The sequence below is a fragment of the Schistocerca cancellata genome, chromosome 4 (assembly GCF_023864275.1).
Source record: "Schistocerca cancellata isolate TAMUIC-IGC-003103 chromosome 4, iqSchCanc2.1, whole genome shotgun sequence".
Classification (NCBI taxonomy): Eukaryota; Metazoa; Arthropoda; class Insecta; order Orthoptera; family Acrididae; genus Schistocerca; species Schistocerca cancellata.
In genome coordinates, this window is record NC_064629.1 from 580,708,885 (window position 1) to 580,780,973 (window position 72,089).

At 42.5% G+C, this 72,089-nt stretch overlaps 1 protein-coding gene across 1 annotated transcript; it reads right to left on the reverse strand.

The window, feature by feature from the left end:
- Positions 1-10,481: 10,481 nt before the first annotated feature.
- Positions 10,482-46,565, reverse strand: LOC126184781 (cytosolic iron-sulfur assembly component 2A). Its single transcript, XM_049927345.1, has 4 exons — positions 46,293-46,565; positions 36,643-36,722; positions 18,943-19,126; positions 10,482-10,674 (listed from the first exon to the last, which is right to left on the reverse strand). The coding sequence occupies exons 1-4, from the start codon at positions 46,465-46,467 to the stop codon at positions 10,574-10,576; spliced, it is 540 nt and encodes a 179-aa protein (XP_049783302.1). The 5' UTR covers positions 46,468-46,565; the 3' UTR covers positions 10,482-10,573.
- Between the last annotated feature and the right edge of the window lie 25,524 nt (positions 46,566-72,089).

The following is a 72,089-nucleotide window of genomic DNA, read 5'->3' on the forward strand; positions in this document are numbered from 1 at the left end:
ATCATGGTGTTGGACCGGCCAGAGTCAATGAGGTCTGAAGCCCCAGTATTTTTTTTTTTTTTTAACCGCTCTTGATTTCACAGCATTTCTGTTCAAGCTAGATAGAGTTCTTGATTCACTTCATAAAAAGTACCAAGAATTAGTTTGTGTGGTGACGTATAAAATTAATATGATCGTGTTTGTCTCCTGAATTCATTCCATTTGATGCAGACTTTGTTCTTTCTAACTAGAATGCAGGGGGACAGTAGCAAAACAATAGACAATATTTTTGTTCATTCTTCATTACTAGGGGGGCATCCTGTTAGTAAAAGGGTATATGGCCTTGGACTTTCAGGCCATGATGCACAAATTTTAACAATAAATTATAAATATTAATCCAGTGGCAATAGAGATTCTTTAAACTTTATTAAAGAACAAGAACACACGAAGTTTAGAGTGAAAATAACATGGACAATGAGTATAATGCTCCCAACACATTTCCCATGTTTTTTAAAAAGTCACTATCACATTTAAAACAGGAACTAGCAGGCAACCTGAATGGCTGACTAATGGGATAAGGATATCATGTAGAACAAAGTGGGAATTATATCAAAATGTTATGGATAGTAACAATCGAGCTGCAATAGTTCATTACAAACAGTACTGTTAAGTGCTTAAAAATGCCATTGGGAAGGCAAAAGCTCATTGTATGCAGAGTAGCTAGTTCTCAAGATAAAATTAAAACCATAGGGTCATCCCTAAAGGAAGCATGTGGCCAACAGCAAAAGATCAAGGCTATAGAGTCAATAAATACACTGATGGAAAAAAATGAAATTTCAGGTACACATTTATCTAGGTAACATATTTGAGTGATTAACACAATAAGATCACAGATTAATGTAAGTGCAAGATACGCCATTGTAAGTGTGAAATGCTGGTGTAAGCTATCACCAGCACACCAGGCAGCAAAGAGGTTGCGAGAAGATCGATAGAGGCAGAAGACAGACTAGCAAGAAACACACTGCCAATGCCCTCTTGGCTGCCGGTATTTAGATCGCCGCCGCAGAACAGATGGCCCAGTCAGTCATCCAGTGCGTCACTGAGTTGAGTCTTCAGTCACAATACAGTCTCTTGCTGTCACAGACAGAGCCTTCGTCTCAGGCAGGTCATAGCGACCAGAGTAGTGTGCATAGTGGGACTTGTACTTGTGATGCTATTATGGAGGAACTTGAACCACAACACTTGGACTACCTCAAGTAACTTCTTGTTCTTATGAATAATGAACCCTGTTAATATATGCATGCAGTCTGTGTTATAGAAAGAGGATACCAGCCACCAAACAATGTCCTCTCATTGCTTCCCATGGTACAAGCCTACAGTGATAACGAGACAACACAAAAGCTGGTACATTAATAAATGATGTAACCACCAGAATGTTGAATGCAAGCAAGCAAACATACATGCATTGTGTTGTACAAGTGATGGATGTCAGTTTACAGGATGGAGACCATGCCTATCACACTTGGTTTGTCAATACAGGGACAGTTACTGCTGTTTGCAGATGACACTGGAGTTGTCATCAGAAGATGTTTTGTGTATACTTGATTGGAGACAGATCTGGCAGTCGAGCAAGCCAAGGCAACAAGTCAACACTCTGCAGAGGATGCTGGGTTACAGCAGTAGTATGTGGGCAAGTGTTATCCTGTTGGAAAACATTTATCACGAATCTCTCACCTAGGGCAAAGTCCTAAGCGACTGGAAAAAAAGTGCAGGTGACTCCTATATATAAGAAGGATAAAAGAATGTACCTGCGAAATTACAGACCAATACTCTTAATATTGGTTTGTTACAGGATTCTAGAACATATTCTGAGTTCGAATATAAGAAATTTTGTAGAGACAAAAAAGCTTACGTTGATGAATCAGCAAGATTTTACAAAGTATCGCTCAGGAGAAAATCAGCTTACCCTTTTCTCACGATATACTGCGAACTATGGATGAAGGGCAACAGGCAGATTCCATATTTTTAGATTCCTGAAAAGCATTTGACACCATGCCCCACTGCAGATTGTTAATAAAGGTACGAGCATATGGAATAAGTTCCCAAATATGAGAGTGGCTCAAAGACTTCCTAGTTAATATAACCCAGTACATTGACATCAATCACAAGTGTACATCAGAAACAAAGGTATAGTCAGGAGAGCCCGAGGGAAGTGTGATAAGACCGCCATTATTTTCTGTACAGGGTGAACGTTAATAAAACTGACAAACTGCAGGGGCAGATTCCTGATTGGAAAATTAGGAAAAAAGATTCTATGAACATGTGCCAGGAAATGCATTGTTGCCAGTGTATTGCAGGCTGTGTGATTGATGGGGCGTACTGTAAGCAGCAGAATGGTCAGATATTCATGATGGGAACATGCCGAGATGGTGTTTGTGAACGGCCAAGCAGACAGAAACAGCCGAGAGGGACCACTGTTATTACCAAAACAAGTATCCTCACAGACACCAGCTACACCACACAACATTTCCAGCCCTTTTTGGGCATTTGTGTGATCATGGGTCCTTTCAGACAGACGAACATGCAAGGAGGCAGTGGACTGACTGTACACTAGATTTGGAGGACCGGATTCTGCCTCTTGACCTTTTGCATCTCCATGGCCATATGGTAACACCATCTTGGCCTGTTACTGACATGAATACTGGACTATTCTGCTGCTTACAGTATGCTATGTCAATCACAGTCTCCAACACACAAGGAACACACGGCAAGTGGTCACAGGAACTTTCATTCATCAGCACCACCTACCATGACAATGATTCATTTCCAGATACATGTTCACAGGACCTATTTCCCCACTTCCAGTCAGGAATTTGACCCTGCAGTTTGTCGGTTTTATTAATGTTCACCCTGTATACATAAATGATCTAGCAGACAGGGTGGACAGCAATCTGGGGTTGTTTGCCGATGATGCTGTGGTGTACAGGAAGGTGTCGAAGATGAGCGACTGTAGGATGATAAAAATGACTTAGATCAAATGGCAGCTGGTTCTAAATGTAGAAAAATGTTAAGTTAATCCAGATGAGAAGGAAAAACGAACCCAAAATGTTTGGATATAGCATTAGTATTGTCCTGCTTGACATAGTCACACTGTTTAAATATATGGGTGTAATGTTGCAAAATGAAATGAAATGGAACAAATATTTGAGGATTGTGGTAGGGAAGGCAAATGGTTGACTCAGTTTATTGGGAGAATTTTAGGAAAATGTGGTTAATCTGTAAAGGAGACCACAAACAGTATGCTAATGCGACCAATCCTGGGTACGTTAAAGGAAGACATTGAAGCAACTCAAAGGTAGGCTGCTAGATTTGTTACCAGTAGGTTCGAACAATACACGAGTGTTACAGAGATCATTTGGAAACTGAAATTGGTATCCCTGTAGGGAGGGCAATGTTCATTTTGAGGAGCAATATTGGGAAAATTTAGGGAACGGGCATCTGAAGCTGACTGCAGAAAGATCCTACTGTTGCCAACATACATTTCACATAAGGACCACAAAGATAAGATACGAGAAATTGGGGCTCATACAGACAGTCATTCAGTCATTTTCCCTGGCTCTGTTTGCGAGTGGAACAGGAAAGGAACTGACTAGTTGTGGCACAGGGTGCCCTCCACTATGCACTGTATGGTGGCTTTCAGAGTATGTATGTAGATGTGGGTGAAAATAAATGTTTTCACTGTGGATGCCCTGGACATGTTGTTTGCCAGTGCAGAGAAAGAAACACATGATCAACAACTACTATGCTGCAACGGTCCTATTAACAACAGTCAACTGCAGACAATTATAATCAACTTGTGGGACAAAGCCCATCACCCTATCCTTGACAAGGTTGGTCCCAACACACAATAGCCATTCCCTGCTGCTGTACCAAGATGTCAGCTGCTCACCTACCAACCGAATCAAGAAAAATTAAGTGAGGTGACCATCTACAAAGGTCAGGCTGCCACAGATGCAGTTCCTCTATGGACATCAGACACCACAATGTCAGGAAACTTCACTGACAGCCAACACGTGTCAACTATGGGGCTCCTTTTTCTGTAATGCTGAATGCTTATTGCTGCAGTCTCATGGTATGTTCTGTGATACAAAAGTGATTGTGCTGAAGATCATAAATAGAAGATATACCCAGCTGACAGGAACAGGTATTGCAAGAATAACGATCCTTTGAATTTGCCATTTTATCAGAACATAGTCATAATGTTATTCTTGGATTGGACTTCTTACCAACATCAGAAGCAGTCGTAGACTGGATGATCATAGCTCCAAATTACAAAAGCTATTTCAACAAGTTCACGCAACAAAGAGTGCTGTTGGCAGTTGTTTGGCATTGAAGACATTGTAATACTGCCTTGCCATCATTAATTAGATGAGTTCCAGTCATCAATATAGATGCTCAGTTAAAATGTGAAGCTTTTGTCGACTGCAAAAATTTACTCAGGTTCACAAGAAAAGTGATCATAAGCATTGCAGGTGGTCAAGAACTTTGGATCACTATTTGCCATGAGCAGCCACATCTCATCCATAAAGGTATATGTGTAGGAGCAGCCAATCCAGTTCAGGATGAATAGCTCAATGCCATCGACAAAGAAACTTGCTTTGATATTAGCTTCCTCCCCTGTGTTGTCTGTAGTGATAACAAACTGCCAATTGGATCTGGGCACACTAAGGATCATCATCTGCTAGCCATTCTGCACCAGTTTTCTGATGCTTTCAATTCCGGTGTGGAGAAAAAAACCAGACCACACAATCTTTGGTAAAACACCTAATTTGGGAGGAAGTGGAGATGATGATGTAATATGACATCAATGAACCTTCAGAAAGTCTTTGGTCCTCTCCTGTGGTCCTTGTGAAGGGGAAGGATGGCAAATGGCCTTCCAGCATTGACTACCAATGAATGAACAAAATCACAAAAAAAGTCTGTACATTGCCACTCATTTATGACACCTTGGACTGCTTGAAAGGAGCACAATATATCTCAACTATGGACATGTAGACATGTTGCTGGCACTGTTTGGACTATGTAATGCCTTCTAAAGCAAATACACAAAGGTGCTGCAAAGGTGATAGCTTATGCAACACAGAACTCTACACATCTGAGATGAACCACTCTACAGCCGAGAAAGAGTCCCTTGCAGTTGTTTGTGCCATCAAGTTCTGGCCGTATTTATTTGGCAAACCATTCACCACTGTAATGGATCACTATTCTCTATGCTATCTGACTAGCTTGTAGGCTCCATCGCATTGACCAACGAGGGCACTGAGGCTTCAACAGTATGACATCACAGTGGTATACATAAGTGGACACCAAAACAAGCATGCTGACAGTCTTTCAGTGAATTCTTTGGCAGAACACAGCAGCAGGGGTGAAATCTCAGTCATCACTGCATTAAATGACACTGCTACTGAACAGAGAGAAGATCCAGTATTGCTGACAAGCAGACAAGCCTTGAAGAAGGGGGAACCAGCAAAAGAAACATTCCGATAGACAAAAGAGGAACTGTGATCCAATACAGTGGAAATGGGTGCTTATCATCCCAGCTCATCTACGGCTAACTATCCTGATATATTTCCACCATGCTCCAACGTCTGGTCATCTGGCATCATGAAGACTCTAGACAGAATCAGATACATGTTAACTCTGGCTAGGTCTCTACTGATACCCTAGATACCATACGAGCCACTGTAAGGAATGCCATTGACAGAAGCAGGTGCAAAATTACCTGCTGGTAACACAAAGCAGCAGCCAGTAAGATAAGCTCAGGAAGCTTGGTATGGATTTTTAAGCCTGTGCAGAAACTGGGACTATTCACTTGTCAGATGTCACATTCAAAACAGAGTATTATGACCCTTCCTCAAAGACACAAAAGCACAAAGACATGCGTATCCTAGATATGAAGTCCTTCTACAGCTCTGACATGCAGATCGACTGGGGACAACCCTGCTATTGAATTTGTTGTGGTTACAATGTGACAAATGTTTCCTCAGGTCGCACATTTTTACAGCTTGAAAATGCTTCAGTTATGTTTGATAACTGTGGATGAATTCAGAAAGTCTGTTTATAAGAAAGTTAATCATTCATGTTTAAAAGACAAAACATTAAGCAATAACAGTATTTCAAGAAAGAAGCTCCATGATGATTATTTACAGTATTGTTGTGCGATATTCGATATAAAATATTGGTATTTTGTATGTATTGGATTGCTGATGAGTAAAGAAAAGTGATTATTATTTGAACAAAGTTGTTAAGTCTGTAACAGGAGATGGATATTTAAATTTGTTCTACAAGGTGTCTCTCATTATTTATTTACTCTGAAGTTTTGGCTAAAAACTTGTTTAATTTTTATTGAAAAAAGAACATGAGAAGATTTTTACTACTATTCAATTAAATAAAACATATAGGTTCACCGAACAGTCAAGGCATTAAGTTGTCACAGGGTTGAGAACGTTGCTAGCTTTCAGACAAATTCCTTTTCAGTACTACAAAATATACACATGCACACTTTCCCGACTGACTACACTGTTGTCTTCCACCATTTACTTTCTATGAGGAGTTTCGAGTACCGTAGAAAATGTACAGAGCTGGTTAATTAAAATTAAACTTTATTCCATGCTGATATCTGAGTGAAAATATTTTGAAGAACTTTACAAAAAGAAGGGATAAACTGACAGGACACATCAAGGAATAGTTAATATGCAAAATGTATATATATATGAGGGGAGGGGGGCGACAGCGGTAGACTGCAGAGGGAGTCCATGGCTTGAACACAGTAAACAAGTTCAAATGTATGTAGGGCATAGTAGTTACGCAGAGATAAAATGTCATAAGGAAGAAAGTGATTTGTCTTCCAGTGATACAGAACCTGAAGAACTGCAAGCAGTACTTCGGAGTGAGTCTAGTTTTGAAAGTAAAGCTCAAGTGGCAATAATGACAATTATACTTCAGCCTGTTCGAAATGTGTTCGTACAATGACACAGGCTTAGCAAAGTGAATGGGATGGAAAATGATTTGTAACAACCCAGTTGTCTTCCACTTTAATGTGTACAGCGGGGTTTGTGAAGATTTGTGAAATAAATACAAACCACAACCAGCATGTACATATTTTTTTAGAAAACATGGGGCCACTGTTCAGACTGATCTGTGTAGGGACCGATGCTTATGCAAGAAAACAACAGACAATAAAGACAGATAAAACTAAAAGATAAGTGGTTTGAAACTACACAAGATGTGACTAGGGCATATTATGTACTGATTCTTCTGATGTCACAAGTATGAAAATCTAGAATCCAATTAGACTGGAGCAAAAACAGGTGTTTGCAAACACCTATTTTTCATGAAACAATCTGTATGGAGAGAGAGAAAGAGAGAGAGAGAGAGAGAGAGAGAGAGAGAGAGAGAGATTCACTCTTGAAGCTTCCTGGCACATTAAAACTGTGTGCCAGACACACTTGAAATCAGGACCTCCACCTTTCATGGGCAAGTGGTCTACTGTCTGAGCTACCCACGCACGACTCACAGATTTCCTTCTGCTAGTACCTCAGCTCCTACCTTCCAAACTTTACAGAAGCTCTCCTGTGAAACTTCCAAGACTAGCACTCCTGGAAGAGAAGTGATGAAGGTGTGAGGACAGGTCATGAGTTGTGCTTGGGTAGCTCAGTTGTAGAGCACTTGCGTATGAGAGGCAAAGGTTCTGAGTTTGAGTCTTGGCCTGGCATATAGTTTTAATCTGCTAGGAAGTTTCACATCAGTGCTCACTCCACTGCAGAGTGAAAATCTCGTTCTGGAAATGTCCCCCAGGCTGTGGCTAAGCCATGTCTCCACAGTATTCTTTCTTCAGGAGTGCCAGTGTTGCAAGTTCCACAGGAGAGCTTCTGTGAAGTTTGGAAGGTAGGAGATAAGGTACTGGTAGAAGTAATTCTGTGAGAATGGTTCATGAGTCGTGGTTGGGTAGCTCAGTCAGTAGAGAGCACTTGCCCACAAAAGGAAAAAGCCCCGAGTTCGAGCCTTGGTCCGGCACACAGTTCAAATGCCCAGGAAGTTTCATATCAGTGCACGCTCAACTGCAGCATGAAAATCTCATTCCAGATCCACTCTTATATCACGCATTTTGCATTTCATCAACAATTTTTTCAATTATACTCTCCTTACTAAAACCCCGATCTAGGCAAAACTCTAATGAAATTTAGAGACTGTCTTTCAGACGTTCAATGCAACAGATCTAAGGATGTCAGTTTTCATGTAAAATTCTGCAAAATTTGTGAATCTAGTTACGGTTAATTTCACCTTCTCGCTTTCAAAGTTTATATTGGTGATAATGACTCAAATGCTGCCATTCTGGCTGGTAAAAATGTAGTGCTATTGGTGTTCTTCCCTCTATTTATTTAGGAGACTGACAGACAGGCACACAAAACGTTGTAGGAACTGTATGATACAACAGAAAAAGTATGCCTCAGGACATCTCCAAAGCAAAACTGAAACATGGAGAGCAAAAAAGTTGGTCCTCTTAAATATATTGTGTGTGAAGTATCAAACATCAAGAGAGGAGATGATAAAACTTACATGTGCCCTTGAACAGGAGAAGGGAATGAGTGGCACAGACCTTCAAGAACAGATGACAGTTCTATTTCCAACCATATGACGTACGATGAAGGGGCAAAGAAAGATTTTTTTAATTTTCTTTGTGTGTGGATTTTCAACATTTAAATGTGTATCATAAGACTGGTGAAAAGAATAAACCTGCTACGACGACTTCATGACCAACATTGCACAGAAACTGCTAATGTGCATGGCTACCCAAGTACTCTGCAGGCAAACATCAGCAAAGTGCTCCTGTGAGACTTTAGGCAAAAACATGAACTCCTTTCCCAATGCACATGCCCTACTGGAGAAGAAAGAAGTCACAAAAAGGTGTGTTGTGTTCTCCTCAAGAGAAAAAAGCAGTAAATGGCAGTGTAAGTGTGGTGGTGCTCTACATTTAGAGGACTGTTTAAATGTCTACCATACCCACCAATCATACTAGCTAATATGTATAAACCTGATTTCGTAGCAAACAGTATGTCATTTAAAGAACATCTTAGTGGGTTAATGGATGTCTTGTGAAGTTCATGCCGTGGCATGTCGCCTTTGTTAGGATGTATGTGCTACAAAATCATGAGACTGTTGTTACTTTTTATTGGCAAACCTGTTTCTGACAACAATTTTCCTAGTAACTTTCTTTATCAGGGTTGCCACAAGTTTCCCCAAGTGAAATTCCCTGATATTTCCCTGATTTCCAGACAAGTTTGAACATTTTTGCCTGACAAATTTTTAGATCTGAAGGGTAAGTTAAGACATAAGTTGACAATCTGTCTTTGCAGCTATGATACAAGAAACAATAATGCAAATGAGGAAATATCTATAAAAAATAAAAAAACACCACTTGCAAGCAAATGGCATTTCCTGGCGTGAGCAAAAACCTTAAGTACTAACATCAGCAACTTTTGTAATGATCTGTTTTTAGATGGAGAAAGCAAGCCAAATGGGATGTGTGCTTCACTAAGACCACCGATGTTATTTTATTTCAATAAAACAAAACACATTTGGTGACAAAAATACGCATTTCCTTGGAGTCGCAAGATCGATTTAAAATACCTTCACTGATTTCAGAAATAACCTCGGAAAAATGTACGCCTCTTGAAACAAGCATGAAAGGCTGGGAAGAATTGTGTAAACCAACACTGTAGGTAATAAAAATTTTGGTTCTAGTATGTTCATTATTGTCAGTTATTACCCACTGTGTTATATCTAGTATTTTACAGGTGTTGGGTGCTTTTCTTTCGAGAAATATATGAGTACATAGTGTACAAACCAGCAGCAACTGACAAAATTTTCTTCTTCCAAACAAACCACTCCTCACGCTTCCCTGCCTCTTGTCAGCAGCTGCCAGGCTAGCTGCAAGAAGCAGTGGCAGCACTGAGTGCAAGCTGAGGGGAGTGGTAGGAAGGGGAGAAGCACCAGGAATGAGGGAGTAGGGAAGCAGTGCATGTACTCAGCTGCACCCAACTAGCAACAATGCGTGACACCTCAGTAAACAAACCATTTCATCCACTGAGACAAAAATGAGATTTTTCCAATGTTTTCTCCCAAATTTCCGTGACATGTTTGAAATGCCCTGAATATTCACTGATTTCCAGGACCTGTGGCAACCCTGTTCATGCATAATCACTATGGCATGTGCTATGTGAAAGATTGAATAAAGAGCAAATTGATACTCTTAATTTCCCTTTTCAGATATTGTAACGCAGAAAAGTGACAGATTTCTAAATACTTTCTCTGCTAGTTACTCCTCTATGTTTTGAGCAACTAACTCTTTGTTACGTGCATTATCTTTACAGGTTTTAGCATATTTAGATAACACAATCTGCAGCGCTGAGGTTTTAGGAGAAAGAAAATAAAAAGATTGATTAGGTTAACTCACACTTTTAATCAAGAAAATAACTTACATTTGCATTATTTTTTAAAAAAACAAAATCATCAGTCCATTTACAATATAACTTCAGTCTTTTTCATCATCAATGCAAGATTCAACAATTTCTCTTAGGTTTGGATTCTCCATTGCTGCAGCTATCCTTTCTTTGTCGTTGATTTGTTTATTTACTGTAAAAGTACAAATTTCATTACCAAGGTGCTCACTGCATTAAAGGGTGCTGCATCTTTACAAAAAATTACATGTAAATATTACTTTTCAGGAGTACAAGTGTTAAGACACTGCTTTATTGGAAAAGTTGCTGAAAAGCATGTGAAACATAGATCAAATGTGCTGATTTATCACCAAATATCACTTTAGGTCTTAATTCACACTATCTTAAGAAGAATTAAAATCTAAGTTCATATAATGTGTTCAGAATATACTACTTTCACTCCATTTTCCTACACCTGCTTCCTTTTTCTGGTGAAAGTTTCAGCCATTGATGAAATAAGGGCAAACACATTGGATGGACTCACTGCTGGAGAATGACGAGTGTCATGAGGCACTCATACACTTAACTCTTAAGAGAGGACAGTAATCAACAGCTATGTTCCATGAGCCTCCTTACAGTGTGTGGCAAAGTGTGCCACACTCATTTGTCCTTTCCTGTTCCACTCATGAATGGTGTATGGGGAGAGACAATGAGTAAAACTCCACACAAGTTACAGTTTCTTTCGTTTTACCAACACAAACATTTCACAAGGTGCATCTGGGAAGAATTAATTACTGTATTCTTTGAACTTAAACCAAATCTCTGTGATGCACAGTGCCTCTCTTATTATGTCTTGCACTGGAGTAAACGAGTAGTTCCAAAACATTTTTGTGCTTACAAAAAACGTCCGATATTTTCTACTTCCTATTTTTAACTTTCCTGATAAGGGCTCCAAACTGACTAATAATACTCAAAAAAACTGGTCGAACAAGGATTTTGTAAGCTACCTCTATCATGTTCCATCATCTTTCGGGCGTGCACTCGGGACAGCGACAATTCTTCTTGCGATATTTCGGCTAGAAACCTCCCAGCCATCTTCAAGGCGAGTTGGAGACTGAGTTCATAGCGTTTGCGCGTGCCTATTTATATGGAGAGTCATGTGATACAAAGCTGCTGAGGATTGAAAGCGCATGCGTCAAAGATATCAAAGTCACCACTACTGCGCTAGTCATAGATAAGATGTATATAGCAAAGATAAACATATAAGCGCAGAGTGCAAACAAAATAGTGCTGCTGCAAATCCACCGTGCCTGTAAATAAATAATTAATCTTTAAAAGTGGTAACATCTGTTGGAAGTGGAGATGCAGAAATTCTTTCCGAACGAAGGTGTGAAATAAGCAGTTTCCAAGCATTGTCAAGATGCAATCCTTCGTCACGGTTTAGCAGGTTATCGGCTAGTTGTATTTCTACAGCTTCCTTAACAACTGAGTCCCAGAAAGATGAAGCAGTAGTTAAAATCTTAACATCTTTATAATCCATGGCATGGCCAGGAGAAAGGCAATGTTCGGCAACTGCTGATTTGTTGGACTGAAGAAGACGTGTGTACCGCTGGTGTTCGACGTATCGTTCCTGTACAGTGCGCGTGGTTTGCCCTAAGTAATGTTTGCCACACTCACAAGGGATTTCATAAGCTCCCGCCTTTCGCAAGAGCAGATCATCCTTAACGGATCCCAACAAGGCTGCAGTCTTAGCTGGTGGGCGGAATATCACATCCACTTTATGTTTCTTCAAGATTCTAGCGATTATAGAAGAAACATTACCCAGGTATGGGAGAAAGCCTGTAGATTTCACTTCCCTTTCCACTTCCTCATCCTTTTCATGTGATTTTTCTGCAGTTTTTATTTGCAGGGCTTTCCGCCGAAGAAATAAGACGTGAAGTGTGCCGAACTCTTACAAGATCTCGTCCACAAAAAAGCAACTTATCCTCAGCTGAGAGAGCTGCACTCCGTAATCTCCGGAATGATTCCCAGTCTTTGGTCCTTCCTGCAGACAAGGGTAATGCCACAGTTTTGCTTCCGAGAGACGTCTATATTGAAAAGATGCACAACTTACTGGATGAATCTGCATACCGTAAGATTGACAAGGACCCCACATCTCGGGTTGAGAGGAAAACTGCATCGCTTCTGAACTCCAGTTCTCTGCCTAAAGAAGTCGCCAACAAACTGAAGGGACACAGATCTGTGCCCCCCAGATTATATGGCCTTCCCAAGGTACACAAAGTTCTACGAACGTCCAGTTCAGAAGAAACTGAAAATCTTAATCCATGTTTGGGGCAGATTTTAAAAGTGCTGACTTTTCGACCAATAGTTAGCAATATAGGTGCACCAATGTACTCATTGGCAAAATATTTAGCCTCTCTGTTGAGACCATTTGTGAGGAAATGTGAACATCATATCCGCAACTCGTCGGATTTTATCAGTAGGTTGAAAGGTCTGAAGCCCAATAGCACAGATTTATTAGTTAGGTTTGACGTTGTCTCGTTGTTCACCTAAGTACCTCTGGCTGACTCCCTGTATCTCATTAGCAGCAAGTTTGAGGATGATATAACAGCTTTGTTTAAGCATGCATTAACCTACACTTATTTTTTTATTTGATGATCAATATTACGAACAAATTGACGGTGTCGCTATGGGGAGCCCTCTCTCCCCTGGTGGCTGATTTGTTCAAGGAGGATTTTGAAGAGAAAGCCCTCAACTCAGCAGTATTAAAACCGATGGTCTTCTGGAGATACGTGGATGACACTTTTATAGTGTGGCCCCACGGAGAGCATAAACTGATAGAGTTTTTGGAACATCTCAATTCCATTCGCGGAAACATCAAGTTCACTATGGAGCGAGAGAAGAATGGCTGTTTATCGTTTCTGGATGTGCTGGTTCGCCGGAAAGAAGATGGATCCCTAGATCATTGCGTATACCGTAAGCCCACACACACAGACCTGTATTTGCAGGCGTCTAGCTGCCACCATCCGTCGCAAATTATGAGTGTTCTGAAAACTTTGGGCCCGCATCTCGTGGTCGTGCGGTAGCGTTCTCGCTTCCCACACCCGGGTTCCCGGGTTTGATTCCCGGCAGGGTCAGGGATTTTCTCTGCCTCGTGATGGCTGGGTGTTGTGTGCTGTCCTTAGGTTAGTTAGGTTTAAGTAGTTCTAAGTTCTAGGGGACTGATGACCATAGATGTTAAGTCCCATAGTGCTCAGAGCCATTTGAACCATTTTGAAAACTTTGTCCACAGGGCTCATGTAGTGTCTGATGTTGACAGCCTGCAGGATGAGCTTGTACACCTGGAGGCAGTTTTTAGGAGAAATGGCTATTCGCAACAGCAGATTAAGAAAGCCCTGCAAATAAAAACTGCAGAAAAATCACACGAAAAGGATGAGGAAGTGGAAAGGGAAGTGAAATCTATAGGCTTTCTCCCATACCTGGGTAATGTTTCTTCTATAATCGCTAGAATCTTGAAGAAACATAAAGTGGATGTGATATTCCGCCCACCAGCTAAGACTGCAGCCTTGTTGGGATCCGTTAAGGATGATCCGCTCTTGCGAAAGGCGGGAGTTTATGAAATCCCTTGTGAGTGTGGCAAACATTACATAGGGCAAACCACGCACACTGTACAGGAACAATACGTGGAACACCAGCGGTACACACACGTCTTCTTCAGTCCAACAAATCAGCAGTTGCCGAACATTGCATTTCTACTGGCCATGCCATGGATTATAAAGATGTTAAGATTTTAACTACTGCTTCATCTTTCTGGGACTCAGTTGTTAAGGAAGCTGTAGAACTACAACTAGCCGACAACCTGCTAAACCGTGACGAAGGATTTCATCTTGACAATGCTTGGAAACCGCTTATTTCACACCTTCGTTCGGAAAGAATTTCTGCATCTCCACTTCCGACAGATGTTACCACTTTTAAAGATTAATTATTTATTTACAGGCACGGTGGATTTGCAGCAGCACTATTTTGTTTGCACTCTGTGCTTATATGTTTATCTTTGCTATATACATCTTATCTATGACTAGCGCAGTAGTGGTGACTTTGATCTCTTTGACGCATGCGCTTTCAATCCTCAGCAGCTTTGTATTACGTGACTCTCCGTATAAATAGGCACGCGCAAACACTATGAACTCAGTCTCCGACTCGCCTTGAAGATTGCTGGGAGGTTTCTAGCCGAAATATCGCAAGAAGAATTGTCGCTGTCCCAAGTGCATGCCTGAAAGATGATGGAACATTATGTCCGCCGGGAAAAATTCAAGAATTACCTCTATCATGTGTGAAATACATTTACTTAGTGCTTTTGGAAGTGAAACATTCACAATATTGTGCATAAACTAACCGTCTTTAACACGAAAATATGAAAGCTGTTTTACATGTTTGCCTCTGTAGCTGAGCTGTGATGTTCTGATTAAGTTGTGGAGGACCCAGTTTCAATTCCTGGAACTGCCAGGGATTTCCTTGGTTGGGGGACTGGGACAGGATGCATTCAGTCTTGTGAAATCAACTGATGAGCTACTCAAATGAGAATCAATGGCTCCAAAGTCTGGAAAGCTGACAGCATCCAAGAGAAAGATTTGCTGAACCCATGCCTCTCCACATAGGATAAAGCCGTCATCAAACTAGAAGTGGTTTGAACAGTACAGTGCTTCACTAGGAATAGTCCTATTGGACCTTGGAGCTGATCTCCCCAGCCAGTTCTATGGGGTCCTACATCTTACTGTGGACTAGAAACCATAGCGAAATTGGGGCAAAGGTAAAAGAAGTGATAAGTGACACATAAAAATCCCACGACTGACCAGGGACTGAACACAAGATCTTTGAATCCACAGTCTGGCACTTTACCACTCAGCAATGAATCCCTCCATACCACATCCAAATGAAGCAATACAGCAGAGTATGACGTGGTGACCGGTTGACATCGTATGATCCTCTAGGCCTGATCGAGGAGTTAACTTGTTATTTACTTTACGTATGTTCGCAACAATCCATGGAGTCAATTTGTGAACTCTGTGTGGGCCGTTGTTCAAATTTTCTTCTCAGCTTTCTGTGAATTATGCACTTACTCATTCCCTAACAAAGTAGCTTTGGCTTACATCGATCCCATGGAACTTCATGAATTAAACTACAATACTGGCCATTAAAATTGCTACACCATGAAGATGACATGCTACGGATGCGAAATTTAACCGACAGGAAGAAGATGCTGTGATATGCAAATGATTTGCTTTTCAGAGCATTCACACAAGGTTGGCACCGGTGGCGATACCTACAACATGCTGACATGAGGAAAGTTTCCAACCGATATCTCATACACAAACAGCAGTTGACCAGCGTTGCCTGGTGAAATGTTGTTGTGATGCCTCATTTAAGGAGGAGAAATGCATACCATCATGTTTCCGACTTTGATAGAGGTCGGATTGTAGCCTGTCGCGAGTGCGGTTTATCGTATCGCGATATTGCTGCTCGCGTTGGTCGAGATCCAATGACTATTAGCAGAATATGGAATCAGTGGATTCAGGAGGGTAATATAGAACCACGTGCTGGATCCCAACGGTCTCTTATCACAAGCAGTCAAGATGGCAGGCATCTTATCCGCATGGCTGTAACGGATCGTGCAGCCACGTCTCGATCCCTGAGTCAACAGATGGGGACGTTTGCAAGACAACAACCATCTGCACGAACAGTTCGACGATGTTTGCAGCAGCATGGACTATCAGCTCGGAGACCATGGCTGCAGTTACCCTTGACGCTGCATCACAGACAGGAGCGCCTGCGATAGTGTACTCAACGACGAACCTGCATGCACGAATGGCTAAACGTCATTTTTTGGATCGGATTAATCAAGGTTCTGTTTACAGCATCATGATGATCGCATCCATGTTTGGCGACATCTTTGTGAACGCACATTGGAAGCATGTATTCGTCATCGCCATACTGGCGTATCACCCAGCATGATGGTATGAGGTGTCATTGGTTACACATCTTGGTCACCTCTTGTTCGCATTGACAGCACTTTGAACAGTGGACATTACATTTCAGATGTGTTACCACCCGTGGTTCTACCCTTCATTCGATCCCTGTGAAACCCTACATTTCAGCAGGATAATGCACGACCGCATGTTGCAGGTCCTGTACGGGCCTTTCTGGATACAGAAAATGTTCAACTGCTGCCCTGGCCAGCACGTTCTCCAGATCTCGCACCTATTGAAAAGTCCGGTCAGTGGCGGCTGAGCAACTGGCTCGTCACAATATGCCAGTCACTACGCTTGATTAACTGTGGCATCATGTTGAAGCTGCATGGGCATCTGTACCTGTACACGCCATCCAAGCTCTGTTTGACTCAATGCCCAGGTGTATGAAGGCCGTTATTATGGCCAGAGGTGTTTGTTCTGGGTACTGATTTCTCAGGATCTATGCACCCAAATTGCGTGAAAATGTAATCACATGTCAGTCCTAATATAATATAGTCATCCAATGAATACCCATTTATCATCTGCATTTCCTCTTGGTGTAGCAATTTTAATGGCCAGTAGTGTAGATTAAAATTTTTACAGCAAATTTCAGTCTGAAATTGACTTTTCCTAGGTTTATGTAGGTAACTTGGACTTATACTCCTTGATATTTATAGGTTATGTCTATTTACATTTATTACTTATCAATTGTTTCAGTAAACACTAACAATTTTCCCAGCTATTTATGCACAATGCAACACTATTCTGGTGTTCAGATTTCCCTATGTACAAAGCATCATCTGCAAACAAGTTTGCAGAGTTTCAGATGCCATCCATCAGATCATAAATATACAGTAGCACCTTCATGGGCTGGAAAGCTGACCCCGTGCTCCTACATGTTGCATCCAAGTGATGCTGTATATGGCAGATGATGAGACAGCAGTTGATTTCCTACAAAGGAGATTTTCATTCCACAAAATGATCACTTCATTTAAATCACTCTGCTTCCATAAGAACTTTCTAACATGGCTATTACAGTGACTCTTTCCAGTCCTTCACAACTTTGCTCCCCAGATACATGGCTATAGCATATTCAGCAATACTCTTGCATTTTATCAACTGACATCGCAATTTCTTCCCCAGTGATGACTTGGATTCTTGCTGCATTTTCTAGGCAGAGATATTTACTTACCTTTCTTAACATATCTCTCAACACCTGTAGTCATTTATGCTATAACATTCCTATGGTCACTGAGTCTCCCCCAACATGAACTAAATAAAAAGATCAGGTCCATTAGTTGCCAGGGTATCTGAGACATTACCCTCCCCCTCATCCCTGCCCCCCCCCCCCCCCAAAAAAAAAAAAATCCAAAAAGAAGTCAGTTCTCCTACCGACTGCTCAAGTTAATTTTTAGACAAGAGGTTCAGAAGCAACTTGTATGAATCTCTTTCCCCAGTAAGACACAACAGTCTTTCACTGGCAAGCTGATATCTCCACCTACAACCATGGCATGATCGTTAAATTTATCAATGATATTCTACAAGTTTTCTGTGAAGCATTCTGTCACTATATCTCCTGAGGCATGTGGCCTATAAAAAAGTATGTGTGTGACCTCCCTTTAATACTTAACTACACACAGATTATTTATCATTTGGAATCTGTTTGGAATCTGTAAGAAGAACAATGGTTGTGAGATATCATTTATAGTGGTACACAGAATGCCACGAATGGTCTTTTCAATACAGGGAGAAAGTATTGTTGAATGGGTGTACATGATGTCACTCTCATGTGGGTGGGTGTGGATCTAGCAGAAATGTAGTAAATAGTGTTTATCTGAGTGTATTGTGTTCACAATGAAATTTAGGGGAGATAGTGTGATAGTCTGGAGTTGTTTCCCCTGATTTATGCTGAGACTTATTAGTTTCAATTGATGACATAAAAAAGTAGTACTATGCAGCCACAGCCATTGAAAGTGGAATAATCACACTCAACTACTTGTATAAAAAGCTGATGCCACATAGTCATTGGAAAATCATAAGGAAATGTAACTGTCTCATGAAACATGTATCTTAAAAAATCCTCATTCAACCTATTCCTCAGCACAGCTTGTCACTGTCTGTGAGCCTTACAAATTAGGACACTCAAACACCCTGACACAAGCCCCATCAGACATCTTTTGTGTACACTAGTGTGTTGATTGCATCTCTCATCTATCTGTTCACCATGTTTTAGCCAGATTGGAAATAGTGTACAAATTCAGATCATGAGATCATACTGAAAAACCTCCAGTGTGGGTTGGACACTAATAACACAAAAATTAGGTTCTCCACACTATTAGTTACATGGCTACTTCTGAAACAAACAACAATGAATGTGCAGCGATTTGGCTCCTTCGTGTATATTAATATGGAGAAAATAGAGCATAATTGCAACTTCCTTAGAAGATTGTACTTACTTTCACCTTCTGTAGAATGTGTCCCTTCTTTTATGCTGATATCCAGTTTGAATTTTTCTGTAAGGTTCCTTTCCAGTTTTATTCGAATACAAAGGCCTATAAGAGTAGCTAACGAGCAGTGAGGCACAGTAGGAATAAATTCAATATGAACTGAGTACACATCACTATCTGGACTAGATTCAACCTAAAACAAACAAACAAAAATTGTATCTTTAACACCCTTTTCATTCAAATACCATAAATAGTCCCATTGCAGGATGAAGAAAAACCCTAGGTAAAATGGGAATGAATGAATAAATAAATAAAAACGCAAAACAAGAGAACAAGATGTCTTTGAAAGTGTCGAATGTTTAGCAAATAAGTACAATGTTATTAACTTTTATCCTCAATAGTTTTCCTCCTTCCATTTCTCAGCATCCACTTATTTTCTTTTCAGCATTATTATTATTATTATTATTATTATTATTATTATTTGCATTAGGTGTTATTCAACTGTCTCAGATCAAGGCAGCTATATCCAAAACACCTGATTACATTCTCTTAAACACTATAATATGAACCACCTGAATCAGTCTAACTAAACAAATTACATCTGAAGCATTTACTAATTAAATATACTATATATGAAGTATTTACTCTCCTCCAGCACTTCTCTCTTGCCATGTATCTAAAATACTTATCCTTCTAAACACAGTCTATAATCCAATAAAAAAATCTCTACCTGCATTAATAACAAATAGCCTTCAGAAGAAGACTAAATTAATCATAAACTAAATCTATATTCTTATATGAATAAAGCATGCACATTATGCACGAGTAAATTTAGCTCCTGTCCTCCGCATCAGTACCAGGCTGATAAAGCCAATAAAAATTTGTAAGGTTTGTGCTGTCAACAACTGAGTGAGATTATTGTAAAGAAATGGCCCTCAAATGTGATGAATGATGATGTTTATCCCCCTCACACCTCTTTATTCATTACTGCAGGAGCTGATGCAAAGCTAAAAATTTTTTGCTACAGACATATGGGTACACTTCAAAATCCACACTTCTTGTGTTTACTGCCAGATCACGTTGTGTAAATGCCACAATATTTCATGATGGCAATTTACTCATATAATTCTCGTATTCAGATGGACTTATCCTTTTTCCAGGCCTTATTTCTGCACATCATTTGAGAGCTTATATCCATTCACTGTTGATTTGCTCTTAGTAACTACAGCTGTAGTAACACCTTTAAGCCCCCCCCCCCCCTACACCAAAGCAAACAAGCAAATTTGCAGCAGCAAAACTGCTGGTTGTCAGTTCTTCATCGAGCCATCATAAGAAATTCACAGCCCCTCTGCTTTGGCACTTGCAATACAGAAAGCTTAGGTCTACTATGTTGTCTACTCTTGCTGCTGTTTAAACAATTTGCATGAGTTATGGGTAGTCTGAAAAGAATGTAGTGTTGCCGATGAAAGAATACACACATGCTTCAACGATCAAAGAGATTCACAGTGTAAATGCCTAAAGAAAAGAAATATGACTGGTAGGAAATTGCTGAAGCACTCCAAGATCCTACAGGGAATGTGAGAAAGATGATAAATTCATTATGTGCTTGCATCAGGTGAGAACGGAGCAAATAAGAAGCAGCTTTGTAATTCTTTTTAACATTAAAAGCACAATAAATTTCCTTGAAAGTAAACAAAAGCAAATACGTCTCTATTGTGTCAATTAAAATTAAAAATATACAGAAGACATCATTCTCATTGCTTATGTTCATGGTACCTGCAATCATGTGGTTGATTTATCACTGTTATGTTAGAGATTTCTGACAATAAATAAAAATGGTTTACTCAGGATTACACTACCTGCCCTCTAAAAGTGTTACGTGCACTACCTCCACGCAGTTCACATTTACGAACAGACTAAGACACCTAAATTCTTCCTTTCTTATGGCAAGTTCTATGTCCCTGTTCTCCATCGTGATTGTGATGCACTGTACGGAATAATTTCTGCAACTTTACTGCTTATGCTTCGACATTCACTCCCATGCATTCTCACCTGTTCGCTCCAGTGTAAATGCTTATTCACAGTTACAGGTCACTGTTGGTGTGCACAAGTGAATCCTTTGTGTATTGTTTGTGAATGTGTATTCACCTGTGTTCACTCTGATGTAAAGTAATTTTCACATGTGCAGGTGGATGTGCATACACATGGTATGCTTGTGCTCAGGCATCTGCCTTTGCAACTGATTTTTTGTAGAACAGTGGAAAATGAAATGGCTGGAAACACTATAAGTTGCTTAGCTTTGAAGATCTTTTTTGACTAAATTTATGCGTCATCATATGCAGTTTCTGTGTCTTCTGTTCCTCCAAGAAAGCTAGGTATTCCTATCATCACACCAGACATTTGCCTGAACACTTGACGTAATACTGTGAATCTGAGTATAATGAGTCTCAATCACGAGCATCCAGGCTCCATTTCCACAGGTTCGCTTCCCCTTATACCCAAGAACTGTGTACCTGAAGCTCTAAAAATTGGAAAAGGTGCATTGGATTTGGGACATACAGATGAACTATCAGATGCACAAACTGATGGTGAGTATCTAGGCAAATGTTTTTCCATTTCAGCATTCATACTTCATTACATTTTTCGTCTTTGTTTTACCTTTCTTCTAGAAGTTCTCTGAAGTCTACTTTCATACGGCCATGGACTTGATATGACATCTTTCCTGTAACTGCATGAATTGTGCATTTCAAAAAAAGAAAATAATCACCAACTGAGTTTGAACATTATGAGGATACACCCTGCCTCACAGAACTACAAACAATGGAGTATTTTGTGACTTCTGAAATTTTCCCGGCGTATTTCTTCTTCTAATAATTTCCGGGTATGCAGCCGGATCCCGTCGACATTCTGCCACGATATTTCGGCCCAGAGACGTCCGGCCATCATCAGGTGAGTACACAACTACTGAAGAGCCCAGGTGCAGTCGCGGTATTTATGCCGAATCTCGCGCATGTGAAATGTACTGGCATCCTACAGCGCATGCGTCAGGTGTTGACATGCGCAGCATAGCCGAGTTGTACGTGCTGCCCTCGGTGGTGGAAATAAAGGTTCATCTAGTCATTGAGTATCGAATGACACTGTCGATTCCGCTGTGATTGTATAATTTTAATAACAGGATTCCAATTTTTATCCAGCTGAAAGCCGTTGTCACGATTTATAAGATTATTGGCAAGACGTATTTCCACTGATTCCTTGATTACGGAATCCCAAAAACCGGAAACCGGGGATAAAATTTTTGTTACATTGTATTCCATTGAATGTCCCAAGGAAATACAGTGCTCTGCTACTGCCGATTTTGACGGTTGCCGCAGACGGGTGTATCTTTCATGTTCTATACATCGTTCATGGACAGTTCTTGTCGTCTGGCCAATATATGCAGCGCCACATTCACAGGGAATTTTGTAGACGCCTGCCTTCTTCAGTTGTAAATCGTCTTTAACGGATCCAACCAGGGCCCGGTTCTTTGCTGGTGGACGAAAGATAACCTTGATTTTATTTTTCTTCAGTAATCGGCCTATTTTCGACGACACATTCCCGGCGTATGGAAGGAACGCAGTTGATTTAAAGTCATCATCTGCGTTCTCAGTGCGTTGCTTCTTGTTATGATAGTTGCGCATGGCCTTCCTTATTTGGTGAGAAGTGTAGCCATTCTCTTTGAAAACCTTCTCCAAGTGTTCTAATTCTGCGTGGAGGTTTTCATCATCCGATATTATATGCGCTCGATGTATTAAGGTACTGAGAACACCGGCTGTTTGTGCTGGGTGATGGCAGCTTGACGCCTGGAGATACAGATCTGTGTGAGTCGCTTTCCTGTACACAGAATGTCCTAATGACCCATCATTTTTACGGCGTACTAGCACGTCTAGAAATGGTAAAGTGCCCTCTTTTTCAATCTCCATTGTAAATTTGATGTTCTCATGTAATGAGTTTAAGTGATGAAGGAATTTCTCCAGTTCCTGTCTGCCATGAGGCCATACAGCAAAAGTATCATCTACGTACCGCCAGAAGACCGTAGGCTTTAAAACAGGAGCGAAGTTTAAACCTTTCGCAAGCACTGACATCGTCGCATCGTCAAAAGATTTCTCCGTGAGGTTCACCACGGATCGTCACACGGATCGTAACACGAAAACCGCAAGAAGCTATCTCTGGACGATCCGTGGTGAACCTCACGGAGAAATCTTTTGACGATGCGACGATGTCAGTGCTTGCGAAAGGTTTAAACTTCCCTCCTACACCTGCCTCACTGCCTTTAACGGATTTCATCAGTTCCATTGAGGAAGCCATTAGACGTCTCCCTGTGGATTCTGCAGACGAAATTCGACGTGAATCTTGCCGAACGTTGTTGAAATGTGCGCCACAACGGAGTAACATCTCGCCAGCTGAAAGAGCTGCTCTCCGCAGCCTGAGAGAAGATACTAGCACAGTCGTACTGCCTGCGGATAAGGGTAACGCCACAGTTCTTCTGACAAGAGAAGCCTACAACGAGAAGATATATTGTCAGCTAAATGATTCTACGTACCGTAGAATTGAAAAGGACCCAACAAGCCGAATATCAAGGAAAACTACTACCCTTTTGAACGACTGTTCTCTACCTGAAGAAGTTATCAAGAGATTCAGACCACACAATGCAGTACCACCAAGACTCTACGGTCTTCCGAAGATACACAAGGATGGTGCCCCACTACGATTAATAGTGAGTAATATTGGTGCTGCGACCTATTCTACAGCAAAATATCTGGCCTCGTTACTAAAGCCGTATGTGGGTAAGTGTTGCCACCATATACGTAATTCCGAGGATTTTGTCAGTCGCTTGAAGGAAGTTAAGCTTAGCAGCTCGGATTTATTAGTCAGCTTTGATGTGGTCTCACTTTTTACCAAAGTGCCTTTAATGGAATCATTACATCTTATTGGTAACTTATTCAGTGCAGAAATGACGGCCTTGTTTGAACATATACTCTCCTCAACGTACTTTTTATTCAATGACGAATTCTTTGAACAAACAGACGGCGTCGCCATGGGGAGCCCTTTGTCGCCTGTGGTAGCTAATCTCTTTATGGAGGACTTTGAGGAGAAAGCACTTGAGTCTGCTGTTTTAAAGCCTACGGTCTTCTGGCGGTACGTAGATGATACTTTTGCTGTATGGCCTCATGGCAGACAGGAACTGGAGAAATTCCTTCATCACTTAAACTCATTACATGAGAACATCAAATTTACAATGGAGATTGAAAAAGAGGGCACTTTACCATTTCTAGACGTGCTAGTACGCCGTAAAAATGATGGGTCATTAGGACATTCTGTGTACAGGAAAGCGACTCACACAGATCTGTATCTCCAGGCGTCAAGCTGCCATCACCCAGCACAAACAGCCGGTGTTCTCAGTACCTTAATACATCGAGCGCATATAATATAGGATGATGAAAACCTCCACGCAGAATTAGAACACTTGGAGAAGGTTTTCAAAGAGAATGGCTACACTTCTCGCCAAATAAGGAAGGCCATGCGCAACTATCATAACAAGAAGCAACGCACTGAGAACGCAGATGATGACTTTAAATCAACTGCGTTCCTTCCATACGCCGGGAATGTGTCGTCGAAAATAGGCCGATTACTGAAGAAAAATAAAATCAAGGTTATCTTTCGTCCACCAGCAAAGAACCGGGCCCTGGTTGGATCCGTTAAAGACGATTTACAACTGAAGAAGGCAGGCGTCTACAAAATTCCCTGTGAATGTGGCGCTGCATATATTGGCCAGACGACAAGAACTGTCCATGAACGATGTATAGAACATGAAAGATACACCCGTCTGCGGCAACCGTCAAAATCGGCAGTAGCAGAGCACTGTATTTCCTTGGGACATTCAATGGAATACAATGTAACAAAAATTTTATCCCCGGTTTCCGGTTTTTGGGATTCCGTAATCAAGGAATCAGTGGAAATACGTCTTGCCAATAATCTTATAAATCGTGACAACGGCTTTCAGCTGGATAAAAATTGGAATCCTGTTATTAAAATTATACAATCACAGCGGAATCGACAGTGTCATTCGATACTCAATGACTAGATGAACCTTTATTTCCACCACCGAGGGCAGCACGTACAACTCGGCTATGCTGCGCATGTCAACACCTGACGCATGCGCTGTAGGATGCCAGTACATTTCACATGCGCGAGATTCGGCATAAATACCGCGACTGCACCTGGGCTCTTCAGTAGTTGTGTACTCACCTGATGATGGCCGGACGTCTCTGGGCCGAAATATCGTGGCAGAATGTCGACGGGATCCGGCTGCATACCCGGAAATTATTAGAAAAAAAAAAAAAAAAATGGAGTATTTTGTTCACGTTTGGTTCTGCACTTGCCACATACTGAGCAAATGATAAAACCATGGTTATATCAGCATTCCACTTTGCCCAAATTTATTGTTGCCTTACGACAACAAGTAACTTCAATGAATGCAACAAATATATTGGTAAGGTTTAAGCCGCAGCCTCACTACTGGTGCATCACACCTCACTGCTCGCCAGGAGCCTTATGCCACAGCCTCGCTACTTGCTGGCAGTGATTACCCTGCAGGTTTTCACATAGCTAGCAGAGTCAAACATGGCACTGCTGGAATGTTCTTGAAGTAGCCAATCATGGCTCAAGTGTCAGGATATGCAGTTATGGACACAGTGGGAAACACAAACCAGCTTGATATAACTGGCTGACGAGGTTTGTTGCGAGTAATTGTGCTGCACATTAAATGACTCATTGATCTTGTTGCATCATTGCTGGTCCATACCAGTGAGCAGCAAGGTGACAGCATAAATGCACCATTAGAGAACATACCAATGAAAGTGACGGCAATCCACCTTTAGCTTGCACCTCATAAATTATGAACACACCCTCAATTATAGAAGAAAAACTTTAAAAATACACTCCTGGAAATGGAAAAAAGAACACATTGACACCGGTGTGTCAGACCCACCATACTTGCTCCGGACACTGCGAGAGGGCTGTACAAGCAATGATCACACGCACGGCACAGCGGACACACCAGGAACCGCGGTGTTGGCCGTCGAATGGCGCTAGCTGTGCAGCATTTGTGCACCGCCGCCGTCAGTGTCAGCCAGTTTGCCGTGGCATACGGAGCTCCATCGCAGTCTTTAACACTGGTAGCATGCCGCGACAGCGTGGACGTGAACCGTATGTGCAGTTGACGGACTTTGAGCGAGGGCGTATAGTAGGCATGCGGAGGCCGGGTGGACGTACCGCCGAATTGCTCAACACGTGGGGCGTGAGGTCTCCACAGTACATCGATGTTGTTGCCAGTGGTCGGCGGAAGGTGCACGTGCCCGTCGACCTGGGACCGGACCGCAGCGATGCACGGATGCACACCAAGACCGTAGGATCCTACGCAGTGCCGTAGGGGACCGCACCGTCACTTCCCAGCAAATTAGGGATACTGTTGCTCCTGGGGTATCGGCGAGGACCATTTGCAACCGTCTCCATGAAGCTGGGCTACGGTCCCGAACACCGTTAGGCCGTCTTCCACTCACGCCCCAACATCGTGCAGCCCGCCTCCAGTGGTGTCGCGACAGGCGTGAATGGAGGGACGAATGGAGACGTGTCGTCTTCAGCGATGAGAGTCGCTTCTGCCTTGGTGCCAATGATGGTCGTATGCGTGTTTGGCGTCGTGCAGGTGAGCGCCACAATCAGGACTGCATACAACCGAGGCACACAGGGCCAACACCCGGCATCATGGTGTGGGGAGCGATCTCCTACACTGGCCGTACACCACTGGTGATTGTCGAGGGGACACTGAATAGTGCACGGTACATCCAAACCGTCATCGAACCCATCGTTCTACCATTCCTAGACCGGCAAGGGAACTTGCTGTTCCAACAGGACAATGCACGTCCGCATGTATCCCGTGCCACCCAACGTGCTCTAGAAGGTGTAAGTCAACTACCCTGGCCAGCAAGATCTCCGGATCTGTCCCCCATTGAGCATGTTTGGGACTGGATGAAGCGTCGTCTCACGCGGTCTGCACGTCCAGCACAAACGCTGGTCCAACTGAGGCGCCAGGTGGAAATGGCATGGCAAGCCGTTCCACGGGACTACATCCAGCATCTCTACGATCGTCTCCATGGGAGAATAGCAGCCTGCATTGCTGCGAAAGGTGGATATACACTGTACTAGTGCCGACATTGTGCATGCTCTGTTGCCTGTGTCTATGTGCCTGTGGTTCTGTCAGTGTGATCATGTGATGTATCTGACCCCAGGAATGTGTCAATAAAGTTTCCCCTTCCTGGGACAATGAATTCACGGTGTTCTTATTTCAATTTCCAGGAGTGTATACACAGAGTAGATAAAGAAAAGCTTATTAATATTTTTGGGGAAATTTAAATTTATACACATCTGAAGAAACAGCTATATCACGCCAAAATGAATTTTTACTCTGAAGCAGAGTGTGCGCTGATTTGAAACTTTCTGTCACATTAAATTTGTATGCCAGACTGGGTGTCAAACATGGGACCTTAGACTTTCACAGGCTAGCGGTCTAGCAGCTGTGCTATCCAAATATGACGTACAACCCACCCTGCTTGACTTCCACCAGTACCTTCCTACCTTTCAAATTTCACAGAAGTTCTCTTGTGTACCTTGCAGGACTAGCACTGCTGGAAGAAAGGATATTACGGAAACATGGCTTAACTGACTTACATGAAATGTTGCAGACTGACATCAGCTACCCATGTGGCACTATTTACTAGCCCATTATATATGGTTTCTGTGCACGTATCATGATTGTAATCACAAGACCAACCATAGTGCCAACATACAGAGCTCTCAAAGGTGGGGAAAAAAAGAAGGAAAAAAAAAAACAGCTGCCTGATGGAATGCTGCTCAGCACAGGCCTTGGCGTAATGTGTCGTCTTCACTGGGAGCAAATTGTGGAAACTGGTAACTGCTGTTTCAGTAAATACAGTTTTTTGCCATGTGTACCTTCATGGACACTCCAATAATGGAATCCTAAAAAAGAATTTGTGGTATCCAACTTTTTTTTATCAAATACCATAGTATGCCCAGTGGATATACAACACTCAGCAATGACAGACTTGATGGGTTGCAAAAGATGAGTACCGCATTGCTGTTACACACAACATTCTTCCATGGGATGTGTGGTCTGACCTATACAGGATGACAGGATGCCCCACGAGGAATGGGCAGTATTCAGGGATATGAAAGGAATGATCATTCAAAGCGAAAAAGTCCGGTAAACATGGGCTAAAAATTGCATACCTTAACAGTTATCAACACTTTGTCTCTGATACTGTGAAACAGATATCATCTATTGCAACCTCTTTGCTTTCTGTATTTTGAGAGGTGGTAATACATACCAAAACGGGGATAAAATGTCCAATAAACACGGGCTCCAAAGTGCATACCTTAAGAGATATGAGCACTTGTTTATCTCTGAACAGTGAAACACAGCTCTTCTACTGAAGAAGTGCTCATATCTCTTCAGGTATGCATTTTATAACCCATGTTTACTAGACCTTTTGCTTTGAATACTCATCTTATCACATCCCTGAATATTGACATTCCCCCTGGGACACCCTGTCTAAGCAATACCACACTGGCAATGTATTTTATATACTCCAGACTTTCACAATAATATATCGTTGCCCACTGATTGAAGAAAGTATGTAGTCTCAGATGGTGGACAAAAAATGACTTATAATTTGCAATTTCTGGAGAATGCTGCCTATCTTGCGCAAGGTGCTGCTTACAAATAAAAGAAAAACTATGGATTTTATTGATTTACTACTCTCCTCATCCTGTTGCTGATTTTCTGCGTTAACTGATAGTACCCAATCGATCTGCCAAGCAGAGTATCCATTTTACCTGATGAATGCTCTTGGAAGAGCTAAGGCGAACTCTCAGCATCGGAAACCATATGTGCTGTATGTACAGGTGTCTTTAAGTATATTCATGAATATGGTTGGTGTAAAAACTCGACCTGTCCACACCATGGGGCTATACTATGAAATTGCCATCAACATATCTCGTATCTTCATAAAAACAGTTGGTTTCAGGGTCACTGATTCCGGAGCTCTCCCCTCAAAATCCTCCGTAAAATAGTTGACCACCAAGGGAGAAAGGGAGTTACCTTCTGGTGACCCCATAAGTCTGTTCAAAAATTCCTCATTAAACATAAAAAAAGGTTGAGGTAAGAGCATGCTATTCTGGACCTGTGATGCCCATGTGAAATTCACTGCCAGTCAGTGGCAGAGACTCTGCAAGTGGTAACCTTGTAAAAAGTGAGTCTACATCTCAACTGATTAAGTGATCTGAGTTGCTTAGATGAAGTACTTCAAGTCTGTTGAGGAAATCTGCTGAGCTACATATGTGGTATGAACATTTTCCAACAAATGTAATCAATAAGAGAGTAGAATGTTTAGGTAAATCATATGTAGGAGCACCAATTATTGCTTACTATTGGCCATAAAATTAGACCTCTTTATGAATTTTAAGAATATCATGCATTCTGGATAGAACACAACTATATTGTCTTAATCTTTTGATGATAGCTCAAGGTAACTAAGAATAATTCATGAGTGCTGATGTTTTTCATTTTGCTCATCCTTTAGGGTTACATTTGATTTCTGATAGGCATGGTCACTTAAAAAACCATAAAGCTTATAGACACAGAGGCTGCAAGATAACAGTACTGTAACATTACTCTTATGGGCCTTGAGTATCACTACATCTGGGTCTTCTCAGAGAATGTGTAATGCACCCTAACTACAGAGGTTATGTTGCTTTGTATTGGAGAAAAGTTCACAAGCACACAGAAAGTCACTTGCCTAGTGTCTTTTGCAGCATCCAATGAAAGGTGTCACACAGCTTCTGCAACAACACTGACCAAACTTATCAAAGGTGGTGCTTCAATTGTTCGAGATACTGACCACAGATTTTTTGCGATGTTTACTACTGTAGCACTGTCTGCTGTGGCACAAGGTGATCAAATTTTGGTATCTGCATCCTTATAGCCTTGTTCGAACTTAGTACAGGTTTCACGGTCAATCCATTTCCAGGACAGCTGAAAAAGATATCCTGTCATCTGTAGACGTACATGGTATAGTTCTTCTGAAATGACATATAAAAATATGTCTCCTGTAGACACTAGCAAACCTGTGATAACAGTTTCAATTTCTCCACGTGTTCACAACCTACTCATGTTCCACTATAATACAGGAGTCATTTATCAGTAGTGTTTCTGCTACACCTTTTCTCTTCCATTAAGAGGACTTGTGGTTACACTCAAGTGGAACACAATGTGTAGGAATTGTAGTGTATTTTATAGTCTTTACATTTTCTTGACATTAAGTTTCCATTTAGTTTTCACCTCCTGGTTCAATGAAGTCGATTTAGACAGACACACATTGTTTTCAGTAATCTCCATTATAATGCTATTTCTACCTTAGATGCTGGAGCTTTGCTGATAACTGGAGCTGGTCTGGAGGTGGCACCACACTCTTCCATTACTTTGTTTATGGAGTTGCATTTGTGTGGAAGAACTTCTCTCCCTATATTTACCTTAGCACTACCACAATGTTGCAAAGGTAGGGTTCAAAAGATTTTTACTTCTTTCTCATGTCAATGTATGCTACATGCTTTATCACTTTGAATTCCCAGATTTTCTTTTCTTTTAGCAAGACAGTACACCCCCTTGTCCACACCGAGTGTTTACCAAAGTAATTAAAACAGAAGTTAGGGTAGGTGCATGGCTGAATTTCAAAGAAGGTAGCCAGACTCTAACGGGTAACAATGGTGGTGTTGAATTTCTGGCACTTGAAATACCTGATGCAGTTTGAAATGTATAATCTTACTTTCAGTTTTATAAATCCAGCTTTAATATAACCTGACAATCCTGCCAAAATGACCATCAATGTAAATACAGCTGTTTGTTTGTTAACTTTCCATTTACTCATTGCACAACTTGTTCGTTGGCCAACTCCTCCTAAAGTACTGCATTGTCGATGTGGATTGTGTCACTGCATGCTATCATCAGTCTTCTGTGATTAAGGGCAAGGTTCATTTCCATTACAATACGCCACTCCCCCAACTGTTTTGATCTCCAGTAGCTTGGTGGCTTGCTGCAATTTGACATTTCTACAAGTAATGATTCATTACACAGCCAGATAAACAGATTTTTGGGACCAACCTAAAGTTTTGAAGCCCTTTTGAATACAGTGGTTTCTTCTCAGACATGCATTCTTCTCTTTCAATCACAATAAATACATTCTGTCATACTGGGTGCATTCTTCTCTTCTAATCACAATACATACATTTTGACACACTGGGGGTGCCCTGTTATAGTAGATTGTATTCACCTCTGGAGGAAGTCTACTCAGGAGGACAATTTTTGCAAGTTCACTTTGTTGAAGTGTGCTTTTATTGTCCATCAAACCATCTCACTGCTGGTGGTTTTGTGGGTGCCATCATATTCCCACAAGCAGCTACAGATTAAAAATTCCACCCAGTCCTACTTGCCTGGGTAAGCCTTACACAAATGGGATGCAGCAGGTACCCAAGAGGTTGGCCTCTAGCAACTTTTTCACCTCAAAGTCATCTACACCATCAATACACAGCACATGACTGAGATTGAGTGGGTTTTCTTAGATGTTTGCACCATCCTTGCTGCTGTAGCTGGCAACAAAACATACACCAACAAGGAATAGACGAACTGCTCACTTACACTAAGGGCAGTGCATCAAACAGTGAGCCTCCACACATACTTGGCCACCATGTCATATCACATGGAATGACCCCCTAGATGTCTCTAGGATATAAAGGAATAAGGTGTCATCAACAGTGACAACTATAGTATTCTGTGTGGGTGGGTGCGGGGGGGGGGGGGGGGGGGGGGGGGCAGGGGCACACGAGTACACTCTTTATCTAACTCTCAGCTAAAAGCTACCACTACAACAATAGACTATGTAATGGATTTGTTTCACCTGTGGGATGCACTGTGGTTGGTTTTTGTCTAACTCTAGATACTTGGCTTTTCGACTGGACATTGTTGTGATTTTGGACTTTTAACTCAGATCTTGTATTTGAGGGTATTGTACAAATACACCATGTCGTATCCACAACACAACAGTGACAAAGAGGATTTAGCAAGCTAATGTGATTCAAGACAGATGCAGCATTGGTGGGAAAACAACAATGCTGATGGAAATACATCAACAAGGTACTACAGCTTCAGCAGATGACCACAGCAACAATTAGCAATGTCATTAGCCATGGCACTGCCTACACTGACTAATACAGCATTTGCATCTTTTCTGAAATGGAGCACAACTGAGAACTATAGCAATGTCAGCTGCATCACTGCTTCACACACCCATCCAGATATCCAGAAATTTCTATTTTTAGCATTGCCATCACAGGACATACTGTGTCTATGGAGGAAATTGTGCCCCCAAGAGGATCTGGATACTGTCTTTTAAGAGAACAAGTGAAGTGTTGTCGAATTATGACAGGAAAAGTCAGCCCTTCCTCTTATGCCTCTCAGTTTATAGGTGCATGACACAATAAAATGAATCTTACTGTGAATGGACCACTGAGCCAAATGATAAAGAGGAACACCCGGTTCAGCAAACCAGGAAATTTGCCAGGTCAGGTGATGACAGGCACAAACAACAGCCCATGAGATAACCAAAGGCATGGCATCTCCATCACATACAACAATGCAAACAGCGGTCTTACAAATCAGACTCAGTATCTTCTCAAAACTGTAAACAGTTCTGCTGTTCATTCCTCACAGAATCCTTTTCCTTCTCTTCCATACTGTTTTGAGCAACATGAAAAATAGCACTGTTCTCATAAAAATGCTGTTTGTTTCTTCCATATGAAAAATGGTAATGTCCATGTTATGTGCAGTTCATGCTGGAAAGGTAATAATTGCATACAGAGCAGAAATAGCTTAATGCATACAATACAAATGTTGTGCAATCCTTTGATAAACCACAGACACTGACTGATTTTGAAGACAACACACTTTATAAAGTAGCTATGGGAACATCAGTGTCTTACATTAAGTGCAAAAAATACTTGGCACTAGATCTGAGAGTATTATAACCACATAATAATCACATCACATCTTATAGTAGCCAAATGCTATTCACAAGCAAAAAAATTGACATTGATGTTATATTTAAACTGGATGCAAAGAAACTGTCCTTTTTTTCCATGATTCCCTGGAAGCACAAAACATATTCATGTTAGATTCCTTCCCAACATAGTTTCAAAACTTATGAAAAAGTGAATCTTTTTTCAATTCTTGTGCCATTCAACGTGGTGGATCAATTTCACTCATATAGCTTCCAGTGATAGGCATTCCTGCTGGTGGTGGTGCATTAACCAAATGGTTTTCTATGATTAACTGAAGACTTCAAAGCAGCAAAAGCACAAGTCATTGGCACCTACCCTACCCAGAACATCTGTTTTCTATGCTAAAATGTGGAGAATATTGCTGTAAGACTGACTTTTTGGACAATCATCTACAAATTCCACTGCATCACACCTCCTAATAGTTATAGTTCAAAACCACTATTTGGCCTAGAGAAATACCACTGGTTACCTTTTGGCATTTCAGATTCCCTTGCCACCTTATAATGCTACTTTCAACAGTTGTTCCAGAAAATGCCAGCATTTTCTTCAATTACAACAATTATTTCTGGTAGTCCTTAGTTGGAACCACACTCCACCAGAAAGCCATCAATACTAGCTACTGAGATGTTGCAGTACAGAAGTGGGTAGTTCTTTTATAAAAGCAGGAAAATGGGACTGAACATTCCACAACCTCTATCTTGATAACACTAAATTCTGCCCAGTACAACTTCTCTCAATTTGTGAAAGAGGCCCTATATCAAGTCCACATACTGAAGAAAATCTACACGTACCTCTACGGGGTACAATTTTACCTGGTAATGGACTACATACCATTTCTAGCTTCGTCCAGCACTCAATCAGCACTGCCACGTAGGAGGCCTCAATTTTTGCAAAGGGAGACATTAATCGATAGTTGCAGCTGAATCCCAAAAGGATGCCAACCTCTGCAAAGTTTTTAAATGGACAAAAATGGGTTGGCGATGAAGTAAATTTTATGTGGTTATTTGTAATAAAAGAAAATCCTTTAACTTATAAATCCAACAACAGAAAAAGTAACATTATTAAAGCTTTCTAAGATGATCTCAGGACTTCAGGATGGATAAGCCAGTGGCATGGTGGATCAAATGCATAATGTCCACTCATTCCTGGATGCTGCTTCAGTGTTCAAACACAGCCAGCTGGCTGGACAGCATCCAGGAAAATTCGCTGACCATCCATCTTGGAAGCTTCCTTTCAAGGACTGTTCTATCTGGTAGGTGAATCCAAAATGGGAAGTGGTCACTGGAGTGATAACGATCAGCCAGTTCCTATGGAGCAGAATCTGTAAGGACTGCGGAGCAGAAAGGTACATCTATGGATGAGGATAATCAACTAGCAGTGATCAAATGTGTGGGGTTGCTGATGTTCAGGATGTTCATCTCCTCAGACATCATGAGGCTCTCTAAAACTTGACCCCTGAGGCAAGTAGATAATGGTGATTGGTTTGTAGGGCACTCAACTGAACGGTCATCATTGCCCGTACAAAGACCCAATTTTTTCACAGTCCAATTTTTTTCACAATCCAATTGAGCCACTGTCATGAAAGATGATGAAATGATGAGGACAACACAGACACCCAGTCCCTGGGCAGAGAAAAGCCTGAATCTAGCTGGGAATCGAACCTGGGACCCCGTGATCCAGAGGCAGCAACACTACCCACTAGACCACGGGTTACAGACGGGACAAGTAGAGTTTGAATCCCATAATACATTATGGGCACTGAAATCTGCCAGTACAAGAAATGGTCAAAATCTACCACTACTTATGGGGGTAAATACAGAGAGCATATAGTGATCTTACAAGCAACACGAACTGCTTGCACATCAGTAACCACAGGTAGAGTAAAGGAGTGATGTTTGCTATAGACAAACACAGTTATCCTTCCCTTGATTCTTTCCCCAATTAGGTCAGCCTTGCAACTGACACCTTTCCTGATGTTCTGTGAAGAGCTATATATTTCATAACAGCAGCGGTCTTACAACTTTACTGACAAATGCAGGTAGTAGTGCAGACACTGGCAACTTCCAATTCTGTACAGGAATCGGTTTTCTGAATACACTTTTAAGTGTTGAAGCAAATGTAGTAGTGACTGGGTCGTTATATGGTCTCCTAGATCTATTTGACAACACCATACGGGATAGGATTCAGTGTTTTTAGCTCCGATACCTTCCTTTCTTCAAGGTACACACTCTCTACTCCAGACAAGGTGATCCCCAGAACAATTAACACACTTTGTAGCAGATGAACAAACAACTCCATCGTGGACAGCTTTAACACATTTGCTACAAGTGGCTTGTCCCGTACACAATAGTGCAGTATGCCAAAAGTGCTCTGGGTTGGGGACATTTGGCCTCACATTTAAATGAATGAAAGTTGCCTTTATATGCTCTGGACATGTTGAGCTGCCAAATATAAGAACATCCCTGGATGACACAACACCTTGCGTGTACTTCAAGGTGGCGTGTAGCTCTGTTTCGATGGCATATTCCCCAAGGTATTCAGATCCTGTCATTTTTACATGCAGGAGACTAGAGTACGTTCAGAATGAACAGCCTGGTTCTCCACTGTGCTCACTGGAAAGCAATAGGCAAGGGCACTGAACACTCTGTGCCCATCAATATCAGCACACCCTATAAGTTTTGTCATCTTGGCTACCTGGCCCAAGGGAACATGTGCATGTTGAGTTTTCTGGTCTGGTTCTACTCAAAAATTTCCATAAGTTTTTTGCCAACACAATACAACATCAGAAACAACTGTGAGGCCTTGATACCGGTTTTTGACTCTAAGTTCCTCCAACACAAAGCAATCTTTAACAACAGCACCACCACCTACACTTTCTCCCAGTTCCCCCTTGTGACACTACAAGTGAATCTGCACATGCGTATCAGGATTAGACTTTCCTGTTTGTGTTGAGACACTGGTTGTCAATTTTGAGTTACGACCGTGAATGCAAAATATGTACTAAAACTTGGTGGTTGCACTGTCATGAAATTCTTATTGGTTTTAGTGTAAGTGCCCAGTTTTTCAATCTCTTTAATTTTTTTCTTTGAAGTGACAATTGGCTACTCTACGTCTCCAAACTGGAAACTTGCATGAGCAGCTGACAAATTATGGTGGGAACAAAACTTGTCCGGTTCACTGCACAAATTGTTCCAATCAAAATAATATTGTACACCCTCCAGTGACAAATTCACACCATCATATCAAGATTTAGTCTCATTCCTGTATCATCAAGAATGATCTTTATCAGAAATTCAGAAAGCAACATGGCTATCGCACAGGCACCTCAGTGTGGATGATTGACAGCATAGCCTGTTAGCCTAGAGTTGTTGTTTGTTGTCACACCTTAACGCTTATAATGACACGTAACATCTTGTCATTTATGCCATAATTACAAAACATGAAACCCAAAGGAATGGTTATCGAGAGGTATCATTATCTACTTACTCGTACACAATCTTCATCAACAACATGCAAATCTTCCAGGGTGGCTGGCTTCTCAGGATCCCGAATTGTCTTTATGTGATCTAAAAAAAGAGAAGTCAGTGGTAGAGAGGCAATTAATAATTACTGCAACCAAGATTGCACACAATCGTAAGCGTTATTCAATGAGGATTACTCAACAAGAAGCAATATTTATAAAACCTTAACTGATTGTGTGTAATTTAATTAATAACTAAAACTGACACAGATTCGAGAGGATGCATATCAAGGACTGGCTGCGACGAGAAAACGCTGACCTCAATTATTTGGTTGGTTGGTTTTGGGGTTTGATGGGGGCTAAACATCGAGGTCATCAGTCCCAAACAGACATACTTGTAAAAGGCCTATACAGTAAAAGCGTAACCTCTGCACCCAGATGGAGGGAACACCAAGGGGTACAGAGCTAAAATGAACACCGCAGTAACACAAAATAGAGGACACTTAAAAGGAGCAGAGCAAATAGTTGACTAGAGTAAAACATAGAGGACACTTAAAAGGAGCAGAGCAAATAGTTGACTAGAGTAAAATAGACTACAGTGGTTGATGGATCAGGTAAAAGGTCAACCTCTCAACTACAAATGAAGAACCTCCAGCTGGAAAGCATTGATAGAGGTACCAACACAACTTGTTATCATAAAAGACACTATTTTGGTATCCACGTCACAATTAAAAGAAATCACGCGAGAGCACCCACACTAGAGCGAGTGATAAAACCCAGCTGCATGGATAAAACGTAAAACTGAGTTAGCTATAGAGGCATCGTCACCTAGAATTAAATGAAGTACAGCTGTTAAATTTAAAGACTGCCACAAGGGGGCTAAAAGGGGGCAGTCCACCAGAAGATGGACCACTGTCAGCCCTGCATCACAGCGACACTTGGGCGGGTTCTCACGACGAAGGAGACAGCTGAGGGTCAACAACGTATGTCCAATTCGGAGACAGCAGAGAACAACTCAGTCCCTACGCCTGCCCCTCAAGGATGAGTTCCATACGGCCGTGGACGACTTGACCATGTGGAGCTTCTTTGGCGTGTTCAAGACAGACCATTCAGAGCTCCAGGCATCACGGTCCTTGCGATGTAGGGCTGACCGGAGGTCTCTTTCCACGAGACCAAGCTCCAGGGGTGGCGAAGTGGTGGCCTGCTTGGCCAACCGATCGACACGTTCATTTCCTGGAATGCTGATGTGACCCGGTGTCCACACAAACATCGCTGAACGACCACACTCGGCAAGAGCAAAAACAGCATCTTGAATACCACGCACCAAAGGGTCCCGAGAAAAACACTGGTCCAGTGCTTGCAGTCCACTCAGGGAGTCACTGCATGTGACAAATGACTCCCCAGGGCAGGAGGAAAGGTGAGCGAGTGCACAATAAAGAGCAACCAGATCCGCAGTGAAAACACTGCTCCCAGAAGGCAGGGAATGCTGCTCAACGTAGTCGTCGCGGATGAAAGCAAACCCAGTACGTCCATCGACCACAGAACCATCGGTGTAGACTACATCTGCATCACGAAATGAGGCAAGAAGAGCCAGGAATTGTTGACGAAGACTGGCAGGTGGAACGGAGGACTTGGAGTCGTAGGACAAATCCAAGAAAAGCCGCAAGCGAAGGAGGGACCAAGGAGGGGTAGAAGAAGAGGGCCGGAAGGATGGAGGAAGGGGAAAGGACTCGAGTGATGAGAGAAGGGAATGAACGCGGACTGCGATCGGGAGACCCGACCTAGGCCGCCATTGTGGGGAGGGGAGTGCAGAAGATGAAAAAAGGAGCCTGCTGTTTGAGTGGTCGAGCAAGGCATGGACACGGGCGATGTATGACACAAGCAACTGTTGTCGGCTGAATCGTAGGGCGTAAGGGAGGGATTCCAGCTTCTACAAGAAGGCTAGTCACCGGACTAGTGCGGAAGGCACCTGTCGCCAGTCTGACGCCACAATGGAGAATCGGGTCGAGGATCTGCAACACTGAAGGTGCTGCTGAGTCATACACCGCTCCCGTAGTCGAGACAGGACTGGACTAAGGCCTTATAGAGCTCTAGGAGGGTTGTTCGTGCAGCCCCCCAAACGGTGTGGCTGAGGCAGCAAAGGATGTTGAGGTGCCGCCAGCACCGTTGTTTAAGCTCACAAAGATGAGGTGTCCAAGTGAGCTGAGCATCAAACAGCATGCCAAGGAAGCGATGTCTCTCCTCACTACAAAGGAGGTCATTGGCAAGGTAGAGTTCTGGATGGAGGTGGACCATGCCACGACGACAGAAATGCATCACTCAGGTCTTAGAGGCTGAGAGCTGAAAACCATGGTTGGATGCCCAAAAATGTGCCTTACGGATAGCTCCCTGCAGCCACCGTTCAGCGACACTGATGCTTGGGGAACTGAAATAAAGACAAAAGTCATTGGCATATAGAGAGGAACAGATCGATGACCCCACCGCAGCCTCAAGACCATTAATCGCCACCAAAAAGAGAGTAACACTGAGAACAGAACCCTGTGGGACACCGTTCTCCTGAATATGAGCAGAGATCAAATTTGTGCCAACTCGAACCTGAAAGGAACGATTGGAGAGGAAATTACGTAGAAAAATCGGAAGTGGACCCCGTAAGCCCCATTCGTGCAGTGTAGCAAGGATATGATGGCACCAGGTGGTATCGTACGCCTTCCGAAGATCAAAGAAAACAGCAACAACTAGATGTTCTCGCCGAATAAAAGCTGTACGAATAGTTGACTCTAGCGAGACTAAATTTTCGATCGCTGAGTGGCCCTGACGGAAGCCTCCCTGTTGCTGGGCTACGAGGCCTCGAGCTTCGAGGATCCACATGAGCCGCTGACTCACCATCCATTACTGGAGTTTGCGCATTATGTTGGTAAGGCTGATAGGGCGATAGCTATCAACCACCAGCTGATCTGCACCAGGTTTCAGCACGGGGATGGTAACGCTATCCTGCCAATGAGTTGGGAAAACACCCTCTGTCCAGATGCGGTTAAACAGGGCGAGTAATTCACCCTGACAGTGCGCCGAGAGATGGCGAAGAAAGTGGTTGTGAATTCGGTCTGGACCTGGAGATGTATAGGGGCAAGCTGCAAGGGCACTTTGGAACTCCCATTCACTAAACGGGGCATTGTATTGTTCCCAACGGTGCTTGCGAAACGACAACTGCGTACGCTCATCCTGCTCTTTAATGGTGCAGAATTCTGCGCTGTAGCCTGCTGTCGCGGAAATACGAACGAAGTACTCTGCCAGCTTTTCGGCGGTGGCGATTGGGTCAGTACAAAGTGCACCACAAAGAGAAAGGCAAGGGACAGACGCATGAGGGCGTAAGCCAAAACCAAGCGAGGTGGCGCAGTGGTATCACACTGGACTCCCATTCGGGAGGACGACGGTTCAATCCCGCGTCCGGCCATCCTGATTTAAGTTTTCCGTGATTTCCCTAAATCACTCCAGGCAAATGCTGGGATCGTTCCTTTGAAAGGGCACGGCCGACTTCCTTCCCCATCCTTCCCTAATCCGATGAGACCAATGACCTCGCTGTTTGGTCTCTTCCCACAAACAACCAACCAACCAACCGAAAGCCAAAAATGTGCCAAACCCGCAACCACACCTGAGATGGGGAGGTGCGAGAATCTAAGGTGGCAACACATTGTTCCCAGCAGTCCTGTTTGCTCCGCCGGATTAACTGCCGAGCCCGGGCCCGCAGCTGTTTATAGGCAACCAGATTCTCTAGGGAAGGATGATGCCAGTGTCGTTGCAGGGCTCGCCGGCGGTCCTGGATAGCTTCTGCAATCTCTGGTGTCCATCAAGGGACTGACTTATGCCTTAGGGTACTTGACGAACAGGGGACAGTTGCCTCGGCAGCAGAAACAATGGCCATAGTGACCTCGTCCACGGCCAAATCAATGTCACCAGGAAGAGGAGCAATGGCCATAGTAGCTGAGGTGTAGGCTGCTCAATCAGCACCACGAAGAGAGCATCGTGGCAGCTGGTCAAGGGGTTGAGATTGAAAAAGAGAAACCAGGATAGGAAAGTGGTCACTACCACAGAGGTCGTCGTGGACCCTCCAACTGAGGTATGGAAGAAGGCCTGGGCTACTAAGCGAGAGGTCAATGGCCGAGTATGTGCCATGAGTCAAGCTAAAATATGTGGGAACACCAGTGTCCTGCTGTGCCAAGAGAGCCTCAACGTTCCTACCCTGGCCCGAGATCTGGGCCCCACCCCATAAAGGGTGGTGGGCATTAAAGTCCCCGAAAAGGAGGAATGGCGGGGGAGCTGGGCAAACAAGGCAGCTAGGTCGGCAAGGGGGGCAACCTCATCCGGGGGAAGGTACAGGGAACAGATGGTAAGCTCCATTCCTGCATTCTAACAGCCACAGCCTCGAGAGCCGTGTGAAGTGGCACTGGGGCACTAGGAACAGTGGCAAGAACATAAACCCAGACACCGCCAGACACCCTGTCGTATTCTAAATGGTTCTTATAGTAACCACGGTAACCACAGAGGGAAGGGGTCCGCCGAACAGGAAACCAGGTTTCCTGTAGGGCTAGACAAGTGCCAGGAAAGCGGCACAAAAGCTGTTTCAACTCAGCAAGGTGGTGGAAAGAAACATGGCAATTCCATTGAAGGATAATGGTATCCGATTGTGAAGACATGAAAGAACCTGGGGGAGGGGGGGATAGGTTACACCCTAGAAGCACTCACCGCCACCGATTGCGAAGTAGCCTGATCAACTTCCATAGGAGCTGCGGGTCGAGCAACATCTAGCTCCTGAGGGGATGCTAGATGCTCCACATCATCTTCAGGTGCAGTGGTGAACTCCTTTTCTGTCTCTATGTCCTTCTCCTTTTTCTTCTTTTTGGTAGGGTCCCTCAGTTTATCAGGCTGGGTGGACTTTTCCGACCCAGTCTCATGGACCGAGGAAGACCTGGAAGCCCTACGGTCCTCAGGTGGTGGCTTTTTCAGCCACTGGCTGACATCTGGAGGGGCAGTAACCATGGAAGGGAGGTCACCATGCGATCCCTTCCGCGCGAGGGGAGCCGGAGGAGGCGGGCACTTCTTCGACGCAGAGGTGGGGACTGAAGTCCCCAAAGAAGGAGGGGTTGTTACTCCCGATGCTGATAACGGGGGATCAACGGAAGAGGGTGTTCCCCCAACTACCTGGGGGGGGGGGGGGGGGGGGGGGGGCAGGAATAGACGGCCAGGCTGGAGGGCACACAAAAAGCGACTGAGCTTGGGGGCTCGTCGCCAGGGACGGCGGCATAGAAGCTGCTGCAACAAACGTCGATGAAACGCGCACACGGTGAAGGCGGTCGTACATGCATTTAGCCTGTCCAAGGTCTTATACTCCATAATCTTCCGTTCTTTTTGATAAACCGTGCAGTCTGACGAGCAAGGTGAATGTTTCTGTCCGCAGTTGACACAAACAGGGGGCGTCAAACATGGGACGCTGGATGCCCAAACCTCCAGCACTTAAAGCAGCGCATGGGAGGAGGGACGTAAGGCTTAACATCACATTGATATATCATCACCTTGACCTTCTCGGGCAGGGTGTCTCCCTCGAAAGCCAAGATGAAGGCGCCTGTGGCGACACTACTATCTTTAGGTCCCCTGAAGCCATGTCGTACAAAAAGGACACCGCGGCGTTCCAGATTTGCACAAAGCTCGTCGTCAGACTGCAACAACAGGTCACGATGAAGAATAAGTCTCTGAACCATATTGAGGCTCTTATGGAGGCATAATGGGGACTGCAACAGTGCCGAGCTTGTCACAAGCAAGCAATGCCCGTGACTGTGCTGGGGATGCTGTCTGTATGAGGACTGCTCCAGACATCATTTTAGACAGGTCCTCAACTTCTCTGAACTTGTCCTCTAAATTTTCCACAAAAAAATTAGGCTTTGTGGTCAGAAATGAGTCCCCATCTGTTTGGCTGCAAACCAGAAATCGAGGAGAATATGTCTCACCAGGCAATTTAGACCGCTGTTCCTCCCCTGGTGTGGACAGGGAAGGGAACGATTGGGGGTCATACTGTAAAGCATTGAACTTTCCTTTCTTAGAGAATCGTGCTTGCGCACTATTCATATTTCGTTTCATGGTGGTCCCATGAGCAGCTAGGGGAAGGAATGTCCACCCGGACAGAGCCCTGCTTGCCTGGGTAAGCCTAATATAAACGGGGGGCAGCAGGTTCCCCAGAGGTCTCCTGCTAGCAAGTGTTCTACCTCAACAGCCATGCGTCTCCTTGGCGCGCAGCACACCTTGAGACTGAGGGTTTTTTTTTTATAGAGGTTTATACCATCCTCGCGACCCAATCAGTTAAGCCAAGATCCCCAGGCTCTGTACTGTACAACGTTCCACTGTCGTACCTTACGGTGGTCACTGAAGAACGCTCAGAGCTTACAGTATTGCGGATTGGTGGTGCTTCCCCGTCCCCAGCTCAGGGACCCCGGGGTCGCCAAGCCCGTACCCAGCAACTAAATGCTGAGCCCCCTGAGGGGTCAATTATTTGAATTCTTACTTTTTTCCCCTCCTCTCTTTTTTCAACAAGGCATGTTGTTCTTTATGACAATATGAGACATTGAAATTAAGGTGGAAAGGAGAAAGATACAGATACATCACTCACATCCCTCTTGACAGAAGAGACAAATATCACAACAACTAATTCTCGAGAATCATCTACCGTATGTACAGAGAATTAGGAGATATGAGATGCAAGAAGCTAGCTTACTAAATCAATCTTCTACAAATTCTACATAGCCTTTAATGGGGGAAAGTCAACTACCTACTATTGAGAAAGCAAAGAGTCACTCTCACTCTGGACAGATATTTGGGAAAACTTTAAAAGCTTCAACAAGGAAGCTCAGTGGTTGAATAAAGAACAAAATACAGTTAGCAATATCCCTTTGGCTGGGGAGACAGTGGGTATCATTAACAAAACATATGCAGCAAGCAGTTAAAAAACTGGTTCTGTAAATCCCTTGGAATTAATAAAATACAGTGTGTTTGGATTACTAAAGTGACTCCAGTGCATTTGCTTTTAACTCCAGCAGTAAATCATGTTTCCAACAAGGATGAAGAGCTCCCTATGTGGCTGACCTCTGATGTAATCTATTTACTTCATACAAGCGGTGACAGCAGATTACCTGTATATAGTATCTGGTCAGTCTCCTGGACAAAATACCTCTGCAATTACAACTGTGCCTTGCAGGCAGCCTAGTTATAAGATACAAAGGTGTTTCCTCATTAGAGGTGTCCGCTTCCCTGCTCAATGCACGCACACCACTGAACAGTGGTGCTGTGATCACGGAACTATTCCTTCATCCACAATCACGACATCACAGGCATAGCAAACTGCCTGTCTATATAGAAAAGGGTACAATTGCCGGTAGGCTGACAAGCTGTCATAGCAGGATGTGGACTTCTGTGTTTGGAAAGAGGAGATGGTAGTTTGGATGCTTAAGGGAGCTGCAAATGTGGGTGGCATAACTGACAACCTGTTGTTGGTGCCCGATCCGCAATGGAGGTACTCAGCCTCCACAAGTAAGCAGTTCACACGACTAGTACAAAAAGCTCCTGTTACAAGTCGAACCCTACAGTGGTGTATCGGATCCAGTATCTGCAATGCTGAGGGTGATGCCAAACTGTATGAGATACTCCCATAATCAAGATGGGATTGTATCAGGGTTTTGTAAAGCTGCAGAAGGGTAGTGTGATCTGCAGCCTAGGTAGCGTTACTCAGGCAGCTAAATGTATTAATGTGCAGCCAGCTCTTTTACTTACGCTGGTGAAGATGAGGGAGGGGGGGTCTACATCAACCGAGAATCAAAGACCAGTCCTAAAAAGCGATAAGTCTCCACCACACTGAGTAGTTGCTCCTCGAGGTAAAGTTCTGGTTGTGGGTGAACGGTACAACTTCGACAGAAGTGCACGACGTTAATCTTGGAGGCTGAAAACCAAAAGCCATAAGTGAGGCCCCTTTTGTATGGCACCTTGTAGTCAACATTCAGTGACACCTGCACTAGACAAGTAATAGTAGGAGCAAAAGTCATCAGCATACAAGGAGGGTGATACTGAGAACCCCACAGCTGCTGCTAGACCATTAGTGGCTACTAGAAACAGGGGTACACTAAGTACAGAGCCCTGAGGACCCCAATCTCTTAGATATGGGGAGTACTGTGGAAAGCACCAGCTTGAACCCAGAAAGTGCAATGCAAAAGGAAGTTCTGAATAAAAATTGGGAGCGGACCCGGGAGGCCCCACTCGTGTAACGTAGCGAGGATGTGGCGTCGACACATGATGTCATAAGCCTTTTGCAGGTTGAAAAAGACAGCTATAAGGTGTTGACACTGGACTAAAGCTGTTCGAATGGCAGACTCCAGGTAAACCAGATTACCAGTAGTGGATTGGCCTTGATGAAAACCACCCTAGAACGGAATCAGAAAAATCCTGAGACTGAAGGAACAAACACAGCCATTGGTTAGCATGTGTTCACGCAACTTACAGGGAACATTGGTGAGACCAATTGAAAAATAACTGTGCATCTGTAGAGGGTGCTTACCCGGTTTCAGTACTGGAACAATGCTTTCTCGTCATTGCGATGGGAACTCACGCTTGCTCCAGATGCAGTTAAAGACAGCAAGGATATGACACTGACAATCCACCAATAGGTGCTTGATCATTTGGTTGTAGGTGCGGTCCGGTCCTGGGACTGTATCAGGACAGTGGTCTAGGACACACATGAATTCCCACTCACAGAATGGACCATTTTATGGCTCCAGGTGGTGTTTAATAAAAGATAATGGGTTTCGCTCTACACGCTGTTTTAGGGCATGAAAGGCAGGTTGCTAATTGTCAGACAAAGAGGCTCGAGAATAATGTACAGAAAAATTTCGCGGCATCTGGGTCAGTGTAGACAACACCATTCAAGGTAATACCAAGTACTAGTGCTACTACCGCGCTAGCCCTTAACTAAAACTACAATTACCTGTGTAGATGTTACTGGCATGAACATTTGTCACGTCGCAAAAAAATAATTATAGACGAAAGAGGAATATTAAAGAACGACACAAATCTGCTCTAGCAGAACTGCTTATTCGTGGGTACCTTTTAACTTCGTTACATTGCGATGCAGTGTTTCCATAATCGTTATTTGATTTCTAAATTAGTGTACTGCCGCTGTTCTATCCAGTTCCCAACTTATAACACCAGTTAAGCACTTTCACTAGAGTGAATACAACCTGCTGAAGGCGAGTTTAGGATTTTATTGCTAACCATAGACGGACGTTGGCATATGGTTTCAAGCAATCGCAATGCCATGGTTGCACACTAATGTTCTACACTCTACAGAGTGGCACGGTCACAAAGACCAAGCAGGTTGGAAAATTAATACTGCAAAATGGCTTAGTACTCTTCAATCAATATAGTTATGCATGCCCTATTTTGAGCATATCATGCATGGCAGCTCTATCTGTTTCATTCCATTTAAGTTTCAAAATCAGAACCAAATGATGCAATTTCGTCTCGCCTGAAGAGAATTCGAAGATGCTGACCTATTACGTGGCCTGTACGATCGGTCGTATTTTTTGGAGGTGATATAAGTAGTCCCATTTACGTCACTGTTATTTCAAAGCTCACAAAATCTTACCGTAAATAATTTCCTTGAGTTGTTCGGTGGATATTTCCGGTGCAAATTTCGTTGTCTGCTTGGGCACATCATTCTGTTGTCCTTTTGCTCCTTCCACGGTGTTCACTAAACCTTCCGTATTGGCTCCAACACCAAGCAACGCTTTAGACTTCTGAATTATGGATAACAACATCATATACAACAAAACAATAACACATCCCCCCCGCTGATATTACAGTACGCAGTTTCCAAACATGCAAAGTTGGGCACGTCAAGATATCGCATTCGGTCTGTTACATCGACATCGCTGGACCTGTGGCAGTGTGGCATAAAGTCGGGTTTCCAAACGCGACAAAAGTGACGCCATTCGTCGCCGAGACACGGAAAAGTCAACATCACAGCGAGTGTAAAGAGCAGCAGTAGCCGGGTTTACTTGGGCATGAAATACACACTCGTACATGTCCCCACTACCACTCGTGTAAGAAAACTTACTTGTAGGAACTACCTACTTGCACACTGTCATGCCAACTTAGGCGTAAGTTACGAAGTTGTAACGCTTGTAATTTTATCACACGAAATCGCTTCCCCCAACATCGCTTACGAGCTTCAATAACTTCCGGTAGGCGGATCTGCTCTCGGACATTGGACAGCACACGACTTGGACCATTTGTTTTTGTACGTGAAAAGTTAGCGTCGCGAGAAAGGAATAGTCTTAGTTTTCAACTAAATAATTAAACAGTTCGTAAAGCGGCAAACTGTTCTTAAACCATATGATAGAAATGTCAGTTTAGCATTAATCAATTCCGTATAAACACATATTTGTAATGAAGTAACACAGCATCGTCTGACGAGAGGTACAGAATCGAAAGATGTTGTAACACGCCAAGAAACACAGAACAGTCAAAATTGTAAAGGTACTTTTTATTTCAGGATAATGATAATTTTCTGCCTTAGTTATTGAGTGTAAATGTACTGGTGGAGTGGAAATACAAAATTTATTTGTGCCTTTAGAGATTTAAAGCTACTTTTGACCCTAAATAAAATGCTGTGTTAAGCAACAGTGTTTATACTGGCACAGTTATTAAGTAATGACTGTTCTGCAGAGCAGTACAAAACTTGGTTACTAATGTAAGCACTGTACCAGTAAAGGACACATCATACACCTAAAAAAATGCACTACAAAGAAATTATCCAAATGGGATGGATATCAGTAGAAATGATTTACATGTACAGACAAACAAATGATTACAATTTCAGAAAAATTGGATGATTTATTCAAGAGAAAGAGCGTGTCAAATTGAGCAAGTCAATAGTATGTTGGTCCACATCTGGCCCTCATTCAAGCAGTTACTCGGCTTGTCATTGTCTGTCAGAGAAGTTGGATGTCCTGAGGGATATCGTGCCAAAATCTGTCCAATTGGCGCCTTAGATCGTCAAAATGCAAAGTTGGTTGGATGGTGTTGCCCATAATGTTTCAAACGTTCTAAACTTGGGAGAGATCCAGCGATATCACTGGCAAATATAGGGTTTGGCAAGCTTGACGAGAAGCAGTAAAAACCCTCGCCATGTGTGGGCGGGAATTGTCTTGCTGAAATGCAAGTCCAGGATGGCTTGCCATGAAGGACAACAAAATGGGGCATAGAATATCGTCCACATACCACTGTGTTGTAACGGCGCCACAGATGACAATCAAAGAGCATCTCCAGACAAGTGTTCACTGGCCATTAGGATTCAGTTTGAAGGAGGACTCATCACTGAAGACAGTCCTACTGCAGTCAATCAGATTCCCGACTGAAGAAGTGTCAGGAGATGCCCCAGACAGTGGTGGTATACCAACCTGACTTTCGCTCGCCAAAAAGTCAGATAACCTGGAGTGATGGTCTGGGGTGCTATTTCTCTTCATTGCACTACCCCTTTGATTATCATCCATGGCACCCTTACAGCACAGCAGTATGTCGACGATTTTCTAAATCCCTTTTCGTTGCCCATCATGGCAAGCCCTCCTGGGCTTACATTCCAGAAAAATAATGCCCTCCTGTACAAGGTGAGAGGTTCTACTGTTTGTCTTTGTGCTTGCCAAACACTATCTTGGCCAGCAAGGTCGCCAGATCTCTCGCCAATTGAGAACATATGGAGCATTATGGGCAGGGTCCTCCAACCAACTCATGATTTTGATCATCTAATGTAGCAGTTGGTTAGAATTTGGCACTATATCCCTCAGGACATCCAACAACTCCATCAATCAATCACAAGCAAAATAACCACTTGCATAAGGGCCAGAGGTGGGCCAATATGTTATTGCCTTGCTCAGTTTGTGAAGCTTTTCCTCTTGAATAACACATCTAATTTTTTCGAAATTGTAATCATTTGTCTGTCTGTACTTGTATATCACATGTGCCGATTCCTGTCCCATTTGCATAATTCCTTCACGACACGTCTCTTTTTGTCTTAGAGTGTATTTATATTAGCTGTGACCTGCAGTATCAGAACTTTTACTAACTTTAAAAATAAAAACAAAGTAGAACTCTTGACACAAAAACCTTACCTTCTAATGTACCTTCAGTGTACTGTAGACAGCATTCAGCACTAAACATAAAAATTTAGAAAAGTACACTTTGGAATGCCATATGTGCATTGGAGTGACAACGTGTCTCCAGTTGCCATAAGCCACTGGCATGGTATGTTGCTTACATACATTAATCCTTATTCCATAGATCATGAATACGACATTTCGTTATGATGTGGAATGTGTCACTTTAACATAAGTTTTCTTTACACAAAATAACAAATTAATTAATTTTTTTACAGTTACTATTTCATATCTAAGAATTCATCTATTGAGTAGAAGGAGTTGTCATTCAGAAATTCTTTTAATTTGCTTTGAAATGTTGCTTGACTATCTGTCAGACCTTTAATACTATTTGGCAAATGACAAAAGATTTTTGAGGCAGCATAATTCCCCCTTTTCTGTGCCAAAGTGAGATTTAATCCAGAACAGTGAATATCATCCTTTCTTCTAGTGTTGTAGCTATGCACTTCGCTGTTATTTTTGAATTGGGATGAGTTATTAATGAGAAATTTCGTAAGTGAATATATGTATTGTGAAGGTACTGTGAATATCCCGAATTCCTTAAGTAAATGTCTGCAAGGTGATCTTGGGTGGGCTCCAGCTATTATTCTGATTACACTTTTTTTGCAATGAATACTTTCTCTCTTAATGACGAATTGCCCCAAAATATGATGCCATATGAAAGCAGTGAATGAAAATAGGCATAGTAGGCTAATTTGCTCATATGTTTATCACCAAAATTTGGAATAACCCTAATAGCATAAGTAGCTGAACCTAACTATTTCAGCAGATCATCTATGTGTTTCTTCCAATTCAATTTTTCATCAATGCACACACCCAGAAATTTTGAGTATTCTACCTTAGCAACAGACTTCCGTTCATAGTCTATATTTATCAATGGTTTTATGCCATTTACTGTACAAAATTGTATAAACTGTGTTTTCTCAAAATTTAGTGAGAGTCCATTTGCAGAGAACCACTTAATAATTTTCTGAAAGACATTATTTGCAATTTCCTCAGGTGATTGTTGCTTGTTGGGTGTGATTACTATACCTGTTGGGTGTGATTACTATACATGTATTAGACTTCCGTATAGAGCAAGAAATGTGAATCAAAAGTAATGCAAAATTGATTTTACTCATTGGAAAATGACTTTCGAGCGAAAGTTCGCCCTTGGCAGATAGTTATGCTGCGGCAGCGATCGCTGAGATCGTCATCGACAACCAAATCGATAACAGAAACAATGAAAAGTGTTTATCATTATCGAAATTATTGTGTTTTTCTTTTTGTTTCCGGCATTGTATGATGTCGTATGCTTTGGTGTAAAATTCTCTGTGATTATCTTATATGTAATCGCAACAATAAGTGTGTAGTCTGTGTAAACAATATCTGAATTTCATTTGCCATACTTACTACTATAGAATTCCCACACTGATGACCCAAGACAAGTGTACATTTTCCACATACTTGGTGCCGACACAGCATTATCACCAATACAATAGATATCACAAATCATCAGAGGTTATTAGGGTATTTCACAGCTTTTGAGTGTGTTTCTCATGGATTGCGTAGTGCAGTAAACTATATGGACCAAATTAAGCCCAAAAATGCTAGTAAGAATGACTATCTACCTCCACCCATGTGTGCAAATGGGTCTCCTGTTTCCACACGGTCACATTCATCACATCTCTCCACATATCATATTTGATTGATTTATATCCAATGGAGAAACCACAAAACCTGATTCCTGCAAGTACTTCTGGCCCCCCGTTAAATCCCAGTGTTTGTGTGCGACACCACTTCCTCACTTTCCCCAATCTGAGGTGTGCTTATACAACAGTTTTTGAGGTGACAGTTTGTGCCTTATAGACATTTTTCTCCTGTACAACATGTGTTGCAGGAAATATCCCAGTTCTTATTAGACCAGCCACAAACCTGGTTTGCCATTGCCAAAGCAGTGTTCACTACTAACAACATTCTTGAAAGTAAGGCGAAATATTCAGAATCACTGTGTCACTCAAGTGAGCATGTTGCTACAATCCACGTTATTATCCCATTACAACCTCCTTTTAATAAGTTTGAGGCAGCCAATGAGGCATTATTCCAAAGACTGCGCAAATCACCTGAGCAGCAAATTCAAAAAATGTTCTTGTAAAAATTAGACAAATGGACACACTCACAGTTCTAGTGCTCTCTACTAACTTTAGCGAATCATGTATTAATGTCTGACATTTCACTGTGGGGCATATGGGCAAGCAAATTGCCCCAAGCAATTCATGCTATTTAAGGCTTCCACAAGATGTTAAGTTACAGTTACCAGATCGCATCTTTACATTACAAGATGGACGCCCTTGCTACCCAGCAGGCAGCAGCAGTACACATAGTTGGCAGCCATGTTGTGCATTGACATGGCAAGCACCTAGAGAGCAGTGCCAACTGTACCTAAGGCTTTCTGACGCACCATGCACAGAGTGGTGCCAGCCATCTTGCCCTCCACTCCAACAGATAATGGTGGGACAGTGCCGAGCAGTCCCTAAGATGCCTGAAACTGCCACTGTGGGTTATCAATCCCAGGTGACCAATACGCACCATGCCCAGCTGACATCAAAAGACAACCAGGCGCCACTCACCTTTCAGGATACAGACAGCAACTGACAGATCACCTGTTGGTGCTGGTTCCACAGATGTTTTTGCACAGCAACACACAAATGAACCTTCCCTTGCGTACATCCACTCACTTCTCATGAGCATTGCATCAGAGGTCATGGAATTAAGAGAGTACACCAAGACAAATTCTATGTGAACCAGACCACTCTGCTTTTACCATCTGAATGCAAAGGCCACCTCTATGTATGTGACTGTAATGTTAGCCAGCAATTTTTTGGTTAACACAGGGTCTGAGATCACCATGACTCAAAACACCATATCTCTTCCTGCACTGCACATATCACATCTTAACTCAAGGCAGGGAATGGATCGATTATTACAGCATAGTGATTATTTTTCGTAATATTTACGTTGGCAATAACCAGATTTTCATGTGGACTTCCATGCAAGCAGATGTGAATCAGTTTCTGTTGGGAGCAGATTTTCCCACAACTTTCATTTGTGTTCAGATTTACGAGACAGACTGCTCTTCTGTAGAATATTTGGTATTGGCATTCGGGGTATGATTGGGAGACCTTCTATGTAAGCTGCTTGAAAACATGCAGGAGCATTCCAAGCCACTGTGTGCAAGCTACCAAGGTTTAGTTTCTCAGTCAACAATCAGCTAGCAGCAATCAATAAATTGCACATGTACTCTGAAGGTGACAAGGCCACATGCCGCTCCCAAAGTGAGGCTGTGTAACACACCCAATACTGAATAACTCATTTGAAATCATCACAGATGTCACCACCTACACTCCACAACAGCCTTCCTTCTGAACCTACAACACGGATACAGGTTGGCGACAGTGTAACCACTGACAATAATTCCCACATGTATGTGTACACATAGAGTAATCACTGCGCACTTTACACCAAAATGGCATGATGTACTTATAAATCTGGAAACTGAGAGACAAAGACAATAATTTGTATAAGGATAGACAGCTGTTCATTGTTTTTGTTATTGATTTGATGGTCAGCCTAACCCCTTATCCACTACACCATTATGGAGGATAGGATTGAAACTACAGAGGGACCACCTGCCTTCCTCGAAGCATGGCAATGGAAATGGCTACAGAGCTCACCACCCAATGCCTCCTCTACCCACATTATGCTAGCCAGGAGTCAGCAGCTCACCACCCAGTCACTGTGTGCTGCTCCCTTTGTGCCTTCTGACACCTGTTGTACTGCTTTTCCTCTACAAGACTGTATTCCAGACCTTGACACCTCCTGATCACTACAAGGTGCTCCACGCTGGAGGGGGAGGGGAAGCTCTGTGGTGGCATTGATTATGAAGATCGTCATCGACCATCAAATCCATAACAGGAACAATGAACAGCTGTCTATCCTTGTACAAATTATTGTCTTTGTCTCTCAGTTTTCAGATTTATAAGTATATCATGCTATTTTGGTGTAAAGTGCTCACTGATTATTCTACATGTAAGCGTCTCAATAAAATGTGTAATTTAACAGTATCTGAATATTCTTCTACATATTCGACACTACCAAAGTCTCACAGTTCCCTTATTAGCGTATTGGACAGGCCCAAACAATTCCTGTATGATATTCATTACCCAACATTTTTAGATCAACTTTTACTCGCTATAAGCCCTTGGGCTAAAAGCTTCTCAACCACATTAACTCCTATATGAATAAATCTTCTTCAGCAGTTCTAATTACAGATTAGCATCAGTTGGGTACCACTGAAATGTACTTTCAAGATCAATGTCCTCAGAATTATAGGTGCAGGTGGAACATTATCCATTGCATACAGTAGCCCATTGTAGTCTCCAACAAACAACATCCAGTGAAAAAAGTCAAGACAACCATCTCCACTGGGACAGCAAATACCATCTTCTGACACAAATGCATCAAAGGATCCAAACCCAAGTGAAAAGCACAGTGGTAATGACGAAGTGTATATATGTTATGGCAGGTATGCTGCAAATATAGCATATACTACAGAAGTTGTAGCAATAGATAGTAACTTGGTCACTAATTTAGTAAATAGAAATTGCAATGGGCAGCCTACTTCTCCCAAGCCTGGTAGTCATAACGACTTCGACACTTCAATGAGCACAGCAGTAGCTCCTGCAGGAAGTAACACGTTTCCTAGCAACAGGAAACATGGTAGCAAAGATAATACATATCATGTAACAGACAAGAGTCCATGTGTTGCCTGTGTAGAGAGAGAAAATGGTAATGTGGGAAAATTACATCCGATGGCCCTCGAAAGTATTGTGTTCAAAGCAATAACTTACAACATGAAATTATTTATATTTCATCTATTGTCAGAAACAGATATAAAAAAGAAACCAAAACTGAGCAGTCAGCAAACAAGATTGTTTGACATCTTTTGGAGGAATGATATGGAAGTTTATCTCCCTACTTGTCTCACAAATAGGTGGGGAGCTATTTGCGATTATTTAATGAGACATTCTTGCAGAAATAAAGTATCAATTTTTAGTAACCAAAATGAGAAGGTTTACATAGAAAGTAATTGAAAATGGAGGAGAGGAAGTTCACCAAATATCTAAATGTGTTGTCACAACGTCTTAGTAGTGCTCTTTGCACCAACTATGCAGGAGTACACAGACTTCACAATGCTCCCAAAGGTGAAAGCGCAGGCGTTTGCATTGCAATGGCAATCATGTTGCCACCGACCACAGTTCTCCAATTTATGAGCAACACATGGCTACTAAGAACAATGCTGTCTATGGCAATTCTTATGCTCTGATGCCCCATCATTGCAACACTAGTAACTGGCCAAAAGTATGCAAGAAGAGTTTTTGAACATGACAGAAAAACAGGATATAACAGGAGTCTAAGCACGAGCTATATCTGTTCCATCTCGCAGGTCTAACAGAAATAAAACATTCACTCACAGTCCATAAAAGTACAATTATTCTGATATGTTATTAGAATTTCAGGGTCCACAGAGTTCACAAAATAACACATATCTTCAAACTCTTCTGGCCACATCTCACTCTGGTTTAGAAACTTCTGTTAACAGCTTTTGTGCTTTAATACTACAGATATTTTCCTTAAAAAATCAAAGAGCCATGGAAACGGCAAAGGTTCTTATAAGGAACAGTGTTGAAGGCTTCTGCAAATCTGACAGGGGCCTTTGCAGTCCTCTAATGGAATGGACGATCAACAATCTTGGGTAAAGAAATTTTTTATAGGAAACTTAGCAGAAATCTCCTATCAATAGTTTTTATTTGTGAATTTTGGTTTAAGACATGTAATTGAATACAACTCAAAGGATATGCAATACTTAGAGAAGACAGAGACAGTGAAAAGGAGGCATATAGACATTTTAATTAGAGATAAAATTCAGTTTCAAATTATGACACCAATCTTAGGATGGCAGACAGCCAAACACTGGCAGCTGTAATTTACTCTCCCAAAGGCACATTTACCATTGTCACCATTTATAAACCCCCTAAGTGTCTGGTCCATTGGACCAGATTATTGCCCAGCTACAAGTGCCATTTCTTGTATGTGCAAACCTTCCTGTGCACTACTTAATCTGGAGCTGTGAACTAAAAGATGTGGAGGACAAAGATTTGATTGTACTATAGAAAACCTCAACTTAGTACTTTTGAATGATGGCTCCGCTACCATGATACATGACCCATTCAGAAGACCATCAGTCTTGGATTTAACATTGTGCTCTATTGACTTCCCCCGTGTAATGGAGTATGTAGTCAACTACGACTCTCCTGGCTCAGCTCATCTCCTTCTGGAAATCACAATAGATTCACCTGCATACCCAGTTCATATTATGCATCCAAACAGTGGGTAGAAAATCAAGAAAGCTGACTGGCCAAAGTACACTGCTACAGTTAGGAGAAGTTTGAAAGGTCTCTGTTGGATTCCTTTCATGTTTAATTTCTTAAATCTGTTGCCATTTATGGAATAAATTCCTCTTCTAAATGTACTGTGGCGTTTCTGACTATCTGGGAGGAGACTGAGCAGTGGAACGTGTTACTTTTACACATAAACAAGAACGATCTGTCACACTACTACACTTTAAAGCACAGTTTATATGTAATTCTTATATGTAATTCATGTCACACAGTCTCATACGGAACCTACATCCGCTTTCTTTTATATACTGTATATGATAAGATACTGTCATCCCCCTTCCCTCTTGTGTGAGAGGATGAATGAGCATATGTATTTCTAGTTGCATGCTTGAGGGTAGCAGACAAGGCTGTCTGCTAGAGAACAGTAGGACCAACGTCGGAACAGGTAGCTACGCTTCCTAAAAGCAAAGAGGTTTCTATCCTTAGTATGGTCCTGTCCGTCCGTTGTCATGTTGGTATAGGAAGCTGCCCCTCTGGCCACTTCCGTTGGTCTTTGGGAGCCACCCTCAGGAAGCACGCTCGGCAGTAGGGCAGTTGCAGTGCGGCCGTGGCGAGCGTCTGAAGTGGTAAGATCTCCGGCTAAGCGCGTGTCTGTTAAGTCCGTAGGACAATGGATTTCTTAAGTTCAGCCTAACTGAAAATTTAATCACCTTGATTTCAGGTTTAGCTCTAAAATATCTAATGCTATCTTAAAGTGCAGCGGAGTGTAATTCTCGTGTTAAATTCAGATTATTTTGCGGTAGTTGCTTTGTTACTAGTTTGTGAGTAAAGTGGAACCACGTGTTGATCAGTAACTCTAACTAAGATCAATCTTAAATGCGAATGCTTATGTGATTATAACGTCTCGTCTTGACTATATTTTCAATATAGCAACTTTTCTTTATGTTCAGCCCACGTGGGGTGTACTTTGCGAGACCACTACCACGTGCTTATATAACTGTTTGACCCATCAGGTTAATAGTAAGACGTTAGTAACCAGTTGAAGGTTTTTCTTTTGTCAATTGCTTTTCGATCTAATTTATTTTAATTATCAAAATTATTGTGGAGTTGTACGCTTTGTGTAAACCAAGTTGACCACGTGAAGCATGTGGTGTAATCATCAAAGTAGCCCTCAGCTATTCTTTTTGCGAAGATTTCACAAAGAGTTAATATGAATTTAGTATACCAGTGTGTGGTAATTACATGACGGACAGGATTGTGGTATGAACGTAATTTCTTTGGGTAAAAACTGAATCTGTTGGTTGTGGTTAATTTCTTCTTGCTTATGTTTCAATGTTCTTCGTGTGTGATTTTATGAATGCAGTGTTGTATACAGTCTCCCAATCTTGGCTCCATATTTTATGTGTTCCGTAAAATTACAATCTCACATTTTTTTTTACTCGTAAATAAGGCACCAACTCAGTTATAACTCACGTATAATACGCTGAAATTTCAATGAACAATCTTAAAATAAATTTCCAAATATAAACTGATTTCTTTCTTTTTATTTAAATTATCCTTTATATATATATATATTACCGGTTTTGTATGACTATTAAAAGATTATCATTAATGTTAGTCTGGTTGGTAAACCAAGACTAAATATCTGATGAAACAGTTGCCCAGTAATCCACGGTTAACGTCCCCAGACAGATCACGGCTTTTAACCCAGCTTTTATTGTCTATTAGCACCGATCTCAGCATAACAAAATTAAAGTTACAATATTACACATCAGCATACCAAATTAAAGTAACAATATTACAAGTTTAAATCCTTTGACAATTTCTTAGGTCTGAAAGACGCCTATAAACAGCTCATTTCAATTACTGAAGAACCTGCAATAACTTTATTCCAAGAAAAAAAGGAATCATGGTTTTGAAATAACAGCTTCCTGCCTGGTGGACACCAGAGTGTTCTAGAGCTATAGCACAGTGAAAACTTGAGTACAGTAACTTCTGAAAACAGCAAAAAGTAGAAAATTATCCACTGCCAAAAAAGTGTGAAACGCTCTCTCAAATTAGAAATTACAGAAATATGAGGAAAAAACAGCTTAATATCTACACCCAGTGTGACCAATGTAAATATCTGCAAAATAAAGTACATTGAATTGAAGTCCTTCCACTGCTCCTATGTGACAACCACAGCTCTTATCACAATATTCTTGTAATATATTTCTATTGTTCTAGCAAAGCAAAAGAGTATGGGAAGTTTTCACCTGTGTCATACCTGACAGAAAAGTGAATAGGAGTAGTGGGGCACTGTGTCAGCTAGCACAGTCTGCTTTGTTCCCAGATCTCTTATTCAAGGTCACCTCCCCCTCTAACTCCTCCCCCATCCCCCACTCCTCTAGGCCAATTGAGTGAGGTATAAATGGTGGGAAATTCAAAGCGGCATTATGCTATTGGCTGGGAAAAATGACACAGCCTGCATGGTTGCCAGGTTTCTGATTACCTTAATCATTATAATGCATTAGCCAATTATATTAATTACTGTAATTTATGTCCCACTGTCATCAGGGTCTTACCGATGGCATGGCAAGGTAGGCTCCCATCAAGGGCACATGCACACAGGGGGCGCAATAACTAACCAGAAGAATAACAAGAAAGAAAGATGGTTTTAGAATTAATCAGGAGTGGTTCAAGTGCTCTCTTACCCCTCACGTATCTAAAAGAAGAAGTCTTTCCCTGCAAATGTAAATGTGTGCTGTCGCCACAGTGTCGTTTCGTCCAAATAGCGTGATAAAGAAACGATTATCATCGAACAGGCGTCTATCACTAACATAGTTTATGTGGCAAAAGTACACTTGAATCACATAATTGCTGCCTATACAACTAATTCATGTAGTATGATGCAGTTCTTGCTGCTACTTTGCTTCAGTCTTGTAGGGTCTCGAACTGTGGCAGCTGAAGCAAATATGCCGTCTGATTGAGAACATTCTCACATAATTTCCCCCTTTGCTTAAGACATTGCATGCCTGGTTCGTCGACTGCAGAAGCTGCACATAAAATATGCACAGTTGGGGAGTAAGCCGTCGTTTCTGCAACACTGCCACGATAAGGAAATTGTACCCACGTTTTCAATGGTTAAACATTACATAAGGTCGGCAGCAGTGAATAACATTTTGCAGAATACCAGCCTGGCGATCGCCAAAGAAAGGATACGAACACAAGATACTAATGCATGTTGTTTATATAACTGCAATATCTTTTTATATGCAGTTCTCTCATCTCTTGACTGGGATTGGGTCGATATGTCGACCTCAGCTCATCAAAGAGCTCACCATGGCAGTACAATAGCTAATTAACGAAAGAAATTTATGCAACTTGCAATCATGCAAAGAGTATGGGACGGAATGCACCGTCATCAACCTGTCAGACACGAACTTGAATGAAGGCACCATTTGAGCCCCTAATAAAGAACTGAATTTTGCTCCTAACCATACATTATAGTGTAGTGAAAGAGGCAGTATGGCATCACCCAAAAGATGATACCGACGAGGTAAGACTTAACATCAGTCCATTTTAGTCAAAGATAAACTGCCCAAATCTAACATCACCAACCAGAAAGAGAGAGGCTCTATGCAATGTGAAAAGATGAAGATCTCGTGGTACTTCAACCTGACAAGGGAAATGTCATGGTTGTTCTCGGTACCACTGAACGTCACAGTAAAGTAGCATCATTGTTGCAAGATAGCACGTGAAAATGCCTAAAATGGGATGCAACTATGTCATACAGCAGGAAAACGGTGAAGATCCTGAAGAATTATAGTTGACAGGAGACACTATCAGTACGAGCTCGTAGACCTTTCAGGCTATACAGATTACCTAAAATCCACAAGGAAGGTATTCCATTCAGGCCAATTTTATTTTATTTACACATCACGTTCTGTGGACTAAACTACGGAGCAAATCTCCAAGGTCATGGTACAAGTCAGTACATGAAATTAGAACATAAAAGACAGACAAAAATAAAATGTTTATGAACTCAAAAAAGTCAATCCATAAGTTTAAGTAAACACAATCAACAATACCACAAGAATCAGCTTAATTTTTCAAGGAACTACTCAACAGAATAGGAGTGACATACGAGGAAACGCTTCAGTTTCGATTTCAAAGTGCGTGGATTACTGCAAACATTTTTTAATTCGAGCGGTAGCTAATTGAAAAGGGATGCAGCAGTATACTGCACACCTTTCTGCACAAGAGTTACGAAAGTCTGATCCAAATGCAGGTTTGATTTCTACTGGGTATTAACTGAGTGAAAGCTGCTTGTTCTTGGGAACAGACTAATATTGTTAACAAGAAATGATAGTAAGGAATATATATATATATATATATATATATATATATATATTTTTGAGAGACCAGTGTCAAAATAACCCAAAATAACCAGACTCATGAACGGAGGTCGACAAGAGGTTCGTGAACTTACACCACTTATTGCCTGAACTGCCCATTTCTGAGCCAAAAACACCCTTTTAGAATGGGAAGAGTTAACCCAAGATATAATATCATACGACATAAGCCAATGAAAATAAGCAAAGTAGACTAATTTTCGTGTCAAACGATCACTCACTTCAGATACCATTCAATAGTAAAAATGGCAGCATTGAGTCTTTGAACAAGATCCTGAATGTGGGCTTTCCACGACAGTTTACTATCTATCTGAACACATAGAAATTTGAACTGTTCAGTTTCACTAATCATATGTCCATTGTATGAAATTAAAATGTCAGGTTTTGTTGAATTTTGTGTTAGAAACTGTAAAAACAGAGTCTTACTGTGATTTAGCGTAAGTTTATTTTCTACAAGCTATGAACTTAGGTCATGAACTGCTCTATTTGAAACTGGACCAATGTTGCACACAACATCCTTTACTACCAAGCTAGTGTCATCAGCAAACAGAAATATTTTAGAGTTACCCATAATACTTGAGGGCATATCATTTATATAAATAAGGAACAGGAGTGGCCCCAACACTGACCCCTTGCGCACCCCGTACTTGACCATACCCCACTCAAACCCCACATCACAGCAATTCTCAACATTGTGAATAATGACCTTTTGCTGTCTGTTGCTAAAGTAAGAATTGAATAAATTGCGAGCTACTCTCCATATTCTGTAATGGTCCAGCTTCTGGAGCAATACTTTGTGATCAACACAATCAAACGCCTTAGTTAAATAAAAAAAAAATATGTCTAGCGTTCGAAACCTTTTGTTTAACCCATCCAGTACCTCACAGAGAAAAGAGAATAAAGCATTTTCGGTTGTTAAGCGGCTTCTAAAACCGAACTGTACGTTTGGTTGCAAATCGTGTGATAAAAAATGATTAATTATCCTTACATACACAGCCTTTTCAAAAACTTTAGCAAACACTGATGGCATACAAATAGATCTAAAATTGTCTAAATTATACTTTTCTCCCTTTTTATAAAGTAGCTTAACTTCTGAGTACTTTAATCATTCAGGAAAACTGACCATTCCTAAAGGAAAAATGGCTAAAGGAAATATGGCTACATACAGGGCTAACATGTGCAGAACAGTACTTTAATATTCTGCTAGGCACTCCATCATATCCATGAGAGTCCTTAGTCATCATCATTATCGAAAATGACTCTGAGCACTATGGGACTTAACATCTGAGGTCATCAGTCCCCTAGAACTTAGAACTACTTAAACCTAACACATCCATGCCCCAGGCAGGATTCGAACCTGCGACCGTAGCGGTCGCGCTGTTCCAGACTGAAGCGCCTAGAACCGCTCGGCCACTCTGGCCGGCCATCATCATTATCATCATCATCTCAGCCTTTTCCCATGTCTTGTGGGGTCTGCGTTGCTTTGCTGGATCCTTCTCTTCCATAAATGCCTATCCAGTGCTTCTTCTCTGAGCCATCTTTTCTCCATTAGGTCCCCTGCTACCTTGTCTTTCCATCCCAGTTTCGGTCTTTTTCTTCTGCTTGATCCTTCGATTTCTAGATCTTCAACTCTTCTCCCCACGTAGTACTCCCCTCTTCTCTGCACATGTCCATACCATCTTAGCCTACTTTCTTGGATCTTCTTCCCTATGGGCCCCACTTTCACTGTTCCCCTGATGTACTCATTCCTTAGTCTATCCTTTAGTGTCACCCCATTCATCCACCTTAACACTCTAATTTCTGCCACTTCCATCTTTTTCTCTTGGGATTTTGTAATTGGCCAAGTTTCTGGGCTATACAGCATCACAGGCCTCACCACAGATTTGTAAAGCTTTCCTTTCATTCTGCAGCTTACCTCCTTATCACACAGTACTCCACTCAGTTTCCTCCAGTTCACGCAAACACTATTTATCCTGTGCTCTATTTCGTCCTCCAGTCCTCCATCACTATGCAGGTACTTAAATTTCTTGACCAGCGCCAGTTGTTCTGCTTGCAGGTTAATATAAAGATCTTTGGCAGACTTTGTACACATATACACTGTTTTCCCCCTGATAATTCTCATTCCCCTTTCCTATAGAGCTTTTCTCCACTGTTCAAGCTGGTCTTGAAGTGTCTCCTGAGTGGGTTCACAGAGAGTCCATAGTTTTCAGCGATTTAATTATTGACGCAATCTCCACCTTGTCTGTATCACAGAGAAGTATTTCAGATATAAATATCGGAAAGGCATTTAACAAGATAGTTATGATTCCCTGTAGAAACTAAATTTTTATGTAATTCACCAGCAATGCTCAGAAAATGATTGCTAAATACTGTACATATATCTGATTTATCAGTAACAGAAATATTTTTCTTGTGAACTGACTTTATATTGTCATCCTTGTGCTGTTGGCCCGACACTTCCTTCACAACTGACCACATGGTTTTAATTTTATGTTTGTAATGGACTACTGTAGCTTAACTGGGACTACTTCTAACATTTTGATACAATCCCCGCTGTGTTCTACACGATATCTTTATCCCACTAGTCAGCCACCTGGGTTGCCTATTGCTGATAGTACTCAATTTAGAATGTTCTAATGGAAAGTAACTCTCAGAGAGCATGAGAAATGTATTAAGGAAAGCATTACATTTATCATCTATGTTATTGGCACTATAACCATCCTGCCACTCTTGTTCCTTGACAAGGTTAAAACAATTCTCTGTTTCTGTTGGATTATCTTTCCTACATATTTTGTAATTATATGTGGCATTTGTTTGAGTACAAAAGCCATTTAGTGTTAAAATTTGTGCCTTATGGTCTGAAAGGCCATTCACCCTTTCACCAACAAAATGCCCATCTTGTAATGAAGAATTAATAAAAATATATTCTATGGCTGTGCTATTGTTCCCCTGCACCCCAGTTGGATAAAACACAGTCTGCATCAGATCATATGAATTTAGAAGATCTACCAACATCCTTTTTCTTGCACCATCATAAACAAAATATATATTGAAGTCACCACATATTACTAATTTCTGGTACTTCCTACAAAGTGAATCAAGAATCCTCTGTAGCTTGAGAAGAAATGCTCTGAAGTTAGGCTTAGGGGACCTATAAACAACAACAATTAGAAGTTTAGATTTACTAAATTCAACTGCCCCTGCACAACATTCAAATACCTGTTCGGTGCAGTGCCGTGATACATCTATGGACTCAAATGGAATACTGTTTTTTACATACATAGCCACTTCCCCCACCCCATAAGGAACTCCTTGAAAAACAGCTAGCTAATCTGGCTGTTAGCGCTATTATTTCTTTTACCTACATGTTGGTCACATACTTAATTAAGTTGATGACGGCGTTAGTTGACTGCTGTGAACATCACACCAAAAACCCTTAGATAAACATTGAGAAAATTAAATAGACTAGAGTTGGCCCAAACATTATATTAATCAGCCTGGATATGGTCTCACTGTTTACAAAAGTGCCAGTGGAAGACGCAATGAAACTATAGGCAGAGCATTTTCCTCATCTAATGATAAAGTTGTTCTGGCATGTTATGACGACCACCTACTAGTTGTGCAGTGGTAAATTTATGAAAAGGTGGATAGAATGGCTATGGGTTCTCTATTGTCTGCAGCAGTGGGTAACTTTCATATGGAACATTTTGAGGAATGTGCATTAAATTTGGCTCCCCGTCCTCCATCTTCATTTTACTATTATGTCGACAACACATGATACAATATTATGGCTGACAATGCAGAAATACTTGTGATCATGTAATCCCAGAGTCTGGAGATGGGTGTAGAAAGACAAGCAAGCAGACAGGCCTGGACTAGAAACAGTAGCGCGTTTGTATTGATGGGGAAAGGAGTCTGTCTTTGCACATCAGTTCTGAGAGTGACTTCGAATCAGTGAGGGCATTCATATGTAAAATGGGTAATTATGTATTGCATAGAATATGAATTGTATGTTTACTACATCGATACAGTATGCATTGATATATTTCTGAGTTGGAGATCAGTTTCACGCACTAATATTCAAGCTCCTGGCCCCAGTTGGAGGAGGGTGTAGATGAGTAGGTGTGTTTACGTATTTGACAATATGTATGGCACTTCGAAAAGTTCAGCTGTAGGTGCAATATGGCGATCAGTGTAAAATAGTTTATTGCGGCTGAATGTCATGTCTGTAGAATGAATGAAATGGTGGATAGTGCTTCCTTAGGACTGAGGAGCATAGTGACATAAAGTGGGTGTGAGTGTAGGCATATGATAACTTTTTTGGGTACTGTACAGATATAAAAGATAACTACACTCTTAGTGTAAGATGTGTATATATTGAATTGTAAAGTTAATGTGGATTATGTTGTGTAAAATGTATATATATATTGCACTGTAAAGTTTGTGTTGTTTATGTTGTGGCATGACTAGAGAGGATGACTGTGTGTCCTATGGTGAGGGATGTATAGATTCAGCACATGGATAATGGAGAGAGATTTCTTATGTGCGTTATAGATAGTAAAATTGGTTCCAGAATCACAGCCATCAATGGGAGACATTAACTGTACAACGATGGGTGTCAGACTGTAGCAGCAGTGGTAATATTTGATTGTAGTTACACTGGTAGATATGTTCCTGGCTTCCAGTATTGTTGTGAGTATGGTATGTATTTGATGATCTATAGACAAGTTTATGGGTTTAATTGTCAACGCACTTTAGCGATCTGTGCAAAATAAGTTTACCGCTGAAAGTCAAAGAAAGATGAGGTGGATGGTGCTTGGATACTGGCGGCATCAGTAATTCTGCGAGTAAATTCGATAAGAACAAATGACAATGTTCGCTCCATTCACATGCGTTGTGCTGGGATATGGGAGCCACTACATAGCTGTGCAAACATTTGCGTATGTTGAGAGCAGGATGGGTATCGCATGATGGAGTGGGTATCACGTTAGGTCCGCGAGAAAGACTGCATTAGACGTTATTGTGCCATATTTTCGTAAAGAGATTCTGTTAGGGCAAGAATTTCCGTGCATACAATCTGAGAGAAGAAGAAAACTACTACAAAAGCGCAAGTTAAGTACACTCCTGGAAATTGAAATAAGAACACCGTGAATTCATTGTCCCAGGAAGGGGAAACTTTATTGACACATTCCTGGGGTCAGATACATCACATGATCACACTGACAGAACCACAGGCACATAGACACAGGCAACAGAGCATGCACAATGTCGGCACTAGTACAGTGTATATCCACCTTTCGCAGCAATGCAGGCTGCTATTCTCCCATGGAGACGATCGTAGAGATGCTGGATGTAGTCCTGTGGAACGGCTTGCCATGCCATTTCCACCTGGCGCCTCAGTTGGACCAGCGTTCGTGCTGGACGTGCAGACTGCGTGAGACGACACTTCATCCAGTCCCAAACATGCTCAATGGGGGACAGATCCGGAGATCTTGCTGGCCAGGGTAGTTGACTTACACCTTCTAGAGCACGTTGGGTGGCACGGGATACATGCGGACGTGCATTGTCCTGTTGGAACAGCAAGTTCCCTTGCCGGTCTAGGAATGGTAGAATGATGGGTTCGATGACGGTTTGGATGTACCGTGCACTATTCAGTGTCCCCTCGACGATCACCAGTGGTGTACGGCCAGTGTAGGAGATCGCTCCCCACACCATGATGCCGGGTGTTGGCCCTGTGTGCCTCGGTCGTATGCAGTCCTGATTGTGGCGCTCACCTGCACGGCGCCAAACACGCATACGACCATCATTGGCACCAAGGCAGAAGCGACTCTCATCGCTGAAGACGACACGTCTCCATTCGTCCCTCCATTCACGCCTGTCGCGACACCACTGGAGGCGGGCTGCACGATGTTGGGGCGTGAGCGGAAGACGGCCTAACGGTGTGCGGGACCGTAGCCCAGCTTCATGGAGACGGTTGCGAATGGTCCTCGCCGATACCCCAGGAGCAACAGTGTCCCTAATTTGCTGGGAAGTGGCGGTGCGGTCCCCTACGGCACTGCGTAGGATCCTACGGTCTTGGCGTGCATCCGTGCGTCGCTGCGGTCCGGTCCCAGGTCGACGGGCACGTGCACCTTCCGCCGACCACTGGCGACAACATCGATGTACTGTGGAGACCTCACGCCCCACGTGTTGAGCAGTTCGGCGGTACGTCCACCCAGCCTCCCGCATGCCCACTATACGCCCTCGCTCAAAGTCCGTCAACTGCACATACGGTTCACGTCCACGCTGTCGCGGCATGCTACCAGTGTTAAAGACTGCGATGGAGCTCCGTATGCCACGGCAAACTGGCTGACACTGACGGCGGCGGTGCACAAATGCTGCGCAGCTAGCGCCATTCGACGGCCAACACCGCGGTTCCTGGTGTGTCCGCTGTGCCGTGCGTGTGATCATTGCTTGTACAGCCCTCTCGCAGTGTCCGGAGCAAGTATGGTGGGTCTGACACACCGGTGTCAATGTGTTCTTTTTTCCATTTCCAGGAGTGTATTTGTGGGGGACTATGGTAGTTACTAGAGCTCGAGTTGGTTATTATTTTAGATAGCAATGTAGCTCAAGTATAAGATTGAGAACGTTGCTAGATGTGCTTGCGATGGTAAGTAGCTACGCGCTGTGAAGCGTTAGTCAAACGTCACGTACGGTCTGTAAGAATCGGTAAGGAGAAAGCAGGTTCTGCTGTTCTTGAAAGGATTTCTGCAGAGTCTTCGCCGGACCGCAGTTAGAGTGAGGGTAGTGAGGATCCACACGCGCGTGCGGCCCTGCTTGGAGTGCGTGCTCTGTCAATAAGCCTTCACCCCTGTCCGATCGCGTCATCAATGGCGCCTACATACAACTTTCACCTGCGTTCGGCGGTAGCTCGTGGCTGCGCTACTGCCCAATTACGTCAGCACTTGTGTCTAGGTGAACACGTATTTAGATAGGAATTTCACAGAAATGAAGTATGAATGAGATGTCGCCACCTCATGCTTGCGGGACCCAGATGGGGGCCTGTGTGTGGTTTGACAGCTGACGGCCGCGCCACGTCGTTGGGGTTGCCTGTACGCTCTACTGGACAGGGGCTGGCGGAGGGTGCTTGCGCACGTTGATTGAATTATTTTGCGAGCAGGTCTGTAGACTGTGTTGTGAGTTATTTTGACAGTTTACGAGTACTAAGCATGTCTACACATCCCTGTGATGCATTATTTAGGAGGAGTCTGCAGGTGTGTTATGAAATTATTTCGATGAATTAGGAGTTGTTTGCGTGTCTGGAGAGCGTTATTTAGAAGTAGTTTACAGGTGTGTGAGCTGTGTGAGATGGCCCAAAGTATTTCTTTTGAATGAGTGCGGTAAATAAAATGTTCCAAAATAAATAGAGTGCACTCCTTCCTTACTCTCCCTAGCAGCCCAGCGCAGCCTGAGTCATTTTTGCACCATTTTCCCTCTACAGACCACCATCTGAGGTTCTATGACGTAGAACCACATGACTAATGCAGTAGCTAATAGGAGTGCAGCATTCTAGGGGTGGGGGCTGATACGTCATGAATGATTGAATATTGCGCTCGTAGTGGGAAAGTGTGAAAATTGTTATTTCATAATCGAATATGCAAATTGTACATTGATTTATGGAATATGATTAAAATTTATTTGGAATTAAGTACTTAGGTAATTGATGGGTTAGATGCATGATGTGAGTGTCGCATGTGTTCAATTACATTCGTTAGGTTATTTGCAGAATGATTTTTGTGGTGTGGGTATGAATGTGCAGAGTGGAGGCTGTGAGGTCAAGAGTCGCGTGCTCGCGGTCCTCTGATGCTGCGCATGTCTGGTTGTAATGGTCGAGAGTGAGAGTAGATGGTCTAGCGTCACCACCCGATGTCACGGTAGCGCCCTCTGGTGGCCACGATATGAACTAAGTCAGTTGGGCTCTGGAGCTCGTGGTGAACACACTGGGTGTCACCATCTTGAATAACGGTGCTTGTGTCATGATCTGACACCAGGTGAGTGCCCTCTGGTGGCACCAATATGAACTAAGCCAGTTGAGTCCAGTCCCAGTGGCGAACACATCTGCATGAATTTGGTTAAATAATAAAAACAAGTCCTTTTTTCCTGGCGTTTTCTTTGCTTAATAGAGATAAGCTGGTATGGGTCATTATCGTGCTGGAATTTGAACTTCACGCCATTTTTCAGGCGTAGGGGGGCGTGGCACTTTCCCGCCAAAATCCGCCATCTTGAATGACAGCCGCCTTCTTGGATGACGTCATCGCCGCCATATTGGATAATGGTACTTTGGAATGGTGTCCCTGTTGTCCCAATACAACCAGCAACACGTTTCCAGCCATCAACAGTCTAAAGTCGGTGTTGAAGTGCCCTGGCGAGACGTAAAGGTGTATGTCGTCCAGTCATCAAGGATACCCGGGCGGTATATCGGCACAGAAAGCCCACATCAATGCCACACACTTATTGTATTATATAGGCATTGCCGACTGCAGCGCCGTATTCTGCCTGTTTACATACCTATGTATTTGAATATGCATACCTACACTAGTTTCTTAGAGGCTGCGTTCGGCAACGCCCATATAAGACCATAAGTTTCTGGTACAGTCGTTAGATTGGTTACTGCTGCTACAATGGCAGATTATCAAGATTTAAATGAGTGAAAGTGGTGTTATAGTTGGTGCACGAGGGATGGGCCACAGAATCTCTGAGGTAGCAATGAAGTGGGCATTTTCCCATAGAACTGTTTCACGAGTGTGCTGTGAATATCAGGAATCCGGTAAAACATCAAATTTCCGACACCGCTGTGGCCGGATAAAGGTCCTGAAAGAACGGGACCAATGACAACTGAAGAGAATCGTTCAATGTACAGAAGTGCAACCTTTCCGCAAATTGCTGCAGACTCCAATGCTGAGCCATCAACAAGTGTCAGTATGCAAACCATTCAACGAAACGGCATCTATATGGGTTTTGGATCTGAAGACCCACTCTTGTACCCTTAATGACTGCACGACACAAAGCTTTACACCTTGCCTGGGCCTGTCAAACCGACATTGGACTTTGATGACTGGAAACAGGTTGCCTGGCCGGACGAGTCTCGTTTCAAATTGTATCAAGTGAATGGACGTGTACAGGTATGGAGACAACCTCATGGATCCATGGATGCTGCATGTCAGCAGGGGACTGTTCAAGCTGATGGAGGCTCTGCAATGGTGTGGGGCATGTCTTTTGGAATGATATGGGACCCCTGATATGTCTAGATATGACTCTGACAGGTGACACGTACGTAAGCATCCTGTCTGCTCACCTGCATCCATTCGTGTCCATTGGGCATTTCGATGGACTTGGGCAATTCCATCAGGACAATGTGACACCCCACACGTCCAGAATTGCTACAGTGTGGCTGCAGGAACACTCTTCTGAGCTTAAACATTTCTGTTGGCCACCAAACTCTCTAGATATGAACGTTATTGAGCATATATGGGATGCTTTGCAACTTGCTGTTCAGAAGAGATCTCCACCCCCTCGTACTTTTACGGATTTACGGACAGCCCTGCAGGATTCGTGGTGTCTAAGATCCGCTTCCCAACACCGCTTCATACATTGCGCGTGACTGATCCACCTCCAAACCCTATCCAATGCGCGCCATAGTGTGGATCCCCTCTCAACACCGCTCCGTAAATAGTGCGCGGCGGATCCACCTTCAAACCCTATCCCATGCGCGGCATATTGTGGATCCGCATCTCAACACCGATCCATAATATAACACGCGGCGGATCCACATTCGAACGCTAACTCGGGAATACTGCGGGTCCTGAGAGTAGTCTGTCAGGCGTGCATATTCACAGACAGACAGAAAACAGGGCGAACGCCCTCTGAATGTGGAGGTGACTGGATTCAGTCGAGTACAGTGCTATATTTGGCCTCCCGATCAGTGCATTTGGGTTAGGTGTGGGCAGATGTGATACATTTACAGGCAATTTTAGAACACAGATCGAGGCCTTATGTCGTCATCGCATGGATAGATCTGACCTCAAATTGATAGAATTTCGAAAAATCACGAGTGAATACGTATAAATTGACCGAATATACACGGAAATGCTGTGAAATTGAGGAACTACTTGCGCATCTTCTAGTTCGCACAGAACAATTTGTACATGGGAACGAGTATACAGCAAGTGGAGGAATCCGGGAAAACGTCGACATCGAAACGAACGAAATCAGGGAGGTAGTCAATTTTTTCCCGTCGAGGCAGTATTATAATGTACGTATGTCTGTTGAGGTACTAGTGACACAGGCGAGTTGACTACTGTTTTTATCCTTTTCAGAAGGACAGAGAACTATTTAGCTCTAAATTTACTTGCATCTGGGTTAAGGGATAACAGAAAGTGGATCGATTGAGATAGAGCTCTAACGAGGTATGATTTAATGGTTGACTGATTCATTCTAGAGAAGGAGAAGTTGTTGCAGGTCAATTTTTTTCCAGTGTTCTGTCCGAATGCAACAGTCGCGTGACATGGCCTGCGTTCTACTCGTATACAGCTGCGTGTTCTGTATGCAGTTTAAAGCACTGTCTACTTGCGATCGCTAACGGGAAACCTGTCGGTCATCAGAGGACTTCCATCTCATGTGTGATGAAACTTGACACATTCCTCTAAACGAACTTTGATTTATGTGATGTATTCCATGCCCCCTATCGCACCTTGGGTGTAAAATTCAGACTTCAGCGTCATAAGTAAGTTAGCGATAGGATCTTGTGAAGTGTTGCAATCCCCGTGTACACATTTGCCCGACAGATGTGCTGTTTACAGAGTTAGTGATGGAATGACTTGTAATTTTGACATGTCGGACGCTGCTGCTATGCGTTTAATTGTTTCCTTGTAGGATGTATCCCTCGCTACTAACGATTATTTTATATAGGTCTGATGCAGGTATGGTATAATTCCTGAACGGTGTTTGGATGTGAACTGCAGACACTATACGTCTCCAGAAAGCTATATTGTGCTCGTATCACGCAGAGCAGTGTTTTACGGTTCGATAAGATAGTTTTTCGTAGAGAAAGCGGGAAGGAGGGTGTATGTGATGCCCTTGAAATATATTTCTCACAAAGGAATATTAACAATGCTACATTCCATACGTATGATAGGTTGGAAACGCAGGTGATCTAACATTATAGGCCCGTTTTAAGTGCAGAACGTTGTAGCCTTAGGAGTGCATTTGTTAATGTTCTCTCTTACCAGTACCTTCCAGGTACCGATCCTACACTCTAGAACAGTACTTTAGAGTTCATAGCATGGTTGATTTACGTAAAAATGCGTCGAACTCCATCCGTCTGGAGTTCCATCGCCTATAAAATTATTCCTTTCTTGTTCTTCTTAACTGTCTGCTATTAGATCATGAAATCTGTTACAGTACATCGATAAGGAGTGGTAAGCTCCTCGACATGGACGCATCTCGAGATGGATGAGGACTCGGAAAGCTCCATTCATTCGCGACATGTGGAGTGCAGTGGTCTTCTTCTGGTCAGTTGCAGATTAATTCGCTAGTGGTGTTGCATGGCGGATTGGTTAATGACAATGTGAGGAGGGTCTTTCACTCTCTAATTTTACCCTAAGACGGTGAGAATGCTCTGTGGCTCCCATACGCAGAGAGATAGATCGAAAATTAAGCTCTATGCTCGACATGATAGAAATATGTTTAACGCTATCTGGTGTATGTTCATGATTTATGTGTTCGAGAATCAACACTGAATGGATTTACTGCACAGTCATTTACCCATGTTCACACTGATACTCGCAACGTGGAGAAGGGCTGGTTTAGCTATGATACTGAGATTGGGGGAACATGCTGTCACATTACTGGCCGATGTTGCAGTTACTGTAAAATTGTTCACGCTATCAACTGTGTGCTTATTATTACAGTACATGGATGTTGTCTTTTCCATTCCATCTGTGCACTGGTTACTATATAATGATTGACTGATATTGCTTGTTTGAATTGGGGAAAAAGTTTTCGTGGATGGGCAGCAACTTCTGGGGTGGATAGCGCCGAAACACTGATCGTGTACATGAGTGCAATATGAGGAATCAGTCGAAACGGGACGGAGAGTGTGATAGACGAGTCTAAATGTATAGCTCGTGAATCAACTTCGGACTGTAGTTTGCTGACCTATGCCAACGCAGTAAAACTGTTTCAGTTTGCTTATGTTGTAACTGTCTTTTATTTAAAATCATCCAGTGTTATGCTATCAGCCGTAAGAATATGATTTACACCGTACAACGTCTAGTTTCCTGCGAGAGGCCGTCGATCAGAACTTCTTAATGTCAATTTAAAATCTGGCCCAGGTCTGGAAGTCGTGGTAGAAAAA

Bases quoted from the DNA above. Each gene is read 5' to 3' on its own strand.
- LOC126184781 (XM_049927345.1), bottom strand. From the start codon at position 46,467: ATGATGTTGTTATCCATAATTCAGAAGTCTAAAGCGTTGCTTGGTGTT. The intron at 36,723-46,292 runs GTAAGATTTTGT...CTCTTTTTTTAG, and splicing joins ACTCAAGGAAATTATTTACG to ATCACATAAAGACAATTCGG. The intron at 10,675-18,942 runs GTAAGTACAATC...GTACTTTTACAG, and splicing joins ACATTCTACAGAAGGTGAAA to TAAATAAACAAATCAACGAC.